This window comes from Rhizophagus irregularis, chromosome 13 (assembly GCF_026210795.1).
Source record: "Rhizophagus irregularis chromosome 13, complete sequence".
NCBI classification, from domain to species: domain Eukaryota; kingdom Fungi; phylum Glomeromycota; class Glomeromycetes; order Glomerales; family Glomeraceae; genus Rhizophagus; species Rhizophagus irregularis.
Genome location: NC_089441.1, coordinates 112,892 through 172,512, shown reverse-complemented (window position 1 = coordinate 172,512; position 59,621 = coordinate 112,892). Strand labels below are relative to the sequence as shown.

The following is a 59,621-nucleotide window of genomic DNA, read 5'->3' as shown; positions in this document are numbered from 1 at the left end:
TTGAAATGACCAAATGATTCAAATAATAAATGACAAATGACATGTCATTTCAATACTCAAATGACAAATAATTTTAATCATTTGAATGTAATTTTGGCCAGCATTATGATTTTTGCCTACATTACATTCATTATTTTTTAATTATAGTCACATGATTATTTATGTGATAAATATTAGCCAATTAAAATCAAATGATTGAAATGACCAAATAACAAATGATTATGAATAATAACAAATGATTTCATAAATCATTTAAATGGTCAAATGACCAGGTCATTTCCGAACACTGGATAATATTATCTATAATAGAATTTATTTTTGCCCACCTAGTATTAAAAGTAGTGTAAAGTATACTGTTTTCTTTAAATTTATTCATTAAAGTTGAACAATTATATAAACTACTTATTAATAAGAAGAATTGTATTAATTGTATATATACTCAAATCACAATTAGTATATTTTATTGGTTCTAACTTTTATGGAAATTATAACTTTCTATGCATTACCTGTTAGGTAATAGTACCTTTAAGCAAATTAACTCTAGAATAACTTGAAAAAGATATATGATGATGAATTTAAAGTTGTATGTGAAATGATAGAAACAACCAATTACATAAGTAATAGTAATAGTGGTAGTATTTCAGGAGAATCCAGTAGACTTAGTGGAAATAAGTCAAATAATAAGAAAAGGTAAAGATTTGGAAAAATAAAAAGTAATAAAAATGAAGATGATAATAGAAATTATGGTGATAATGATAGTAATAATAATGGCAGTGATAGTAATAATAATAGTAGTGGTAATAATATTAAAGGAAGAAAAGTTATTAAAGTTTTTTCTGGAGTATTTGCCAAAAGTAAAGGCCATAATATTTAAAAATTTACTATCTGTATTTATATCTATACAAATATTTATAATAATGATAATGCTAACCAAATACTTTTAATCAATACTAATATAATTAAATATAGAGCAGATATATTAGTTAATCAAAATCAGAAGCAACTTTTCAATTTGAGTAGTAGTTATTTTTTTAAATCTATTACAATTAGCTTTTCTCTAATTACAAATACAACTAATAGTAAAAGTGCACTACAGTTGGCCCTCGGTATAACAAAGTAAGCGTCCAGGCTGATCAGACCTTTATTATAAGTAAATTCATTAATGCTATAATGGATTATTTGATATAGCAGAAAATTTGGTATAATATAGTATAATAAAATATAGGGAAATCAATACATTTGTAAAACGTCATGATCATGAAAAAGAAAAGGAAACTTTTGAAACATAAACCACCCATCTTTTGATAAATGAATTAAAAGTGGTAAAATTGCTTATTTAAAAAAATTTCATCAAATCAACATTAAATTGCCTTTAAAATTTATCTTGCAAAATCTTCATTATACTAAAAAAAAAATTCATTTTAAAAGAAATTCAGTATAAAAGAGTCATTTACATATGTGAATTTATAAAATTTTCTTCGTTTAACGTTATACTGCATTTTATTAGTAAAATTTGGTGTAATAAATTTTTTTTCATATGATTAAATACGTATCACACTAAGAATTCATTATATCGTGAAATTTGTTATATCAAAATTCGCTATAGAAAGGGCTAACTGTATATAAGCAAGAATATTATTTTCTGAAAAATGAAAAATTATTCTATTGAAAGTAAGGATAGTGCCGCAAATAGGCAATTGCGAAATAATTGTGATTTGCAGTATTGCAAAATATTGCAGCTTTTGAAAGCTAAATATTCACAATTCTGCAATCCATAATTATTTGCAAATCTGCAAATATTCCGCAAATCTGCAAATGGCCACTAATACCATAATTTATTTGCGGAAAAATTGCAGTACTAGCAACCATTTGCAGATTTACAGAATATTTGCGAACAAACTGAAAATTAGATTATCGAGATGATACAATAATCTTTTTTTTTTTATTGAAATTCTGTACAAAAGTGGACTTTTTGAAATACTTTTTGAAATGGAGGTAAGGAGGAAACAAAAAGGAAGTTATTTTAAATTTTTTTTAATTAATTTATTTTTTATTCATTTTTGTAAAATTGCCAGATATAAAGCATAACCGAACTTCATTGAGGTAAGATGAAATTTTTATTATTTTTTTAATAAGTTTATTTTTTTTTAATAGATTTTTTTTTTGTTTTTGTAGAGTTACTGGACATAAAATATAACTGGACTTTTGAAATTGAAGTAAGAGAAGGCCAGGATAGAGTTTTCATTAATTTTTTTTAAAGTTTATTTTTTAATAAAGTAAGTTTTTGTTATTTTTTTTTTAATAAATCTAATTAACTTTATTTTTTTTCTTTATAGAATTGCTAGACAAAAAATATGACCAGACTTTTAAAATTTGAAAGACTCTGAAATGAGTCAAATTGACTCACGAGTTGGTCGAGTCAAGTCGAATTGAAAATTACAATCAAATCGAATCGAGTCGAATCGAGTTAATAATTTAATAAAATTGAGTCAAGTCGAGTTAAGCCAAATTAAACATAATTCCGGCCAAATTCATAGAATTTCCTTTTTTGGAAATTATATTACACAAAATTCGAGACGAAAAATTTTGAAAATTACAAAAATGGAATTTGTAAATGGTTATCGCCAAAAAAGGAAATGATCAGCATAGCCGAAGAAAATCACGTGATTTAATTCAACTCAACTCAATTTGGTTTGATGGGCCAACTCAACTCAACTCAACTCGTTTGGAGTACTAGCCAAAAGGTTTTCACTATTTTTTTTATTTATTTTTGTTCTTTTTTGTAATTTTATAGAGTTTCTGTAAAATTAAGGTAAAGAATCAAAGGACTGGAGAGATTTTATTATTTTTTTTTAATAAATTTAATAATTTATTTTTTTTCTTTTTTTAAAGCTTCCAGAAAAAAACAACCAGAATTTAGATGCAGTAAGATTTATTTTAAAAAAATGGATAAAATTATCCACTTTCTAAGAAATAGTGCAATTATATTATTTCATTAGTTTGTATTTAAGACGAACTTTATACTAGTATTATTTATAATAAATAAATAAAATTTTATTAAAATAATTTTAAAAAACCTCAAAAAAAGTTTTACTTTTTATTATTATTTAAAAATGTTAATTGCAGAATTGCGAGTTACTAACCGCAATTTAACTCCAAAATTTGCAATATTGTGGATTTAAAAAATCATTTGTAAACCCATCTTTAGTTGAAAGTTTAGTAAATACTAATAAGAAACAAGATAATCTAATCACCAAAGATTAGATTCTTAATAAAAAAATCTGAAAGTACCAAAACTATATTATATAAATAGTATTATACTTATTGCTTATATAAATGAGATTGAAAGAATTCCATATTCCATTCCACTTATATTCCATTCTATATCCCATTTATTTCATTCTATTTATTATAATCCTATTTATCCTATATCCCATATATGTATATTGTGTAACCTTACTCTCATTGGTCAAGATGTCATGTGGTATTATACAAAATTATAAAAAAGGGAATTATCAGCTCTAGTATTACAGAAGTTTAAATTTCCTCTACATACCCTAAATTTAAGAATCTCGCATTTTTATATAAAGTTTTACTTTTTCTTCTTATATTCTGAAAAAAAAATGGCTATATAATAAATAGGTAATATAGAGAAATAATTACAATACAATGTACTTGAAAAAAATCTTTATTATTGCTATTTTCAATTTAATGTGATCATAACTAGCACTTCTATAAAAATATGATTATTAAAATTTTGTGAATACCTATAATTTTTCTAAAAAATCATTTAAAAAATAGTTGATAACTTGTGAATATCAATAGAAATTATAAAAAAATCTCAATTTTTCAAATAGTTTACTTATAAGCAAATTTTTTAATTTTATATAATAATAACAGTTTTTTATAAGTAAACTACTTAAATAATTAGGAATTTTCCATGATTTTTCTCAGTAATTATAAGTAATCAACCTTTTTCTAGCTGATTATTTAAAAAAATTATGGGTATTTACAAATTTTTAAAAATTGATTATTTTTAGGTATTATACTATAATCACACTAAATTGAAAATAACAATAATAAATAAATATATTTTGTTTTTTTATTTGCTTTTTTATTTTATTAGAAATTAGTGAATTTGGCATTACTGTATGAATCTTTCACTTAAAAGTAATTTTATTTTTAATTGGTATATAATATGATTTTTGTAGTGTTATCTTTTATAAAAAACTAAATATAAATAAATAATTAATAGCAAAAAATAATGTAACTTAAAATAGAATTATGTTTAATAATATTTATAAAAAACTTTAAGTATATTATTATTGTATTATATAAAATGAAAAAATCTTGCTATATTGTAGATATATAAAAACTTTCATATTTACGTAAATAATAAAATCTTAGATATATTATATATCAAAACAGAAATACTTTTATACTGAAACTAGCCAAGTTATTGCAATTTTTTATATCATTATTAAGCTAAAGAATAATTTATTAATTCAATACATTATATATGATTTGTACTAATTTATAATCATAAACATAAAATTAGTAATATCATTAACACCTAATCCTTCTGATCCATTTGTTTATATAGTACAATACCTTTATAACCAACCTAATTATATAATTATAATATGATATTTTTAAAAAGATATTATTAAAAAATAATATTTTAAAATTCTAACCAATAATTTTAATGAAATATATCAATAGCTTTTAAACTTGTTGGGTTAAATTAAAAAATAGTAAATTTTAACAATCAGGTAATTTACTATGATAGGAAAAATTTGAAAATAAGTAATTTTTATGTAATATAAAAAAATATCATTAATAGTACTTGTACAAATAAATTATTCTAGCTTATAAATTTATCCACATTTTGTTAGAAAAATTTGAAAAAAAAAATTTTGTAGTTTTTATTTATTACAAATTATATTCTTCCTATTTCTTGTAAAAAATTAGCTATTAAAAAAATTAACTTCATAATATAAATTCTAGTCAGTTTGTAATGCAATATTCAGATAAGTACAAATATGAATCTGATAATAATTATTTAACAAATAGTTCAAATGAAAATTATTGTACTCAAGAATATTAAAATTAGAAGAACTATCTTTTGTTTAGATAAATAAAGGTTTTATAATTCTTTTTTTAATATAATGAATTTATTTTTTTATTACAAATTTTTAACAATTTTTAATAAATTCCAAAAACTGATAAAAAAAGAACACTTTATACTGGAAATTCTACTGCATCATATTATAGAAAGTATGATCCATCAAAAATATATACTAAAGTAGCTAAAGATTCTTTACCAATTACAGTCAGATCTCTATATAATTACACTCCATATAGTCACATTATATAAAATTCCTCTATATAATCACACCTTTGAAAAGTATTAATATATATATTATTATATAAAAAAATTTTTCAGTTGTATAATCACATCATAATAAAAGCCCTATATATAATCATTAATCGATTAAATAACTATATAGGGATCTGACTATACTCAGTATTTTACAACCCAACTTTTATAAGCAGAATTTGAAATTATAAAAGAAAAAGAATTAGATAAAGAATTACCAGATAAAGAATCACTAGATAAAGAATTAGATAAAGAATTAGATGAAAAATCAGATAAAAAATTAGTTGAAAAACCAAATGAAGAATCAGACAAAGATTCTGAAGAATTTGAAAATGAAATGGATATTAATAATAATTTTTCTAATAAAATAGAAGCTTTTGAAATAATCTTCCATTAAAATAAAAAAAAATTTTAGTATATAATTATTTAAAATATCGTTTGACGTTCAATTTATAAGTTTTTATTAATTAAAAAAAAAAGGGTATGACTCATAAAAATGCAATTTTTAATGCAGCAAAAAAGTTGATTATATTGTGTAAAAATAATTAATAAATTAGCAAAAAGCTGGATTGAAAATGGTGTATTACCAGTATTATTGCAAGGTTGTCATTAAAAAATAAAATCATTTATTGATAATAAAGATGTTATTAAAAAAGTTTGAAATTTATTTATAAAAATAAAGGAAAAATTACACTAAAATTATATAGAATTTTTGTTAATAATACTTTTTTTTCACAAATGAGAATAACCATCAATTTTTAAAAAAATATCTAAAATATGTATAGTTATAAAGACTTGGATTTATTCTATAATTTCAAAAAAAGGAATTTATTTTGATAGATATAAATGTCCAAATGTATGAATATAGAACCAATTTTTTTAAAAAAATAAAAGAATTTGAACAGTATTATCAGTTGTGACTGGTATTTACTACATATTAATAGACAATAACCTATTTTCTTCAAATATTCTTTATTCTTATTAATAAAACATTGATTTATTTCTGTTTGGTTTAAACTTTTTATTTATTGTTATTTAACTTTTAAATCTAATAATTACTCTTATAAAACTTTATCATTATTTCTATTTTTAAACTTAAATAGTTTCTCTATAGTTTATCATTTAAAAATAAATGTTAATTAATCTTCAAGTAAACAATAAACATATTTAAAAAACTTTAAAATAATTAATATTTCTTTTATTAAACCAAAACTAACTATAGAATTCTTATCAAATTTTACCTATATTTATACATTTTGATAAGATTCCGAACAATACTAATACAACTCATATTTGAGTTTGTGTAGAATTTATATTAAAATTTTTCAAAAATTGCGTATTACAGAAGTGTTTTCAAAATTTTATTATCCTATATATCCTGCCTTTAATATAACCAGTAATTCGATTTTAATAAAATTTATATCATTAGATTCGTCTCAATAAGAAAATTCTAAATTCTAATGATAGTAAAATCGAATTTCTAGCTTCAATATTGATAGAGTTATATCATAAAATGTATTTTTACTTCAGTACTTAAAGTTTACTTATGAGTTATATTAGTATATTCAGGGTCCTATTAAGATTCAGTTAAAATTTGCTAATGTATTCAAGGATTGATTTTTTTAATTCAAATAAGTCTGATTTAACAAATTAATTAATTGGTAAATTTGTACTTTTAATTCTATTTGCATATTAAGTAAGCTGTTTATATAAAGAAATATTATCTTTATTTTTTTTTTTACAATTTATAAAAGAATTTTATAATTAATTTATCATACTTGCTATGTATCACATCCTTTTTATTATCTATATTATATTTTTTTTCCTTCATTTTTTATATGTATTTTAAAGACTTAAAATTCTTCAGTTATAAAAAATCTATTTTTTATACTTTAATTAAATATTACATATTTTAATTTTACTTAATATTATATAATTTTAACAAAATGCTTAGAGTGCAATATATTGCAAATAAATAAAAAATAAAATTCTTATAAAAATACATTTTTTTATTATTATAAAAAAAAAATTGAATTAAAGTATTAGTAAAAATAGTAAAAAGATTAAATAAGAGTTGAAATAAAAAATTATTACAATAATTAAGTAACAGCTTATATAGTGTCTTTTTTATTCAAATATAATATTATTTCTTAAAATATGTATTATTTATAGTATATTTAGTTTAATATAAGCAAAATAATTTATTATTAAAATTGTTTATTAAAATATATATTTTTGGTAAGAGATATAATTAATTTTTTAATATTAAAATTTTTTTTTTTATTTAAAAAAATTATCACCTTTGCAGTTAATTTATTTTGCAAAATAATTTTGCAAATACTAAAATAACCTTATTAAATAAAAGCATTTTCTTAACTTTTTTTCAATAATTTCATTTTGGATAAAGTAAAAAATCTAATGAGCAATTAGTAATTGAAATTGCAGATCTGTTGCTAAATGGATTAATATTAAATTTAAATATATAAAATTTCAGTTTTTTATTTATTTTCTTATCTTACAATTGATTTTTTTTTCAAAAAAAAAAACCAGTAAAAATTTAAGTAAAGATAGAATTTAATAAAAATTTAATATTACTTTTAGTTATTAATAATCAATATATATAATTAAAAATTTCTAATTTTAACTGAAAGGAAAGTTCTTTTTATAATGAATAAAAGGTAACAAATAGGATTTTTAATAACAAAAAATTTTTGAGGTTTCAAATTAATTACTAACAAAAATGAAGATTATAGAGTGTATGTAAATATTGTGATAAATAAATCTAACTTAATTCTAACCTAATTCTAATTCTAATTCTAATTCTAATTCTAATTCTAATTCTAATTCTAATTCTAATTCTAACTTTAATAAATATTAGAAGGAGGAAATTTTCTCTCTGATTAAATGTAGTTATTTTCTATATATTTATAAAAAAAAATTTGGTTATTATTTAATTAGTTAGTTTTTCTATAAATTGATCATTAAAATAAAATAAATTTTAGATATATTAAATTTATTTTAATTGAAATATTTTGAATATTATTAAACTAACATTAAAAAAACTTTATTATAATTCTTATAATTTAAATTTAATTTTGAATTTTAGTTCTTTTTACTAAAATTAAGAGTTAAAGTTAGATTGTAATCAATATAATAAAGAAATTTTAATCTCAAATTTTTCAATAATCAAATTTTTTTTAATAAAATTAACTTGATATATACTTTAATTTATAATCATTCACCTTTTAATGAACTACAATTTAAAATGCTATATCAGAAGTTTCAGATTTTTTATAGGTTAAATATTTTATAATTTTTTTTGAATTAAAAAATCAATTGTGAAACAAAGAAATAAGATAAAAGACTGATAATTTATATACATAACACATTTGGCAACAAATCTACAAAATTTGAAGCAATTTTAATCATTGGTTTCTTATTTATTGCAATTCTGATTACTAGATTTACAAAATCTTACAAAATCTTTCTCTTTTCATATTAAGGAAGATAGTTAATTTTTTGATCTCAATTTTCTAATTATTGAATTCATGATACATCATTCTTGGTTTGATCACTAGTTTTGATCTATTATAAGTGTAAATTCCCATGGCATTCAATGATTATTCAATTTCATGGTTTTATTATCCTCAGTATCTTGAAATAGTTTGACAATAAGCAGAAAGAAAAGCATGAGAAAAATGAGTATTTTGTACTATTAGCAAGCATTAAATTATTATTTAATAGACTTACTTTGGTTTTCTATCACATAAGTCTTCCGCCTCTGATTCCCATCCTCCTTCCTTCCTGCAATATTTTCCTCGAATTCTAAAACTGTTAGAAAGAAGATACATAACTGATTCCTTAGCAGACCTTCAATCATAAAAGTTATAAATGACGCAGCACGAATAACAAGAAACAAATGGTACAATATAAATAACACATATGACACAAAAATTAGATGTAAAATTTTTACATTCTTGTGAGAATCACTTACTTGTTTCTTGACCTTAAAAAATTACGAGAAAAAGTGATTTTATCGTAATTTATAATGATTTTTGCGAAACACAATCTCGTCATCATATATTCATTTTCACTATAAATTGTAAATAAAACTACTGGCAAGTTCTTTTTTTAAGTCTAGCAATATATTCCTGTCACTTTTTCACTTACACACATTCTGTTTCTAAATTTTCAGCATACATGTATTTAAAAATTATTTTAACTGAACCATAAAATAAAGTGATATAAATAATTCATTACTTAAAACAAAAAAAAAGAAAAATAACAATATTACCTTTCCGAGTGGAATTTACGGCTAACGGAGTGAAAATTGAAAAAGATCGCGCAGTGATGATCTGATCCGTACGGATCATATCTGAACAATTTCTTAAAATCTGCTGATATAACCGGATGAACGGATATTAAAATATTAACTAATACTAATGTAAATAATTTAAAATTTAATAATTCTTTTCGATAACGAAGTTAATTTTTTATTTATATTTTATATATACTGAAGCAATTGAGTACACAAATTTTATGTATTAAAAAAAACGTACAAATATAACACTTTTCGTTTTGTTCTCAATGAAGAAATTTTTAATTTTTAAATTAAATCATTTGGTTTATACGTACAAGATAAAATCTTACTTCTTAGACACAATAAGCATCTGAACTTATTTTTCAGCAAATATAGACCCAAATAAATTCAAATCAAAAAGAGGTGGTGTTCAAATGTTGACGTTGAGAAACTGATACGTCAAACCGTTATGATATTTCAGCATATTCATCTATTTGGACGTAGTTAGATAATTATGGTAAAAGACTTCTTTCAAACACGGGAGATTGATAAAAATTAGTACGAAAATGCTAAAAAAGTAGATTTAATATATCTTATCAGATGATCATTTTTAGAACTATCCGTCAACAAATTTTCACGGATTGCGGTTCATCCGGAACACCAAAAAACACGAAAAGTTAGAAAAATATACAATCATTTCATTATACCTTCCGGTTTAGGATAAGGCCACCTTAGATTAAGATGCTCGGTAAAAAAATTCGGATTGAGACAATTTAATGTCTAAAAAACATCCAATTACTTACTTATTCGTGAATTTATTATTCTTAAACATTAAATGTTCATAATACCCTTACATCCAAATCACGAAAATTATCGCGGGTGTTAATGAAGTTTAACGTATCTTTTTCGATTGAAAGCTTTTCTGATTATCGTTTTTTAATTTTTACACACTCAACTTTAATTCAAACTCCAATATGACGATATCTGTCATATGAAATATTTGAAACTAAAATTATACCGATATTTATATGTTCTCTCATATAGTGGGAAGGTAAAAGATTGTCGTTATTCGAATTTTTAATATAGATCGGTATATCGATCTAGATCTGAGTGTAAATATTAGAAACACTTCAATATATATAATAGTGTTGCAGCACTTATACGCGTAATTTTTTGGTCGCACACAGTAGTACATTATCAAAAATCTATATTTAATCGTGAAGATCACACGCGACTTTTTTTATATAATGCATCAGAATCTCTGTTCTTACTAAACTACTACTTTTTTTTGTGTTCTTTTTTTTACAAAGTGAAAATAATATCAAACATGATTTTAAACGGTTTCTCATTTGAAGTTTTAGTGGATGAAATGCCTCTTGTCGAGTATGCTATATCTGATAGTGAAACTAACGTAAGTCAGTAAAATATTAATTGAAATAAAGTAGTGGTTATAAAATAATTTTGGTCTATTTTTTTAAAGTTGACTACCGGCAAGTCTTACACACTTCAAGGAAATACCCAACAACCAATTTACAGGTAAATAGAATAATTTTGTGTTATTTTGCGTATATTGTTGTAATTTATTTTGAACAATTTTTTTCGTATTATTTTTCCTTACATATAGTGATTCGAATCATTATATTATCGCCGAACCTGGAAAAAAATTCAAATTAAGATTTTTTTCAACGAAAGCGTCTTCAAAGAACCCAATGATGGCTGAAACACTTATTGATGGGCAATTCGATAAGACATATCGCGGCCTAAAATCTCGTACAGTTCAATTTCAAGATTGTTTTCTTAATGCAACAAGAGATAAGAAACTCGAGTTTATTTTTTCTAATTCAATTTATGACGAATCATCAAGTACTCCTAATAATACTCTTAATTTACGAGGTGGAATTGGTGCTATTTCCATTTATTTTTACAAAGGTCGTTCAGTCCTGAGACAAAACGTTAATATACCTTCATTTGATATTCAACAAGCTAGAGTGAAGGAGAGTAAGAAAACATTTGGAATTCAATGTACTACAGATTTTATACCTCGAAATGTTCGTAATCATATTTGTTATTATGACATGGTTAAAGAAAGTAATGATCCAATTGCAGTTTTACACCTTCATTATCGACCAGCTTCTTGGCTTGCCATGCGAGGTATTCAAGTTCAAAATCCACCTAGTTTTCCTAGTTTTCCAAATTTGTCGTTCAATAGAGGAGCTGTTGCTAATCAAATAAACAACTTACCGCAAAGTAATAATAATGATGGTATAAAACCGAATAATACTATCAAATGTGAAATTAAAAATGAAAATGATCACAACAACAAAGTCAAGAAAGAAAATAATAGAAATAACAAACGTCCATTGGATGAAAATAACGGAATCAAGAAGGAAATTGAAGTTATTGATTTGACAAATGATGATGCTGAAAGTGCTGGGACTGTTGAAAAGAGGGCAAGAGTTATAGATTGGTTGAGTAAAATATAAGTTCATTAATGAGTTAAAATCGAGAAATTAAATTTCTAGCAGTAATAATCTTGGCTATTATGTTTACGGGAGTTTGTGAAGTGTCACTGGGAGGTATGTCGTAATGTTCTCTATATGTAATAGGAATTGATGATGACGATTCTTGAGCTATGATTTTTCCAATTTGTGAACAGGGTAATCTTTTAATCTTCTGAAATTACTTAAAGTGTAATTTTGTTCGAGTATTAAAGAATTTATATCTACAAAGGAGATGTGTAAATTGCAAAGATACGATATTAATAAATATTAGTAGCTTTTTGTAGTAGTTTTTTTTTAATTATTAACTTGTATAACATGCGGGTGTAATACCAAATTGGTGTAATGTGCAACAATATTCGGCATGGCTTACGAACCTGGCTTAGTGATGTTTCAAATACAAATCATGTGATCTTAAATCTACAAGCTGATAAAGCTGATTAAGTTTATACATCGCATAATTGCCCATTTTCTACCGATTTTCGACGTTAAACTTAGTAAGTTAGATTCAATAAAAAAGAAAAATTACAAATAAAATACAAATGTCGGGACTTTACCTTACCTATATATTATTTTTTTATATATTATATAGTAGTGAAGTATTAGCAATGTGGCCAATTCCACAAAGTTGGTTAAAAGGGAACGAATCATTGAAAATATTTCCAAGCCTTGATATAAAATGTACAAACATTGAGACAGCCGAGGAGTTAACACAACAAATTTTTGAAGGAGCAAAAAATCGATTTCGAGAATTTTTAGTTAACGAAAAATATATTTCACCAAACGTTCATTTCGAAGTTTCCGAGAATTCATTGACATTACATTCCTTAAACATTGAAATCACAGGAGATAAATCATCAAAATTGAACTTAAATACTGATGAATCTTATGAATTATCAATTCCTTATACCAGTGATGAAAATAATAAACCTTTGATTGCTCACCTTAAAGCTTCGACAATTTTTGGAATTTTACATGGATTAAATACATTTACTCAATTACTTTATTTTAGTAAAGAGAAAAAAGAATTATTTATACCTTTCGCCCCCCATTATATTAGAGATTACCCTATATTTGCTCATCGTGGTCTACTATTAGATACTTCACGAAATTATTATCCAGTTAATGATTTATTAAAAATGATAGACGTTATGAGTTGGAATAAATTTAATGTATTCCATTGGCACGTAGTTGATGCCAATAGTTGGCCTGTTAAAAGCGAAGTTTATCCAGAATTAAGTGAAAAAGGAGCTTATGATCCGGATACTATGATTTATACTAAAGAGGACATCAAAACGATTGTAGAATTTGCTCATCAGGTAAAGAAGATATATCAAAAAGAATTTAATTCAGAATTATTTAGAATTGTGTAACTGAATTTCCTTTTGTTATTTAGAGAGGAATTCGTGTTATTCCTGAATTTGATATGCCAGGACATACTTTTGCCATCTCTTATAGTATGCCTGAGATCATTACTTGTCCAGACGTTCAACCAGACTGGAATAATTATTCTGCAGCTCCTCCAAGTGGTCAAATGAATCCAATATTACCGGCCACTTATGAATTCTTAAATAATCTTATTCCAGAGATGACATCATGGTTTCCCGATGAATTTTATCACGCTGGCGGCGATGAAGTTGTAATGAATTGTTGGAAAGTAACTGATTCTGTTACTGCTTATCTCAAAGAACATCCGAATGATACTTATGAAACTTTATTGGGAATGTTCATTAATAAGCTTCATTCACTCGTTAGGAAAAGTGGTAAAACTCCAATTACTTGGCAGGAAATGGTTGTTGAACATAAATTACCTTTACCTAAGGATGTTGTTGTTCAAGTTTGGACAACCGAAGATAATATCAAAAAAGTTACTGGACTTGGTTATAGAGTGATTGCCGGTAGTGCTGATTATTGGTATTTGGATTGTGGTCATGGAGGTTGGGTTGGCGATAATCCGGATGGAAATAGTTGGTAAATATCTTAACACGAAAGATTTTCTAAATTGTACAATCTTGAAATGATTTCTTAAATTTTTTGTCCTTAGGTGTGATCCGTTCAAACATTGGCAAAGGATTTATTCTTATAATCCAATTAAAGACCTTACAAAAGAAGAAGCTAAACTTGTTATAGGAGGTATATACAAATAGGTTTTATTAATTATTTCGCGTAATTTACTTTTTTTCAAACGATTATTATTATATTTTAACAGGTGAGACGTTATTGTGGTCTGAACAAGCAGATCCAACAAATTTTGAAACTAAATTATGGCCAAGGGCATCATCAGCAGCTGAAATTTTATGGTCAGGAAATTATGATGAAAATGTTAACCCTCGAACAACTAAAGAAGCATTACCTCGTTTAAATGATTGGAGATTCAGAATGGTGGCAAGAGGAATCAGAGCGGAACCGTTGCAACCTTTGTGGTGTGTTAAAAATCCTGGTAAATGTGATCTTCCACCAGCATTCCAGCATTAAAAAGCCAATTTTAATAATTGGGTCCACAATTATAGAGTTTATTTATTTTATTAATAAAATTTATAATAATACTAGTTTTTCAAATAAACTAAACTTTTTTTTCATCTAATATATTATTCTATTTCCAAGTAAATTTGACGTAAAACATGAATACAAAAAAAAAAAAACCTTTCATTTTCATTTTTCGTAGGAAAATTTATTCCTCCGTAGGCTCACCGTAAAATCTTAAAGTACGATCTAAACCACTAACATATACAGATTTTCCCAATTCACCAAATTTCATATCTGTAGCTTCAGCAGTATTATCTGTAAAAACTGCCAACTGATTCCATGATTTTGCTTGATAAATTCTAAAAGGGAAAATAAAGAATGTAAATAATAACGAAATAACTAGTAGAAAAATTTACTTTTTAATAATAATGAATAAAATTTACCTAACATCTGTTCCACAAACACCTAAATATTGACCACTGTAATCCCAGCATACTTTATTAACTTTTGCTCCCTCATCAAGTTGTATAGTATGAAAGTTTAACAACTTTCTTAAATCCCATAATTTGACTGCATTATATTCACATGCCGTTGCTAAATAATAGCCATTTTCTGAGAATGCGATCGAAGTGATACGCCCAGTATGATCAGTAAATGATGTGACATTCTTTTGCGTTTTGATATCCCAAATTCGAACTATAGAATCATTTGTTCCAGTTCCCAGGATAAGTCCATCAGGATGAATTTCTACAGTCGAATAACCATTTGTCACATCATTTGATTCAGTCTTTACTAACGTTTGGGCAGTGTGAATATCATGAAAAGCCCATGTTGAATCGTTTGACACAGATACCAAATAATCTTTAGTAGCATGCACTGAGATACCTGTGACTTCAGCGGTATGCGCTGAAATAGTAGACTTAGTCTTGTAATCTTTATCAGTCTTTTGCCATATTCTGATAGTTTTATCAACACTCGCGGTAAATGCAGTATCATAACCTTCTTCATTAGGATTTCCAAGCCATAATACATCTGTAATCTTTTTTGTATGCCCCTTTAATTGACTGGTGACTTTACCTTCCTCTTTATTCAATATAAGCGCCTTTTTATCATTACCGCCTGTAAGAATTAGTTGTTCTGTTTGATCAACATCCATAGACGTTATTCCAGGTGTAGTTGAAGTATGCAAAGAACCGATTGAAAAATTTTGTGTAAAGGTTCTAATTGTATCAGGTGAAGTAAGTTCTGGGGGTGGTTTTCTTTTCTTACGATTTTTCGATAGTCTATGATTTTGACATGTAAAATTAATTAAGTGTATCGAAAATGTAATGTGCACATGCACATCATATTAATCAATAACAAAAATAATATACGTACACAGCACTAGTTTCATTTAGTTTATTAATAACAACTTCATTGATGCCTCTTTCTTGTTCCTCGATTTCCATATTTTGACTTTCTGAAGCAACCGCTTCCGGAGGAGGTTTTATAGCAATATGTGCTTGTACGCTTGCTAAGGCTCTAGTTTAATTTTTTTTTTGAAATATTAGAAAAAATAAATATCACATATGATTGAATAGTGATTAAATACTCAAAAAAAAAAAAAATCACACACTCTCTAGCAGCATCTCTTTCTTTCATTAGTCTAGCGATAACTCGACAAGCAGCATCGTGCTGATATAAAGCCTGACTTAATTCTTGTCGAACTTGTTGATATTGTTGTTTAAGAGTAAAAGTTTCTAACATCAAACTATCCCATTCATTTTGAAAGACTGACAAAAGAGATGGAATTGATGTCAAAGTAGCAGGTCTTGGCTTTACGGTCTTTGGACCTAATTATATAAATTATTATTTTTATTACTAAAAATTATTGTCAATTGATCTTAAAATGGAAATGTTCCTTAAATGGACTCAGTAATTTAATTCTAATCAAGGTTTTTTCAGCAACAGCTTCTAGTTGATTTGTTTATTCATTTTGATCATCATTATATTAATTCTCGTCTAAAACATTGTTTGGAACTTACTTGCTTTTATTTCTAATAAATCATCTTCCTTTGTATCTTCCCCGGTAATTGGATCTTTACCATAGTCAGCAATGTATTTTAAGATCAATCTTTTTTCATAAACTTGTCCCGATTTTTTCGAAACTACGGGTTCCTGTGGAGGTTCTCCGGAAACTAAAATATATACGTGCATGTATATACAATCAGTATTTGCATTTTAAAAATGTATATGAAAAACAAAATGTGATTTAATAACTCACTTGCACAAAACATAATCAAGTTTTTGTAAGAGACGAGGAATTTTTTATGGTTGATCGTGATTCGTAAGTCTTAACCTAAGCATTGACGTAACATTGCATCATATGATCAACACTGATAAACAAATAAGAACTATATATAATCTGATCATTATTTTTTAATATTTATTATTAAAGAAATGTCTTTACAGGTAATCTCATGTTTTAAAGGTCGAAACGTTCAAAAGTATATTGAACTTACAGAGAATCAGAAATCTATAATAATTGGTAGTGATGACGCATGTGGAAAAGGATATATTGATAACGAGGTGTTTATTGCCCCATTTCACTGTTTCGTCTATTTACGTAAAAAAGAAAATCAACAAGTCTGGGACACTTTTATTCAAGAAAAGACTATGAATACACAAAAATATGTAACCTATGTCAACGATAGTAAATTAAAAATGCGCGGAAAACAATTGTTGTTTAATGATGACGTAATTAAACTCGGAAACAATAACAACCAACTCATGGTTTTTGTGTTCCATGATGAATATATGAAAAGAGTAAAAGAAAAGGAGATAGAAGCGCCAGAAATATATAGCGACCGATTCAAGAACAAATATGATATAATTGGCGAGGGAGCACATTCAGTGATATATCGTGCAAGTGATATGAAAAATAAAAAACATATCAAGGATTGTATTTGTAAAATTGTAAAAGAATCAAAGAATGTTAACCAATATACTTTTAACAAGTTATGCCAAGAGCCAAAATTACTCCAATCTTTGAGTCACATCAATATCATAAAAGTTCTTGGATTCTATATTGAACCGGACCGACTTCTGATTTGGCAAGAAATGATGTACGAAGATTTAGAAAAATATAGAAGTAAAGTAAAGAGTGTTAGCCAAAAAGAATACTATGATATATCATTCCAAATATTAGACGCGTTAAAATATTTACACGAAAAGAACATTGTACATCGGGATTTAAAGCCAGAAAATATAATGTGGGTAGATAAAGAACATTCCAGACTGAAGTTAATTGATTTTGGATTAGCTAAATATTATAATATTGAAACGTCTGATAGAGATATGACATTGTGTGGGACACCTCATTATACACCTCCAGAAATACATCACGCATTAAATTCTGATGTTTATAAAGTTCATGATCTTTACAAACCGTCAGTTGACATATGGGCTTTTGGAGTTATATCATTTTTATTGTTATCTGGACTCTATTCACCATTTTTTAATGAGGATGAGGATTATAGGGGTGATTTATTACCAATCAATATTATCAAAAGAACTATTCCGAAAGAACCACTGATGAAAAAAAATATTGATAAATTATTAATACATCTTATCACTGATAAGATGCTATTACATGATCATAAAAAGAGAATTACAGCTAACGAGTTAACTGAAGTTTTCATCTATATAGGGCGATCATTAGGTTATGGTGAGAACTGATCGCTGCTTTCTTATAGTTTTTACGATATATATATATGTATATATTATATTAAAAAAAATCCAAAAAAAAAAAATAAAATTATAAAGTATTATGTGAATTGAGAGTTAAAAAAAATTATTCCAAAATTATTTTATCGTTAAATAGCATCCGAGTTAGTCTCACCACCCTTACGTTCCACATTTTCTGAGTTTGATATTTCACGTCCCGTCTTTTCACTATCAACTTCATCACTAGTTTCTTTGATCTTCATTGCGACAATAAAAGTACAAGGAAAAGAAATTGCCAATAAAGCCCAACAAATCAACAATTCGACCAAATAGGGTGTACCTACTGCATCTATTCGCCATGAGATTGCACCTCCAGCTGATTGTATTGCTTTATAAAATCTAAAAAAAAAAGAAAAAAATCAATTTATTATATATAAGATTTTCACTATAAATAATAAAACGATATATACCCTGAATAACGTGCTAGTATGCTCGCATTGTTTGTAAGTGATCCCATAATCCAATACGCATAACACTATTAAAAATTGAAATATAAATTAATTGACATCATTTTTTTTTTTTGTTTGTTAACTTTATTTTTACCTGATACATCGCATCATTTATTCCATATAAAAAATAAAGTATAAATTTCCCGGCGTACCCACTATCGAATAAATCAAAATTCTTTTTTTCATCATTTCTGGTAAATGTTAATTGAAAAACTAAACCTCCAGCCCAAGTTGCCATAATCATAATAAATAATATAAACAATCCTATAATTCCTCGACTTTTTCTTCCCAATAAAGGTGTATCAAGGAATTTTCCAAATCCCATAGCACCTACAATTTGAGCAGCCCAATACCATAAATTATTAAATGATCTTGTCCTAATATTAAAATAACCCGCGTTCACCACGTCAAAATGATACGCATAAAACCAGTTACTAGCGATAAACATTGGAATTAAAATCAACATTCTCCAATCAAGAAATAATTTAAAAACTTGAGTAAATTCATCCTTCCATTTAGGAAATTTTTGTACTTCAACAGGTTTTCCATCATCACGAGTTACTTTATGCGGTGGTAATAAAGTTAAAGATAATAAAGCACCAAGTCCCATTAACACTAAAAATGCAATGTATGTTCCATCATTTACGTTACCACCGTTTGTACCGTTCCAATTTAACGCGATTGGAATCAAACTTCCTAGTACACCACCCAAATTAAAAATAATCCAAAATAATCCAATATATTTCCCTTTGTTACGTTCGGTAGGGTAAGATAACATGATAGCACCCTGACCCGTCCACAAAAGTGCTGCGCCAAAACCAAGAATAGCACCTGACGTAACTGGAAATGCTTGATGATGTTTATGATTATAATATAATAATGAACCTGAATATAAAGCATAAGTTGATCCACCAAGAGCCAATGAAATTGATGGACCCAACTTATTAACAATTGCGCCCGCAAATAATCCTCCTATGGAAAAACACGTATATAATGCTACATTTGCATTCGCCGCAACCGTGGTATCAAGTTGACCTGCTCCTCCAATTCCATTTAACGCATTAAACATGCCAGGATTGAGCAAGCATATAACTCCTAATTGATTAAAAAGTAAAATTTGGTACGCGTAAATTACATTAAATTAAATAATGCGTTAACATTTGGTTAACTTACCGACGATTATTACTTGAACTAATGGACTTGAATACCGTAACATTTTTATGAAAATAGCAATATTATTTTTTTTAAAAAAAAGGGGGGATTTTTTTTTTTTTAAAAAAAAAGTGTTTCAGAGTGATCATTTATAGAAAAATACCAGGTTAGATGATCGCAACTTTACATGGTCTTTTTTTATTTCATGATAACCCTTTCGAATGGAATTATTATTTAAAGAAATTCTTATCATATAATATAAACTTCATATAACTTAAAAAGGCTCAATCTTCATTGATAGATCTGCTATCTCAATTCACACGAAATTCTAAAAATAATCATTCGAATTAATTGCTGAATCGTAAAAAAATTGGAAGATTTTGTATGAATAGTATCGGGACTATCGAGTAGAAAGAGGTTAGACCGTTAAAAGATGATTCGTGCTTGACTGAAATGATCACCCTCCGTTCTTAGGAATAATATCGTGATGAAGAAAATCAAGTAGATCCATTAACAAAAAAGGCGTTATAATATTAGTGAATAGTGTTTAATTGGATACCCTTTTTCTGGTCATTCTGGATCAACGTTATAATGCATGATCGTGAGAGTAGTGACACTAACATGTAATACAAAGGACAATACTTAATTTTACTACAGTGAACAATTAATTTTCGATATTAATCTCATCGACCAGGAACGAATTTTAGTTATTTCACGAAAAAACTGCTTCATAATTAAATCATAATACTTTAAATTAATTAAGGGAGGATTAGGATTATTCACCAATTCTATTCGGGGCGAGAAAAGAATATTGAGTGAAAAAAAATCAATAATTTTTGTTCTTTTCTCCTTTTCGTACTATTATACACTTCATTTTATCAATTAATATAAAATATAATTTATAAACGATATTCTGAATAAAATTTAAATTTGGTAATTTGGGGACATCTTAGTCATTTAATTTGATTGGTTGATATTTTTGTCATAAGATTTTGAGAATTATAATGTAGGCCAGAATCATAACTGATAGTAATTACAGTAATTGTTACTATATTTGTTTATGTATAATATTCAAATCGGGAGATTTTCAATTAAACGAGAATATTTTAAGTATTTTAACTGGTTTTCAAAAACGACTATTATGTAATACGATTCAGTTATATCACAGTTCAATCTAGACTTATTTTAAATTTTAATAAAAATTTAAAAACAACCATATATGTGAATTATTTATAATTAGTACAACACAAAGAAGAATTTTAGGGGAATATTTATATGAATAATAGCTAGGTATTACAATTAATATTCGGAAATTAAAAAATTCACCATGAGCCGTTTATCGCGTCAAATAATGCATATATATTATATATCATATATATTACGCGTATAATATTTGCATCATGTTACATAATGCGTCTAGACCCTTTTTTTTTTGTTTTATTTTTATTTGTGAAGAAATTAAAGAAATTTGAAATCCGTGAATCTTAAAACAATAAAACAATGGGAAAATGGGCGTTTTTGAAATATCGCATGGTATCACAACAACCTTTAATCTCTCTTTTATTTTATCCTATCCGAATTTACCATTATATTAACTTTGATGTTAAAAATCTATAAATAAATAACTTATTTATTTTTGTAACAAAAATAAACAAGTCTCTTTCATGCAAGGATAGCCTAAGAATTAAGGGATTTTTTTCGTTTTTATATAGAAAAATTAATTTTTTGAAAATAATAATTCGTACGTTTGAAAACGCCACCTTTTTTTTTAATACAGATGCATATTTATTATTATTATTATTATTATTATTATTATTATTATTATTATTATTATTACTTAATTACTTATTTTATTATGAAATTGTTCTTCGCATTAATTAGTCTAATTGTAGGAGCAGAAGGATTGAATGAGGACTTAAATGTTGATTTTATTAGAATCTTTGCTGATTAAATCATTCATTTGTTTATTTTTAGCGCCGAGAGTACAATACAAATAAATGTGCCCAACAAATTTCAACTCGGGTACATTACTCCAAGTATGCATCTATTGCATCTTATGCATCTTATGCATACATTGCATACATATTGGTTTTTTTTTTGCGTAACAATGCAATGTTACTTTTTCAAAAAAAAAAAAAAAAAAAAAATAGAGAGAAAGAAAAAACAAATAATACTTGCATAAATTAAACAATTCTTTTTTCTTTTTTTAAAATAAATAAATAAATAAATAAGTAAACAAAAAAAAAATATCGTATCATATTTATTTACGAGTCTAGAACTTAATGTAACATTAATACTACAATTTTAGGCGTATTTTTAATAAATGAATGATGATCACCATATCCTATAATCTCAATAAGATCGTAATCTGAATTTAGATTTGCTTCCGTGTATTACCTACCGTAAAATAAATACTTTATCATATTTTAATTATTTGATGTTACAAAAATTTATAATTTTGTTGATCCCATAAAAAAATTTATTCATATTTTGTTTATTGATTGTGCAATAAAAAATTATGTTAACTAGCTTAAAATTAATAATTAATTTCGTAAAATGATGCTTAAAGGTTTATAATTTTTAGCATAAATAAATTGAATTAAATATTATAATTATAATTATGTTATTTGTTGTTATTATGTGGAAATATTTAAAAAAGTGTTTATTGAAAGATGATTCGATCGAGAGTGTTCAAACTTCAAATGTGTAATTTCTATACAACATAGATCCTCATTTCATTCGACCTTCTTAGCAAAAAATCTAAAATGTACGAAATTAGTATTATTCGAGTTGCACTCTCTTCCAAATTCCTCCATCAATTCATCATATTCTTCACCAGCACATTCCATTAATTTACAGAGTACAGGTTTTAAAGCTCGTAAGGTTTGTGAAAAATTTTGATATGATAATTCCCCTATTCTTCCAGCCCAAGTACCTATTGGACCAGATTTTTCTTTAGTTGTTAAACAAGATAAAGTTTCTGTAGAAGAGAGAATAGATTGAAGATGGTTGATTATCTTTGGATTAATTTGTTTGGATTCAAGTGTTGATCGGTATGCATCCATCAGTCTTTTTCCAGCTGGACCTTCAGGATTGAAAACCAAATCACCTTCCATAATTTCTATCCATCCACCTGGTTTACATACTCTGATTAATTCTTTAATAACTTTATTCTGCCAATCATCTTCTGTGAAAGCGGTCATCAAGAATCTCATGTAGACAAAATCAAAAGTATTATCAGAGAATGGTAAACCCTCTAATACGTTTGCTGTATGAAATGTTAAATTACGTGGTTTTATATCACCAGGGTAAATTGGTGACATATCAACTCCCGTAAATGAACTTCGTGGAAAATCTGTTGACATATCTAACAACCAAGTTCCAGGTCCACATCTAAATATATAAAGGTTAAAATTATTCGGGCCGATAGAATTTAACCGATTAGCCATATTTTACTACTTACCCAACGTCTAATACTTTTGCATCACCTTTGTCGATCAAATCTCTAATCGGCGATGAAAAATTATCTTCCCAAATATATCTAAACAAGAAATGTTCTAATTGTAGTCTATCAACTGAAAATATATACAGTATATATATATATATTTTTTTTTATTGGTTACTTTAAAAATTTATTCCCATATATGGTGATCATTATACAAAAAAGTAATTTAACTAACCTTCTTCTTCATCATTTGGTAAGAAATACATTGAATTTTCATCATTATGAAATCTTCTACCGTTAGCATATCTAAATGAATGTTTTTTTGAAATTGATGATGAGCTTTTACGTGAACTTCGATTGTTATTATTAGGATTTAAATTACTTTTCGAACCAACATGTCCCATAATTTTATAAAAAGAAGATAAGAAAAAAGATTTATAAAAAAAAAAATGTAAAAGAGGGAAAATATTTTTTAGGAAATTCAAATTTTTTTTTTTGAGGAGATAATTTTTTTTTTACTTATAATGTAAACGAAGGAAAACTATTTAATAACAATGATCAAATAAAATAAAAAAAAAATAAAGAAAAGAAGAAAAGAAAAGAAAAGAAACAACAAGATAATGAAAATAAATTATTTGTTGTTTAAATAGAAATATCACCAAAAAAAAGTGATTATTTAAGAGTGTGCTGTGCGACGTTTCGAAAATTTCTGTTCATCCATAATATAAATAATCGTAGATCTTATTAAAACAAACAACTGATATTCTTTATATTATGTGTAACTGACCGGAAAAATAATTGTGCCGGTAATGTGGTGGTTATACGTGATAAATTATTGTAAATGAATTACACGTTATTTTTTATACTTGAATAGTTAAATTTTATTAAAAATAAATAAATAGATAAATAAATCAATTTTTGGAACTGATATTTTCTACTTGATAGGTAATATCAAAGAAAACCCATTAATTTCCAAACACGATCAACGTTTTTTGCATATTTTTTAAAACCAAATTTATTAATAATGCCTGCTTTTGAAACTCTTAAAAAGATTTGGTTATTACAATTGAGAGAAAAATAATTACCATAAAACAATGAAATAATATAACTACAATGAAATAATATCGGATAATACATTATTCGAATTTAATTTATCAATTTTTAATTGAATTTCTTGGCACATTTTCAAACGTTTATTGGAATTTAAGTATATTCCATGGAACAGAAATCGTCACACATAATGTTATGGTATTACTAACTTCATTGAAAGCAAAAATGGAAAGTTAAACCATTGTTCAAGGATACAAATTAATTTTTTTTTTTCCACATTGAAATATTTATCTCGATTCTTTATTTATATAAATTGATAGAAATAACGCTCTTCGACTAATTTTCCAGAAGCCCATTATTGTAATATGAGCTAACGCTTCTTGAAAAGATCATTTCGTATGACGTGGTTATATAAAAAATATTTGACACATATATATCTTTAAATTTTGTTGAAGATGTACGATTTGACCTCTCATTTGGAACAAAATCTTTCACACATTGTTTGAAAGAAGTTGGAACAGTCTTTTCACTCTTGGTTTTTGTCCATTTTTTTACTTGCAAATATTTATTTTTCATAAAAAAATTTTAGCCTTTTCAAATTGGATGGATTTTTCACAGTCATACTGGGAATTGACTTCATGGGTCATGGAGTAATGCATGTATTTGGCCACATGAGCAAATTAACCAATAAAATTGCATTTCTTAAAGTGTAACTGTGAAGTTACTCATAATATTATGGTGTAATTATTAATTATCATGCAGCCAAATAGGATCATTATTTTTTAACAATACTGATATTTTTTAGATAAATTATTAAATATCTTTGATGTTTTTGATACATTACATATTATTGGTAATAAAATTGCTTTTAGTATGATACTATAATTCCGGCCAAATTAAAAATCACGTGATACCGGCGATGATCGCCGCCGGCAAACTCCTATTGGCAGTGTATAAAATTCATGTGCACAATGTGCACATGTGCACATTTTTAGGGAATTGAGTCGACCAATTCAAAATCGATCATGGTCGATCAAGTCAAGTGACTCGACTAATGATTTTGTGTATCGAGTACTCGAAAAATTAAAATTGATCAACATATAATCGAATAAATTTGAAACATGTAAAATCGATTATATAATACTCGAATAAAATAAATTGATTAAAATAATTAATCATGCTTTAACGATAAATTGGTTAAATAAACATGATAAAATCTTAAAATAGCAACTTTGCTAATTTTTCTTTGTAACAAGTAAGAAAGTTTCTTTCTTTTACACTCTCTGCTTATAGTATTAATAAACTCTTTTAACGTAAATAATGCCTCCAAAACGTGCAAATAGTTCCACTGAATCTTTACACACATCAAAACATTTGGCAAGTGATATTACAGATGAACAAGAACCACAAATTATACCAAAAACTGCAAATAAAACGGGATTACTTTGTAGAGAAAACAGACGGGCGTGTGTATTATTAATATATATTATAAATAAATAATGTGAAAGTATAAAACTGCATAAAATTTATATAATTTATTATTTTTATTTTTATTAATTTTTAATTTACTAATAAAATACTAATTATTTATGACATTTAATCGATTAATTGTTCGATTAATTGTTCGATTTTATTAGATCGAGTGTACTTAATCGAACTTTAATCGATTACAGCTTGTTAGTCGATTTTGGTTGATCTTGCCTAAAAAATTTTAACCAATTAATCGAACAATGATTTTAGGTGTCGACTCAATTCCCTACACATTTTAATTTTTATGTGCACAATTTTTAAAATTTAATGTGCATTATTGTGCACAAAATTTCTTAAAGAAAATATTAATAAAATTAATAAAAATGTGCACTATTTTACATAAAAATTTTTTGATTGTGCACAAAAAAAAAATGCTTTATGTGCACATGTGCACATATAATTTTTTCAAATTTTATACACTGCCTATTGGTAAAATACCTATTGTTTACTATACTAATATACAGTATATAAATAATATATAAATAGATAAGCAATTTTATTACGCACTTCGCAATCTCTAATAATATGCAAATCGAGTTTATCTAAAAGCTCATCTACTGCTAAAAAAATAGTATAGATTAATAATTTATACAATTTATATTTACTATAAATGTTAAATATTATCCCTGTAAAAAATCTGATCTGTGTTTTATCTTTCCATATTTTTTCTGTGAATGTATCATTTTCATGGAATTTATAGCCTTAAATTATGGAAATTTTCATCTCGCTAACATGGATATCCATGAATGTATCATTTTCACAGAATTTTTATGGAAGACATGGAGAAATAATGGAAATATTTGGATAAAAATTTTTTATAGGGTATGAATAAACAAAATTACACTGTAACTCTGCAGTATTAACAATTTGTTCATCGTCTTTGTTGATTATCACATTGCTGGTTGTGATTCTTTCATTTATTAAATTTGAGTTAATACTTATAAATGGTTTTATATAAGATAAAATATTATTATCATTAAATGTGTTAGTTGAAGAAATAGTAGGTGGGACTAGTAGTTAAATATAATTGGAGGAGCAGCATCTTGATTAATTAAATAGATAAAAGGCTTGTGATTTGTAAAGGTATCATATATGGTATAGAATACCATAGTTATGGACAATAAGAATAATAATTCATTGCTAATAATATGCATGGATTATATGATAGTGATTATTGTTGAAGTGCAGTGATATTATTTGCAATTAGCTTAAAAATAAACAATTAAAATTTAGAGAAGCTAAAGAAGAAGGATTTTTTTTTAACCAAAAAAAAATTATATCATTTGAAATTTTAAAAGGAAAAAATAATAATATTGACTATATCAACTGATTATTCCCAGTTTTTATAATCTAAAATTTAGGCTGGCTGCCAGATGGAAACTTTGTCACAAAAAATTTAGTAATTTTATAATAAAAATATATTTTTTTTTAATATTTTTAATTATATATATATATATTTTAAATTTAAAGTTTATTAATTTTAACACTTGGCTCCATACAAAATAGGTGTACCTAAGGTTGCTTGCCAAAACCTAGGGGTTTAGGCAAGATGGCGTTTCACTGAAAAGCGAAATTCTGCCAAAACTATATTAAAGTTATATTAAAAAACTGGCAAAACTTTGGAGAAAGGCGAAACTGCTGAAACTTATTATAAATGCTGAAACTGCCAAAACTCTGCCAAAACTATAATAAATCTATAGTAAAATTTTGACAAAACTTATCGTAGGAATTTAGTGCTCCGAAACGAGTCGAGTTGACTCGCGAGTTGGTCGAGTCGAGTCGAGTTGAAAATTACAATCAAATCGAATCAATTCGAGTCGAGTTAATAATTTAATAAAATCGAGTCGAGTCGAGTTAAGCCGAATTAAACATAATTCCGGCCAAATTTATGGAATTTCCTTTTTTGGAAATTATGTTACACAAAATCCGAGACGAAAATTTTTTGAAAATTACAAAAATGGAATTTTGTGGAACGGCTATCGCCAAAAAAAGGAAATGATCGGCATAGCCGAATTAAAATCACGTGATTTAATTCGACTCGACTCGATTCGGTTTGACGGGCCAACTCGACTTGAATCGAGTCGAGTTTATATTTTTATAATTTTAACTCGACTCGACTCGACTCGATTTAACTCGAGTCGAATCGAGTTTACATATAACTCGACTTGACTCGACTCGTTCGGAGCTCTACGTAGGATTTTGAAGAGGTTTAGACAAGCAACCTTAGGTATACCATACCACATAAATACAGAAAATAGGTTAACCATCCCACAGTGCAATAAGTTATATATATATTAATTTCATAGTTTTATATATATTAATATAGTAATTATTAAATACACCCACCTGCTAAAAGTATCCGAGCACTTCTAAAAAATGACCATTAAATCACATTATCTAGACATCCAATAATTAGAATTTAATGATTTGTGATTCATTGGATTCGTTTTATTGAAACGCATCTAACCGCAGTATTTTCAAGTCTGTAGGTTCAATAGATCAGAAATTATCGATAAATGTCTAACAACAGTAAAATGCAAATAACTTTTGATCCATCAATCCTAGAGACATGAAAATAATAGGTACAATGTACCTTAACAAAACAAATCTAATGAGTCATATTTCATCTTACTAGGTTTAATAGGGAAGAAAACGTTATGAAATTTGTATTTGCTAAATTTTTAAAGATAAAAAATGAATTATTTGCATTTTACTGTTGAGAATAACATCTGATCCATCAAATTTAGAGACATAATAATACTGCAATTAGATGCATCTTGATAATATGAATTCATTGAATCATAAATAATTAAATTCTGATTACTGGTTATTGAAATAATGTGATTTAACTTTATGAAGAAATTCATTTTTCATCATCTTTAAAAATTTAGCAAATACAAATTTCATAACGTTTTCTTCCCTATTAAACCTAGTAAGATGAAATATAACTCATTAGATTTGTCTTGTTAAGGTACATTGTATCTATTATTTTCATATCTCTAGAATTGATGGATCAAAAGTTATTTGCATTTTACTGTTTTTAGACATTTATTGATAACTTCTGATCTATTAAAACCTACAGACTTGAAAATACTGCGGTTAGATGCGTCTCAATTAGACGAATCCAATGAATCATAAATCATTAAATTCTGATCACTGGATGTCGAGATAATGTGATTTAATGGTCATTTTTTAGAAGTGCCTAGATACTTTTGGCAGGTGGGTGTATATTACCTAAATAAAATTAATTATAAACTATTAAAATAATTGATTTTTTTTAATAATTTAGACCATTTAATATTTATTTATCACTTAATTTATAATAAAATATATTACTAATTTTTATAAAATGCTTAATTTATTAAAAAATGTAAAAATCACAAAAGTAATATATCATTTTTTTTGATAAATTGTATTGTATTTGAAAAATTAACAAATTAATCTACATTAAATTTAGTACATTTTTGTAGTTTACATGATAAATAATTTATTTATTTATTTATTTTTTTTTTGCAGCACATTTGCAGTTTTATTAAAGTAAAAAAAATAAAGAAAATATATACAAAGTAAAATTCCCTAATAACTACTCTAATATAATTAAACTACAAACCACTCGTCATACCGGTAGTACCTCACATGTGCACTGTCGAGTGATCATTTGACTCTGTAAGTAGACTTCATTTAGTAACGGGTCACTTAGCCATAAAGGTCCTATCTTCAATGTCTGGTGATCATGGGACCCAATGATAAATAATTTATATTTAAAATTTCATTTTAATTAGCTTTAATTTAAAGTCAATATTTATATATTTAAAAACTCTGCGTTATGTTTAGACTACCCACATAAATAACTATTTACAAATTGTGTAACTGCGATGCATAACATACATGACACAATAGCATTGATCTGATAACAATAAAAATATGTTACGCATTACTTTTTTATTTTTTTTATTTCACTTTTTTTGTTTCTTCTTTTTCTTTTCTTACTTTTGTTTTTTTTCCTTTCTCTTTCTTCAACAACGAAAAAAGAGAAGCAAAATACAGAACCCACTGCATGTAAGAACTGGGACCTAAATGGAAAGAGAGTAGAGATTAAAACGAACAAAAATGAAACAAAACAAACAAAACAAACAAAAAATGAAACAAGACGCACCTTAGATCCAAAGAGCTGGGACCTAAATGGAGAGAGCAAAGGTAAGAAAGAACAAAAAATCACTAGTCAAAATTGATGCTATCGGATACATATCGGGTACCTATATATCAGTGACTAATCAGATATATATCGGACATTTATTACATATCGGGTACCCAATATATAACATATCAAATATGCCTAAAAATCGGATTTCTGACATCTAAACAATTAGTCACTGATATGTAACACTGAATCAATCTTACACATATCGGGTACCGATATGCAAAATATTTATTTATTGTATTTGTATTATATAATTCAAAGAGGTATATTAAAATTATTACTAAAAAAAGTATTTTAATATTAAAGATAATCATTTATTCATATAAAACCCCTTATTTTCAATTTTTTTTATTTTTTCTGATATCACGAATAACTGACGAAAATATTAAAAATATACATATTTTATTTTAAAATTAATTGGATTGAATGTTCAAATTAATCTTACATACAACTTTATTTCAATCAATTCGTATAAATGCCAATTGATAAGTAATTCATTTGAAACACACGTTAACCACTGACGAAATATAGCCAAAACTTCAAGGGGAAGATTGCGAAAATTAGCGCCAATACTACTACTATTTTGATACGCGCTACCTATATTCGGCCACAATTCACTCCTCTTAAATTCCTAGCAGAATGGTCAAGATGCTGTACGAAGAAATAATGCTCTTAATTCAACGTATATGATGTTTGATCCCCATTTGGGAGGGAACTATAACGTTGCTTTCTAATAATTCGCTCATCTATTTCTGACTTTATTCACTAGATCTTTGCTCTTGGGAAGGACTTCTGGGTAGTGACGGTCTTTAACAAAGTAACTCCAATTATTAATTAATAGTAGTTGTTCAAATTCGTCTCTATAATAAAAATTAAAATAGGTTCGAAATATATGAATTATAAATATTACAGATTTATTATAATGATACGTAAATATATTTACCTTGGGAGTACGTGTTTGTGCATTTTCCAAACGCGGAGAACAATATGGAGAACTAGCCGGAGAAGATTCCATCGGAGTTGTTGATAATATAGGACTTTGGCTTTTCTTATATTGCCTTCCGGCAACCATATTGACGTATTCAGGAAAACAAGCCCAAACCGACTACTTAATTGCAAGATGATCTGACGCTTTACTCGTTATGTTCTCAATTCTTTCTTTTTTAACATTTCGTCTACAATTATTAGATAGATATCAAGGTAAGTGAATTATTCATATCATAAAAAGAAAGAATACTGAATATCAACTATAAGTCACCTATTTCTTCTTGACCAATTTGAGGCGATGATAGACGATAGAGCGATGATTGAGGTAGCGGCGACGATTGATACTCTTATAGCTATTGAGGTGTTGCGACCATTAAGGTTGAGATTGTTGAAGTTGTTGCGACCATTGAAGGTTGTTGAGGTTGTTGAGGTTGTTGAGGCCATTGAGATTGAGGTGGTTGCGGCCATTGAAATTGTTGAGGTTGAGATTGTTGAAATTGTTGAGGTTGTCGCGGCCACTGAAATAGAGTTTGGGGTTGAGATTGTTGCGGTTGTTGAGACTGAGGTTGTTGATATTGCGGTTGCGATGGCTGCCAATGTTTAATAAGCGAGCCTTTTTTACGAATTCCTTGTTCTTTATCAAAATCTTGAGAAGACATTTTAATGATAGTTAAAAAATGCAAGTCAAAAAAAAAACAAATATCTAAATATAAAAAAAAAAAGAAATAATTAATTGAATAAAAAAAAAAATTTTTTTTATCCCTTTTTTTTGCGTTGATCTTACCACATCATGATCGAAAAAAATTAATTATTAGTTTTTAAATTATAAATTAAATTACAATTTTACTAATTTAATATATAAACTTGCCTTTTGGGTAATTCCAGATTTAGAATAACTTCCTTGTCCGGAAAAACTGCTTCTCTTAATAGGCAATTGGATCCCTCAGGATCTTTTGGCAAATCGTACTCAAATTTGACAAATATGAGTTTCGTATTATTAATATTTACATCAACAGAGAGATTTTTCACATTAAAAATAAAAATATCTACAATTAAACAGCTTTACCAAAAAAAAAGTAAATAAAATATTAATAAAAACAATTAATATTAATATAAATAAACTAATATTAATACCTATTAATTTCGACTTCAAAAATATTGTAAGCTGGTAATTGTGATATTAATTTCGACTTCAAAAATATTGTAAGCTGGTAATTGTGATTGTGATGGTTGTGGTGATTGTGGTGGTGGGAGTTGTACCGGTGATGATTGTGGTGATTGTGGTGGTGGGAGTTGTAACGGTGATGATTGTGGTGATGGTTGTGATAGGGGCGGCTGTACCGGGGATTGTAGTGATTGGTTTTGTGTATTCTAATTTTTTATAAAAAATTTTAATAAGTAATAATTCCTTCATTAATTTATATTTCATTAATGTAATAATAGTGCTTACAGATCATCCATCATCATCGTCGTCATCATCATCATCATCATCATCATAATCATCATCATCTCCTCCTTTTGGACGCGCTTCTGCGAACATGATTGTTTTACTTAGAGGTCCGATAAATTTTTTGTTTCTCACATAATTGTAAAATCTAGTTTTATCATCATCATTTTCGAAGTGCACAAATCCATGCCTAAATATAACAAATGTTCATTTAATTAAATTATTAATTAAAAATTGTATATATTAATTATTTTATTTCATTACCCCCAATCAGGATCCTTTCTGATATGTACAAAATTGTAAGAAAATCTATTCTTTAACCATCCCTTAACGTCTTTCGATTTTATCTCTTTTAACTCTTTCGTGTTCTTACCACCGAAGAAAACTGATAATTTATGATCACGACAACCTTCATGTCTTTTCTTACCTATATTATTATTAAATAAAATTAAAAATAATAAATTAATACTTTATATTAAAAAAAAGAAAAATGATTCATTCTTGATATATACTTTTTCATATAATATATTTGATTTCAATAAAGGAATATTAAATATCATATTTTAACAAAGGAATGGGAATGTTAAAGATGAAAGGAAACATATTTTAGCCTTTCGGGACGAAAGGAATCTTATTTTAGCCTTTCGTGACGAAAGGAATCTTATTTTAGCCTTTCGTGACAAAAGGAATATCGATTATTTTAACCAAGGATTTAGCCTTTCATGACGAAAGGAATATTTTAATTCAGCCTTTGTGACAAAGGAATAGCAAGCAAATTTACTTACCCATTTTTCTTTGTTTACTAAATCTTACGAAACCCACATTCTTATTGTAATTCGAATGCAAAATTCGATAAATTTTATTGGTCAGTTAATGTTAATCATCATGTGAAATCAAATATTTTTTTTTAGTCATACTCAAGTTTCACAAACCCAATTATATTGCACTATACGTCATAATTACACATCTTAATTACAAAAAAACTTTTCGTGTCACTTATCAGTCCAATCAAAAATAAATAAACCGGATTTTGAACAGGCGTAACACGAGATTATATTTAAACGGTACGGTAACACTATTGGCTTTAGCCTTTAAGCAATGTGACGAAAATTATACCCTACCTTCCGCTGTCAACACCTTCTTCACCAAGAATATTATATTCTTCGAGAGATGTGTTAATATCTATGACGAACAACAACTGGCTAATTCCTTACAACCATCCAGTATAAAGAGGCCTGTAAAATTTGTAAGTATTTTGGCCATTCTGTAAAAAGTTGCCCCAATTTAAAATCGCAGTTTTGATGGGGTAATTATTGTATACGCTGCTGGAAAGCTGGGCACAACAGTAGTGAATGTAAAAATGAACTGGAGGTCGTGCCGTTCAACGAAGAGTTTCGTTCTCCAAAAGAAATTGTAAATTTTTTGATTTATAAATAGTTTATTTTTTTTAAAAAAAAATTTTGAAATTTTTTTTTTTCTTACGAAATTTACCATGAGTTGCTGGTAGCAGTGGCAAATTTCGAAAGTTTATCTGGGCCGTGGTGGCAGGGTGAACTTTTTTTTTTATACTTTTATTGTATGAAATATTTTTCAATTTTTACAACCTAATAAAGAGTTAACGGACATTTTTTGAATATCATCTTGAATGCCAAATTGATATGGTGATAATGTTAAATTCATATTGCAGAAAATATAAAAAAAAATTGTTCAATATGGAAGTCAGTAATTTGATGGATCAGTGATGTCAGAATCAACATCGGAAGTACATATTGAAAGATCACGTCGTATTTTGATAAATTTATTGATGTCGCGACGTTATAACCAGAAGTACTTGGAAAATCACAGTTAACTGTGTAGAGGCTTCCATTAAACGAGAAAAATTTTTCATGTGCTGCGTCATTGCTCCTCTTCCAAATTAATGATTTCTGCTTGTCTGGTTGATTGAGATTGTTGTCTCCTCTTCAAAATGTGGACACCTGGGCAATATTGTAAACGAGGTAGTTGTTCATCCTCATAAGGATATTGCAATCGAAATGGTCTGTAATTACGTCCAAATTCAGGATAATATTGTGATTGAGGTTTATAAATGGATTGTTGTTGCCGTTGATATTGCTGATGATGTTGTTGTAGATGTTGTTGGTGAAGTTGATGTTGATGTTGCTGTTGCTGTTTTTAAAAATAACCTTCACGATTAACTCAATTTAATATTTTATTATTGTATTATAAAATCCAATATACTAATAAAAATGATTTGATTTATTTTAAAAAAACACTGCATGATATCTTCGTGATATCGGTTTGTAATTGTAAAAAAATTATCTAAATGATATCGCCGTGATGTTTCATAATTGTACCAAAAAAAATCTAAATGATATCGCCGTGTTCGATTCAGTTAAAGAATGTGAATGAATGTTCGTTAATTTTGGTTGCAAATTTGAAGTTTTATTTTGGCAATAATGTTATACAATAGAAATAAAAATGATAAAGAATATACTATCTACCCGTCTTCTTTTAGATTGTGAAAGTAAAAAAAAATATATATATATATATATATAGATACAAAGAAAAAAATTATTGTTGTAGTAACAATGATAATTATAATCATTTGACCTGGTTTTTAAAATGATGGTTTTTTACATAGAATTTTTTTTTTTTTTAAAAAAAAAGAAAAATTTGTTTTATAAATTTACATACGAACCTCTCATCAAACTTCAACACACGACCAGATACTTTACTTTTCTACGCTAAAAATTTAAATTGAAAAAAATCTACATAATATATATTATTTTTTTCGCTTTTTAGTAGATTTCTTTGATTTCGGCTTTGGTTCATCCTCAGAGCTGGAATTTGAATCATCATCATCATTATTTTCAATTTCATACTTTGATAAATCAATCGAAGAACCAATATTATATCCAGATAAATTGTTAAAAATATTATTAACCGTATAAAGGTTTCCGGTGTGAGTAAAAAAACGGTCACGTGCATCACTGTTATAAATTTCTAAACAGTGGAATTCAAAAAGAATTAAATTTTTAAGCGAATTTTCGTTTTCTTGAGATATCGGCTTGTCCGAAAATTTCAACCAAAGGTTGAATATTTCTTCAATATGACGACCTTTTAAGTACGGCTTGAAATCAAGACTTTCGTCTTTTTCTTTACGTTTTTGATAAGTTTCGTATCTAAGCTTGATGTTATCCCATAATGTATTTCTCCAGTACGACCAGGTTTTACGAAAACTTTTTGCTACATTATGTAATATGTCAGGATGATCGTTCATAAAAGTTGGTAACAATGACGCTAAGAAATCTTCTATAATTTGATTATTGTTGCTTTTATCTAAGTTTCTTGTTCTTAGGAATAATGATTTTAATTCGTTAATCACTATTATTCTTAACCACTTTGGGATAGAGTTTTGCAACGATATAATATTAGAAATTCTCTTCTGGTTATATGATATATTTGTATCACGATCTGTGAACTTTTCAGGAGAATTTGCATAAGGGCGAATCGATGTTGGATATCTTCGATTCTTGAGATAGAATTTTGGCAGCTGTAAGCCTGAGCTTAAGAGTTCTTCTTCCATATCATCCCTAATTTTTAAAGAAAACATTGTTATATGAAGATTACAAGATGATAAATATGAAAAAAATATATTTGTTACATTGGATTCATCCGAAGGAGAGTTGAAGATGTAACAGAAGGTATAGCAATACCAAGAGAAGAAGTACTAGTACTACTTTGAGTTATAAGAGGAATTTCTTCCAAGGTATCCCTAATTTTAAAAAACATTATGTTAATATGAAGATTATAAGATTATAAATATGAAAAAATCATATTCGTTACATTGAATCCGTCCGTGTGAGAGTTGGGGTTGTCATAATAGGTGTAGACGATGAGGAAGTGCGGCTTCATTCTTCACTAGAACGCTTGCCTCTGTGGATCATCTGCTCGATTTGATCATGTAAATGTTCAGGGAGCGTCATGGCAAAGCGTTCTGCAATAGATTGTCGGACATAAACAGGATTAACGGCTCTGGACATGATGTCCTCGATTTGTAGAAATAGTGTAGCAAGTAAATTATCTATATGATAGAAATAACGTTACAAGTTATTGTTCTGTTATTGAAGATTTCTTCAAATACCGAATATTATAATAATACAGACCAATTTCTTCATCAGAAAGTAATTGTGTTGAAGGATGCTGCAAGTGTTGTGAGGAATACGAGGGGTATGGAAGCTGTTGTTGTGACGAGGGGTATGGAGACTGTTGTTGTGACGAGGGGTATAGAGACTGTTGTTGTGACGAGGGGTATGGGTACAAGGGGTATGGAGAATGTTGCCGTGACGAAAAACGTTGAGAGGGATATGGATACTGTTGCTGTGACGAACGTAAGGAAGGTAAAAGTTGAGATGATTGAGATAAATATTGTTGTGACCATTGAGGTTGAGATTGCGATTGCGAAGGTGATTGCGAAGGCGATTGCGAAGGCGGTTGCGAAGGTTCCCAATGCTTAATAAGAGAGCTCCGTCTATGACTTTCTTTTTCTTGTACAGGCTTATTACGATCTTGAGAAGACATTTTTTGATAATGGTTTCTATGAGTTAAAAAATGTGGGTCAAAAAATTTTTTCAATTGAATTTTTTTTTATTTAAATAATTTTAATCTTACCACATCATGATCGAGTAAAAATACGGTTAATTTCGAAAATAAAAATTATTTTTTGCCATTGATCTATTACATCGTATAATACAGATTTTTTTAAGGGAAAAAAAATCTGATTAATTATTTAATATAATGATGGACATTGTGATTAAATCATGAACAAGTAATTTTTTCATATCGTGATTATATTACTTTTTTTCCTTAAAAAAATCATACGGTACAATAAAAACAATGGAAAAAAGAATTTTTTTTTTTCTTTTTCGAAATTAAATAGATTAGATTGAGTCAATAATTAGACTTTTCTTTTTTTCGAAATTAATCTCATCATATGATTACGGATATTGTAATTAAATCATGATCGAGTAGAATCTTTTTTCAATTTTTCTTTTTTTTCTTTGTGATCGAATAAAATTCCATATCGTGTTTATACACCTATTAGCAAAAAAACTTTTTTTTGCAAAAAAAAATTGTATTGATATTGGTTTCCTAATAACACTACGGGTTCCTTGAACCCTCTCAAGCATCTAAAGTTAAACTCTCTCATAAACACAGAGAGCGCAACTTACCTTAATATGACATGAATACTAAATATGCTTAGTAGTGAGAACGAAAAATTAAATTTTGGGGATCAACAAACTGAAATGGATTTTAACACATGAATCCTTCAGATGAAATTACTATGTTAGTAGAAAATTCAGGAGGTGGAAATAAACAGTATAATTATAATTTTGCTTCGCCACAATAACTTTTTATGATGGTAACAATCGTTATATAATTTTGATTATTTTCTACATGACCAAAATAAGTATATTGTCTTTTTAACAAAATTTTTTAAGATCATCAAAATATTATTTTGATATTAGCAACTGAATGTTGGAACACATGATCGGAAATCTGATTCTTCAATAATTTAAGTATAATACTTATACGAAAATTTATAGCATATTTTTTTTATTTTATATTATAGTGTATTATAAGTTTATTATATTATTATTATCATAAAAAAAAATTGTGACCCGTCTTGCATAATTGCGCTTCTTCACTCCAATGTAAATAAAATGTGATAAAAGATAATTTTTTTATTATAGTACCTAATATCATAAAAACGCTAACATTTTATTTATTAGGGATGATATTGAAAAAAGCTTGTTGAAGCTGGATTATCGTTACCATTAAAATATCTGGAAATTTGATCATTTTTCAAAATTAGATTTGACGAATCGTTCAAGTACATCGTTCCTAAATAATGGCTTCAATTCGCCGAAAATTATCTTTCTAATCCACTTCGGTAGTGATTTGTACGACTCAAAAAGCAAACGTGCCATTTGAGCTTGAGTAATGCTGCCTGAATTGTGTGGATCGATGAATTCTTTTTAAGGATACGCTGACGTGTTACAAATTTATAATAATTTGCGTAACGTCCTTTGGAAGAAATTAGTAGAAAGGTACATTAAATATAAAAATAGTAAAGAGAAGATTAAGCCGAATGTAAATCTAAAGAATCGACAAATTAAGGAAAATACTAACGGAGGAGAATGAGAGCGCACTTAAAATCTCATCATCTTTGGGTTTTATTGTATTGAGAATTTATAAGATGCGCACGACAAATTTTTCTCATTTTACGGAAGCCTTTTCACAGTTACTTGTGATTTTCCAAGCTCTTCGAGATATAATATTGCGGCTTCTATGGATTTATCAAATTTTTATGTAGTCTTTAAATAATAATAATCATACACGTGATAATACAGTGGCCATAAGTCACACGCTCCTGGGTATAATTTCATGGGATGGTTTTTTCCCGAAGGGAAAAAACCCTGAACTACTGTAGTTACTGAAACAGGAATTATACACGAGATCTTTACGTTGTACTAAACTAATTTTGACGACAGTACAATTGGACAATTTCCAAAATTGTTGAATCCCAATAATAAATAACATCTTTTTTCGATAAAAAAAAAAGGTAATTTTCTTTTCATTTAATAATAGGAAAACCATCATTACATTCTAGGAAAACGGCCTGGCGTAGACAAAAAAAACGACAATATAAAAAATTTAAACAAAAAGAAATTGAAATATCTGATCTCCAGATACAGCTCCAGGATTTCCAAAAAGCTGTTGAGACAGCCGGTGAACAAGTGATTTCCAAGCTAGACAAAACTGAGCGTGAAAACACAAATCTATTGAAGTGGATCGATATTTTTTCAAATCAAATCTCAAGTCAGGAAGAAGAGATATATAAGCTTGAATTAAAGAGTTATTTAGCACAATCATCATCGTCTCTGTCATCTCCACCACAGCCACCATCATCATCATCATCATCACAATTGTCACCGACATCTTTTAAAAGCATGGATGAGTACTTTAAACATAATCAAGTTAGTAATTTTTTAGGTATTGTGCAATTTTTAATGATTTTTATTTTTATAATTAATGAATTGTTCTCATTTTTTAGTAAAAGAAATCTAGTAGTTCATTATTTTTTTTACTATTCTCATTTTTTTTAAATAAAAGAAATTTTTGTAATATTGAAATAAATACATAAAATAATCAAATTCGTATTAATAATATATCGTGTAAAATATGTTTTATTTGCCAGTAAATAATAAAAAAAAATATTTGTAAAGGTTTAACTGGGAAATTTTCGCCTATCAGGGAGGATATGGGGAAATTTTCGCCCGCTAGAACTCTACGATAATAATCGCCATAAGGTATACATAGTAATCGAACCAGAGACCCGCTGCGATGCGGATTTCCTATCTCAAACTACTCTACCACATGCGATTATCTGTTTAAGGGATATTTATTGATTACTCTTTATTACTAAATTACTGGATTATTGATTGTGCTATTCCCTAATAAGGTTTGTACGATCACTGTAAGACCTGTTATGTATGTATATATACATGTTAATTGTTACTGCGTTAAGAGATTGTTAATTTTTTTTTTTTATCAAAAATTAAATGAGAAAATGATTACAGTTATGATAATTGATGATTATAAGGTCAAGGTTACGATAAAAAAATAATTTTTAGAGAATGACATAAATAACAGATTAATAGTTATATTTTAGCGTCAAATTGTGTTAGTGAAGTTATTACGACATTAACTTATTAACTTGTGAAGTCACATTCTATAAACTTTTAAAACAATATGATATATTGTAATCTTTATTATAATAAAGGAATAAAAAACATATCAATGTTATCACGGTCTTTTATGTGATATGTACTGTATTTATGAAAAAAGATGGAGTTTTAAAGAGCTAGCAATGTTTCTTCCGCTACGGGAAGGAATTTCTAGATCTTCTGTAATAACATCTAACTCCTTAACCTTTTCTTTGATATTTGCGCTTTCAGTTTCAACCCAGACTATTTTGAAGCATTTTCTGGAGAATTCTATTAATTTATCTAGTGAAGTTTCCGATAATTTTGTAAAATCGATGGCTGAAACGTATCGGCTTAAGATTCTCTTTAAAACCACCTCACGTGATATGAAGTTGTTTACTTCCTCGTCGGTAGGATCTGAACTTTCCGTATATTCACTTTAATAGAAAAAAATTTTAAATCATTAAATCATTGTAGTAAAAACAACATAACGATATGAACGTATCGATCACCTTTCTACAATTTGTCGAAATTCTTTTACTAATGTTGAAAGTACATTTTTCAATTGATATCGATAGTCGGAAAATGATTTACGATATCGTTCGTTAATTGACTTCGCCACGCTTTGATAAGCATCATGCCCAAAAATTTTTTGTGTTATTTTATCAAACGCATGATCGGGCGGATTTCTAGTTCGCAAAAAAAGACATTTCATTTCTTCGTCAATAAGACGATAATTATCCTAAATAGTAATAATATCAATAATACATAATACATCAGTAATTCTGCTGTGTAATAACGATTGTTCTTAATTGGTAAGAATGTAACAACCAAAATAAGAAATGGACTTTACGTTGTCAGATGATGACGAAGTCGAGGTGGTTAGTGGCAAATTTGTTGATGGCTGCTTCGTCGAGGCATCAAGCATTTTGTTTGCCAAATGTAGCACACTTGGATGTAAGACCAACCAATTGCAAATTTGCAATTGATTGGTCATTGCGCCAAACTGAACCGGAATTTCTTCTTCACTCTCTAGAAGTAATATTAAATGAGAATAAAATTATATTCATTAATTATGTTCAGATTTTATGTTTTACCGCTTTCATCATTTTCATTTTCTTCTTGTTCTTTATCTTGCTCTCTCCTATCCCTCTCTCTTCTCTTTCTCTCTCTTCTTTCTTTTTCTCTTCTTTCTTTTTCTTTCTTTCTTTCTTTTTCTTTTTCTTTCTTTCTTTTCTTTCTTTCTTTCTTTCTTTCTTTTTTTTTTTTTTTTTTTTTTTTTTTTTTTTTTTTTTTTTTTTTTTTTCTTTCTTTCTCTTTCTCTCTCTCCTCTCCATCTCTTTCTTCTCATTTTCTCTTCTTTCTTTTTCAATATTTCTTTCTTCTTGCTCTGGAAGCATATCTTCATTATAACGAAGTAAATTTATTTTTAAATAAATTCGTAGAAATATCATTTCAATTGAATAATAAAACAATTATTATAAGGTATTTACCCAAAATAATTCTTTCAATATCATCATCTTGTCTATTATTACCTTCTCCAATATCTACATCTTGTCCATGTAAATTATCTTGTTCATGTTCACTTCCTTCCTCTCTTCTTTCATCTCTTTCCTTATTATAATCACGTGAAGAGTTGGCAACATATGTACGAATAGTTTTTGTAGTCTTTGCAGCTTTTGTTGCCTTGTCTTTTAGGTATCATTATAATAGTATTAGGCGCAATTACTATATAAAATTTCAAATCAAAAATATAATTTTATTACCTTTTCCTGTTACTCCTCTGCGTTTAGTCATGATAAACAAACAAGATGGTACTTATTGGTATTGTGCTAGTAGCAACGTAAAGAAATAGGTGATTCCTGACGAAACGAATACAGCATTATCTTTATTTATTTATAGAGATTTCTCCTAATATTAAGAAAAAATTACATCGTGACCGCAGCACATAAAAGGAAATTGGGTTAGCATTCTCGAAAAAAACGTTCATGGTTACATTAAATCTTGGATAGTTGATCGGAAGAATTTGTTAATGGTTACATCGATTCTTTATGAAGAAAATTTTGGGAAAATTTGATGTCTTAACGGTTACATGTAAAGAAATTATATATGAGTATCGTAACCGTAGGACATAAACGGAAATTTGGCCAACAAAATTTTCAAATTATTGGAATAATTGATCGGGAAAATCCTTAATGGGTATATTAGCTCTTTGTCCGCAGAACATTAATGGTAATTTCGAGCAATATTAACGGTTACAAGTAAAGAAGCTATATATGAATATCGTGATCGCAGGACATAAACGGATTTTCGGGATAATTGATCAGGAGAAAAAATTTGTTAATGGTTACATAATCAGGGTTGAAGAATTATACTGTACGTACTATATTATGCTGTCCTAATACTTAAATAGAGTACATTTTTTATATGTTTAATATATTATATATTTATTTTAATAATTAGGATTGATAATAAATTATTAACTATTCTTTTAATCTTAATAGAAAAAATATTATATTAAATATTTAACAGTGCAATATTAATGGGCAATGGAAAAATTGCGGTTACATGTAAGGTGATCGCAGGACATGAACAGAAATTTAGATCAAAAAACTGATCGGAAAAAAATTTTGTCAACAGTTCTGTTGATTCTTTATCTGCAAAAGATCTTTATCTGCAGCACATTGGTGGAATCTAGGTAATGATCTGAAAAATTTGGCATGAATATCGTGGTCGCAATAAATAAATAGAAATTTAGATCAATAATTGATCAGAAAAAATTGTTAATGATTACATTGATTTTTATCTGCAGCGCATTGACAGAATTTGTTACATTAATTCTCTATCTCGGAATTATTTTAAAAAAAAACTTTTACAAGTTGTTGACCCAAATTTCCTTTTATGTAGTGCAGTCATGATATCACAGTCGTAATATTATAAAAAAAATTACTTTGTACTTTTTTCCCAAAGAATTCAATTGATATTTTTTTAAAGTTTGACTGTCCATATCTTATCAGTTACATATAAAAATACCACATCTCAGATCAGAGTTTTTAGATTTCTAATAAAAAAAAGTTAGAAAGAAAATGTCCTCTCCCAAACCTAGTAGAGAAGAAACAGGTATAAAAAAAAAATACCTCATATTAATTCATTAAATAACGTATGATAATATTCATATAATTTCTTTCATATATAGATAATACGATATTGATCTCGCTAGACGATCTAATAAAAGAACAAACCCGATTGAACGATCTTCGCCAAACCAACATTAAAAAGAAACGGCAACGTCCGTCTCGTAACAACCGAACGAAGACCATGGGAGACTGGGCTCAGATGGTGAAAAAAGTATGATCATTTGATTCTTTAATATTTTGTGATAATTTGAAATATTTAACACTTTAAAATTATTTGTTAGAATTGATATTGCCATTATATGAAGTTATATCTCATTACAATACCGCACAATATTACTATATTCACCTTCTTTTCAATTTATTTCAATAAAAAAATAAATCTTATGTAATTTTATAATTGTATATATCCGTAAAGCTCACCACTAGTGATTTTATCATAATAATTGATCGTAATAATTTAAAATCATAAAAATCAAAATTTCATATAAACCGGAACACGAATTGCTAACAATTTTTTTCTGATCATTTGTCTTGTCTAAATGTGCTGCGATCACGATATTCTTAAAATGTAATGTCAATTTTTCAGAAAAGCTTTGTTAACCCAATTTCCGTTATGTCCAGCAGCCTATATAAATTTCTTTACATGTAATCGTCAAAACATCAATCAAGAGCTTTGTTAACCCAAATTTCTATAGTTACGATGTTGTTCATTATATAATTCATTAACAGTTAATGTAACTAACTATTAACGAATTTTTTTTCCGATCAATTATCCCAAAATTTGATGATCTAAATTTCCGCTTATATCTTGCGGTCACAATATTCATATAAATTCCTTTATATATAACCGTTAAAGAAGTCAACTCATCAGATCATTGCCTCAAAATTTCGTCAATGCATTGTAAGTAAAGAACCAATGTAGCCATTAAGAAAATTTCCCGATCAATTCAAATTTCCGTTTATGTCCCACGGTCACAATATTCATACAAAATTTCTTTGCACGTCAATTTTAGATCATTTTACCAAAATGTACTGTGGACAAAGAACTAACGAATGTAACCATTGACATTTTTTTCTGATCGATTTTCCCAAAATTTAAGAAATTAGTAATCTAAATTTCCGTTTATGTTCTGCAGTCACGCACGATATTCATACAAAATTTCTTTGCATGTAACTGTTGTTAACACGTCAATTTTAGATCATTTTCCCCAAGATTTCCATTAATGTACTGTGATCCAAGAACTAATGTAACCATTGACATTTTTTTTTCTCAAAATTTCGTGAAATTCGTAATATAAATTTCCGTTTATGTCCTGCGGTCACGATTTCATACAAAATTTCTTTACATGTAACCAGATCATTGCCCAAAATTTCCGTTAATGCACCACGGACAAGGAACTAATGTAACCGTTAAGAAATTTGTTAACCCAAAATTTCCGTTTATGTGCTGCGGTCACGATACTATGATATCCAATTGAAAATATTATAAAAGCAGTTAATGAATTAAATACACAAACGCGCATGGACATTTTTTAAATTTATGATTTTATTTCATTTTATTATTCCTTATTATAATTATTGTCATAGCCATGTTACGAAATAAACCTCGAAAAGCGAATATTGCTGCAATACCTTTTCGTATCCGTAATAATTTTAGAAGGTTGCCCAACAGATTTTTATTATCGGATAATGATGACAATGAAAAAATGGTACAAAAAGATTTTGAAGATGATAATATTAGTGGCGAAGAGTATAATGAATATGGCGACGGAGATGATGATTTAGAACAACGAAGTGATGATGATCATATAGAACAGCGAAGCGATAATGGTGATGATTTAGAACAACGAAGCAATGATGATCATTTAAAACAACGAAGCGATAATGATCATTTAGAACAACGAAACGATAATGATGATGATTTAGAACAACGAAGCAATAATGAAGAAGGTGATACCAACATGATTTCAACATCATCAGAGAATGAAACAGAAAGCGATTATATAATGTCCTTAGAAAGTGATGAAGATTATGAAACAATGTCGTCAGATAATGAAGAAAGACATGATTCTGATATCTCAGAAGAAAAGCTATTCGTTGATGAAGCATTGGCTAAAGATAAGTTACCATCTTTTGATGGTGATTTTGCTCCATATTTTCAAAATTTAACTACTGCTGCCTTATTTTGTTGGATTTATAAACATAATATTTCAACAAATGCATATGAAGATCTTGTTGACATTATCGTGAGACCAGAATTTAATAGAGATCATATTGTAAAGAATATTCGGAGATTTCAATCATGGAGGGAGCGTCTTCCTCTTCCCCTCAATATCAGCAAAATCTATCTCAATTTCATCAAAAAAAACACCATCAACTTTAAAGGATTCAAAGATGGCATATCAACTTTCAATAAGTGATATCATTTGGAATGTTCTTAACAACCCATCACTATTAAAGGAAATGTATTTTGGTGCTGGTGTCGATTCAAAAACAAAATCCGAGTACTGGCATGGTACCTTATGGGCAGAGTCACCTCTTTTCGGTCAAGAACAATTAATGATATCAGGGGGTAATTATTTATTAAATGCAAGCTGATGGTAGAGAGGCGAAGCAATAAAGTACAAGAGACTAACACTTTTTTCATATGTATATAATAGAGATATACCAATGTGGCGATTTTGTTTACTATTACGATAATGAGCGAAAACTTGGCAGATTGAGAGCGATATTATTAAATGAAGAGAACCAACAGTATCGGCTGAGAATCCAAAAAGTTCTAGATTATAGTGACTTGCCTGGAAATTTTAAGGGAGAATTAAGACAAAATCGCTCTCTTTCCGGAGAAGTTTGGTTACAAGATGAACCATTCTTGACAATAACAACATCACAAATTTCCGAAAAGGTTGCTGCAGATACACTACGAATTACCGAAATACTTTATAAACATCATACACACTGGCGCATTCGTGATGCAACGTTCTCTTATCAACATCCTTCAGAATATATTTCCATAAGGCAGCCACCATCTCCAACAATTCCGGTTTATAAGCTGTTTTTGGACATATACTACGATGATTTTGGAACATTTAGGAATGTTTATCATTCGTTAGGAGGTGTTTATGTGCAGTTTGGAAATATGCCTGCCCGTCAAAGAAAGTTGCTCAAAAATCACTTTGTTCTCGGGTTTGTTCCTTTCGGTGGTAATTTCAATGAATTCATGTTGCCATTCATTTCTGAAATGAAAGAATTCGAACAAGGAAAATTAATGGAAGTGAATGGCCAAGATGCTTGGGTGATAGCCGGTTTAGGTGTCGTAACTGCTGATTTACCACAAGGGAATGACATGTGTGGTGTATTACGACATAATGCCAATAAAGGTTGCCGCACTTGTACAGCCTCTCGAGAATCACTTACCAACTTCTCTCAGGATGTACCAGCAACATCAAGATATCATCACATCACTGACGATCAATTTAAAGAGATATTTGATGAACCTGCTACCACAAGGCAAAGACGACTTTGTACTGAGTTCGGACTAAGAACAAGGCCTAGCATTTTGGATAGGCTGCTAAGAGAAAGGCATCTACAGACACCTCAAGATGTATATCATGCAACTGCTGGGAAGATTGGACGACTTCTTAAATTAACGTATGATCTTAGAATTTAATTAACTTTAGCTAGATATGTAACGAACAAAATCTTTTAATAAAGCTTTTTGATTTCCACAGGTGCGAATTATTTTCACAAAAAGAAGAGGACGAGTTTATCAAAGCCTGGAAGAACTTATAGAAACCAAAAAAATGGTCTCGTTTGCCAAATCCAATTAGCCACAATGCTAGTTTCATGATGTCTGACTATCTTAGGCTCGCTATGATAATGCCTTTTATACTTAATAGTTTTTTAGAATCATCAAGCTTAAAGGAAAATGAATCCAGAAGCATTCTGCGACGAATTCAAGAATCACGCATTAACATGGCGAAAAATGTAATAATTGCTTGTTGGGTATATGTAGCAAAAGCAATGAGGATAGTTTTTGAAAGCAAGTTTACATTAGATTCGTATGACGAATTACAAAAATGCCTTGAAGAAGAAATGAAAATTCTTCCAAAGGTACAATTATTCATAATTCTTATATAATTTTTTATTTTTTATTTATCAATATATAAAATATTATTTAATAATGTGGCTTTAGGTTTTCCCTGAATTTGCTAACTTACCAAACCTGCATATCAATATCCACTTGCTGGTGCATGCAAGGACTTATGGTACTCTTATAAACACTCAAGTTGGTATCAAAGAGATGGTGCATCGGATCTTTAAAGCAATGGTACCACGAACAAATTGCAAGAATGTCGAGCTAGACTTGTTAAAGCGGTATACTACGCTCTTTGCAATTCGTCATTTAGTAGATGGAGGCGCAGATCAAAGATTATCACAACCTTGTAGAGGTTTCGCTACTATGTCCTCAAATTTTAGAAATTTATTGACTAATTGGTATATTACTGAAGACAAGGTATCAAATGAACAAGAACCGAAAGGAAATGAAGAAGGTTTGTATTACAATTTTATAATAATAATATTTCCGCAATTATTAACGTATTTTTATTTTATATAGCGATTTCATCTCCAGTGGATTTTATTACAAATATTATCTTAAAGAGGAGCTTATCCCGTCAGGATCGCGAAAATATCATGAAAAATTTGCCAAATTTCAAATCTGAGCTGCTTCTTTCATTTATGGACATTGGACAAAAGTCAGCTCTTATATATTCTCAAATGAGCTGGTATGAATTGGCGACATACACTATGGAAGAAAGCGATGGCGTATTTTCCAAAGTACATCTTCATATTGGTGACGTCGTAACAATACACGAGGAAGACAGTGGTGAATGTTATGCGATTATAAAAGGGATCTTCAAATACAAAGGCAATGATGATAAATATTATGCCTTTATTACTATTGATTGGTTTGACAATATTAACAGAATTCACAACGTATTGAAATGTCCTCTTTTTCGCATTCAGACAAGCCAAGACATTCGCTGGAGAAGAATCTTCCCGATATCAATAATTGACCACGTACAGAAAGTTCACTTTGTCTATGATACGAAAATTGATTTGTGGATAAAAAATAATTATTATTTTACGGCTATATAGCTTTATTATGCAGTACAATGATTCTTTTCGGTATATTTATTTATGATAACGTGATTTATTAAATAAATAAAGATAACGATATCGTTACGATATCGTTTGATATCGTATTCATGAATTTATTAGGCACGTGACTTTGCAATTTTTATCCAATCAAATCATTGTTTGTTAGACATGTTAAACATTCGCACGATTATGTTTACGTCTACATCTCTCTATTCAATTTTTTTTAATACCGAAAAACATTTTGACAGTTTTTGTTATCAACAGTATAATTTATTCAAAAAAATATATTCATATTAACAATTACAGTCAGACCACTGTATATGCGCGTCTATTTTTATTTCGGCGTACGACAGGTACATATTCTGCTCTCGCTGGGTTATGTTAAACTATCTTTGACATTTATATAACGCGTCAAAAATAATTACGCGTTCAGTTTTAATAGTTTTTACCTTTTTATAATAATTTTTTTTCATATCAATACCCAAAGAAAAAGAATAAAGGGAAAGAAGAAGAAAAAAGAAAAAAACCATTGTGAAAAAATGAAAAAGAGAAAACAAAGGAACGAAAAGAAAGAGAGATTATCCTGAAATTTTTTCACAAAAGGTACTACTGTACTTGGGGGATCATTTGAGGGTTTTTTTTTGGCCGCTGATGAAATGCACCATTTTTAAGACCTCTATATGGTAGGCCGTATCATGGAGGCAGGGTATGCACATAGCGAAAGCGCCGTGCTCCTATGTAATACTTGGGATCTTGTGGTATCAGAAGGTAGTGGTGATGTATCATTGGTCATAGGCAGTTGGGTGTTAATGGCTGACGACCTAAGGGACACTCTAATGAGGTAGGCCCCGCCGGATGAGCTCAACCCACTTATTGCATTTTTTGATTCTTAAGGTTGAAAATCTTGGTCAAGTGTTCTGAGACCAATTTTTATTTTAAAAAAAAATTTCGTTTGATTTCTATAAATGCAGTACTTTAATTTATGCATCTTTTTTAGGATTAACAACCAGCATTTGCAATGACTTTAATAAATCTTAAGAACTATCATTTAATTAGGTTGGTTTGTATCTTCAACTCCTGTATTTTCTCATGGACAACTATATGTTGCATGTTCAAGAATAACATCAAGAAAAAATTTAAATAATTAAATTTTTACTTTATTTCAAGTTTAGGTTTTAACCATTAACTGCTAATGTAGTTAACAGGTGAATCCTAGTAGTATTTAATATTTGTGACGAAATCCGATAATGTTGTGCGTAACTACTCCATTATGTTATAACGATATCGTCACGTTGGTTTATGTTAACCATCCGGGGAGAGAGAGATGTGTCTAATTTACCAGGTACGATCGTATCTTTAATTTCGCAGAAACTTGCACCATAATCCGTGTACTTATTAATTTAACAATTGTCACAAAGTTTCGATACAATATTAGTGTCATAACAGTTAACCATCTGGAGAGAGAGAGATGTCTAATTTACCAGGTACTTATCTTTAATTTCGCAGAAACTTGCGTTGTATGTAATACAGACTCTTGTCAATTCAGTATTTGGTATAATATTAGTGTCTTATGTTAACTGTCGGAGAGAGAAGTAATTTACCAGGTGCGTCGTAATCAGGAAACTTACATCAATTCAACATTTATAATATTATTGTCATACCGATATTGTCGCATTGTTTTATGTTACTAGAGAGGGATGCGCCTACATAATTTACCAAGTACGATTAAACTTCGCAATACTTATCAATTCAACAATTGTGAATCAATAATGATGGAACGTGACTACTTCAAGCTGTAATAACAATGATATCGATACGTTGTTTTTATTTTTCATTTTGACCATCATAATTGCATATTAATAATATATACGGCATTATCAATTAATAAAAATTATTGAATGTACTAGTACCTACGGTTCACAATTTTTTCATGACCCAAAATTCTTGTCAAATATCATCTTGATACTGTGTAAATGTCGTCCTGATATCTTAATAATATTTTTAAATGAAATAATATTTTTAAATGATATCGTAACAGTACGGTTTGATAATTATATCGATACATTTTCAACATCATCGCAACATCTTCACGATAACATCACGATTTTTAAATGATATCGTAACAGTACGGTTTGATAATTATATCGATACATTTTCAACATCATCGCAACATCTTCACGATAACATCACGATTTTTAAATGATATCGTAACAATACGGTTTGATAATTATATCGATACATTTTCAACATCGCAACATCTTCACGATAACATCACGATTTTTAAATGATATCGTAACAATACGGTTTGATAATTATATCGATACATTTTCAACATCATCGCAACATCTTCACGATAACATCACGATTTTTAAATGATATCGTAACAATACGGTTTGATAATCATAACGATACATTTTCAACATCATCGTAACATCTTCACGACGACATCACGATTTTTTTGAAGATATCACGATGATATAGTTATGATAGTCTTAACGATACCTTTCCAACATCTTCGCGATATTAAATTACGAAATCAATATGATATCGTTCTGATATCAAAATGTTACCGATTTTAATATCGCGAAGATGTTGGAAAGGTATCGTTAAGACTATCATAACTATATCGTCGCGATATCTTCAAAAAAATCGTGATGTCGTCGTGAAGATGTTGAAAATGTATCATTAAAATATTGTGGCAAATTTGAAGATTTCAGCAAAGAATTAACTAAATTCCCACTTCATATTAATAAAATGGTTACTAACGTCCATAGTTCTTGAATTCTTCTTTAATCTCCTCCTATCCATTTTCACTTTGTCGTCTTCTTGCTTCTTTATATTGCTTACACGATAGCGTAAACGCCAACGTCCATGTAACATCTTTAAGATATCACTATTCAAAATATTATACTTTTTGTTGACTAACTTATAAAGCGGTGGAAGTAATTTTGTAATTATATTTTCTTTTTGCTCAAGCCACGTACGTTCACTATCGATCTCATACTGTATATATCCTTTAATTCAGAATCTACCCAGATAAAGACTTCTTTCTATAAATAATAAATAAATGTAAATATTTGGGAAAATTCAATGACAGATAATAAAAAAATACTTACTTTAATTGTTCAATACATATTTTGATTCAAATGAATAGCATTGTCTGACAAGGACGAAGATGAATAGATAGAAGATGATAAGAAAGATGAGGAGGTAGATTCTTGATCACTATCCATCATTGCCTACTTTGATTGCTTTGATTGAGAAGAGGAATTTGTGAAAAAAGATTTGTGAGCAAATTTATAGATTTCGAAGTTGTTGAGATTTGACTATGCGAATGAATAATGCGAGATACGTGAACTTGATTTTGAAGAACTGCATGCAAATCTGATCTAAAAGAATAATTAAACGTTTATTTTATCTTACCAAAAATGTGAAACTGATTTTGAAATAGGAATTAAACATGAAACTAATCTTAATCTTAAGAAAGAATTGAACGTGTATCTGATCCTAAAAGAAAGGTTGAACACGAAATTGAAGAATTGAACGCGAACTTGTTCCTGATCCTAAAAAAGTGATTGAAGAACCTGATTTTGGAAAAATTGAATTGATAATTTTTTTGAAAATTTTTTAATAAGCGTACTTCATTTAAGTAATTGTAACCTTAACTTTCTTAGCTATTTCATAAAATACAAAATGAATAATAAAAAAAGTAAAATTGAAACCTTTAACTCCGTGTCTGATTTAGTAAAACACAAAAAAAGTAAAATTGAAACCTCTACCTCTGTTTTTGATTTAGTAAAACCCAGGAAAAGTAAAATTGAAACTTCTGCCTCTGTGTCTGATTTAATAAAATCCAAAAAAACTAAAATTGAAATCTCTACCTCTGTATCCGATTTAATAAAATCTAAAACGGCCAATTCAATAAAATCAAAAAAACCAAAAATGGCCGATTTAATAAAACCCAGAAAAAGGTATTTGTATCCATGCCATTGTATTCGTTGTGATGGCGCAGAGGTTGATTTTCGCACTCAAGAAAATCATACAAATGATGAAAGTTTGTGGAACTCAGAGGATATTAGAAAAAATCAGGAAGATACTATTACAGCGAGAAAACAAAAAAGATTAATCATTATTCAAGATGTAAACCTTACAAAAAAGCGAAAAAAGGCATCAAGTTCTAATCTTGATTCTTCCCAACATAATAGTGGCTTTAATCCTTTCAATAAAGATACTGATTCATTCCAACCAAATAATAATGAAAACATACATACATTATTTTCATCATCACCATTATTGCCAAATCCTTCTTATTTTCATGTTCCAGCATCTGATGAAAATAAGGATAACGATGAATATATATATTACAATGAAGAAGAAGAAAATGATGATGATGAGGATGACGGTAATGAGAATGACGGTGATGAGAATGACGGTGATAAGAATGATGGCGATGAGAATAATGGTGCTGAAAATAATGGTGGTAAAGATGAAGGCGATTATAATGAAGAAGAAGATGATGATGATGATGGAGATGATGAGGAGGAGGAGGAGGATATAGAAGAATTTTTTTCATCTCCTGAAATTGGTAATGATGAAGTATTTGTGATGGAAAGTTTAAATGATTCTATAGAAACCAAAATTATTCTATGGGTATTCAAATTTCAACAAAGATTTAGACTTTCAGATTTAGCACTTGAAGTATTAATAAAATTCTTACATATTGTACCTACTCGTTTAAATAAATCACAATTTAAAAATTTTCCAGCATCCTTATATCTTGCAAAAAAAATGTTAAATATCTTTCAACCAAAAATGCAGTTAGCTGTATGCAACAATTGTCATAAATTGTATAATGTTAGAAATATTGTTGAATACAAAGAAGAAGGAAAAGCTGCTATTGCAAATTGCCTACATGAAGAATTCCCAGATAATCCAGTACCTAGTCGTCATAATAAATGCAACAATCCACTTTCTATTCTTAAAAAAAGAAAGGGTGAAATAATTGCTGTACCTCGTATGATTTACCCTAAACCAAGTATTCGTCAGCAATTAAGTATGTTATACCAACGACCTGGATTTGAAGATATGCTGGAATTATCAGGAATTCAAAGAGGAGGGGTTAATACCTATTCAGATATTTATGATGGTAAGGTATGGAAAACTTTCCCATTTAATGGTGATACCTTCTTTATACCAGAAACTGCGACAACACATCTGGGCCTTCTCTTTAATCTTGATTAGTTTCAACCTTTCACCTATACTCAACACAGTGCTGGTGCTATTTACGCGTCTATCTGTAATCTTCCAAGAACAGAAAGGAATAAACCCGAAAATATTATTTACTTAGGTTTTTTGCCAGGACCAAAAGAAGTAGGGTTGGAATGTATTAACCATTATTTAGCCCCTATTGTGAATGAGCTTTTAGAACTCTGGAAGGGCTGGAGAGTTCCAAAGACCTACCAATATACTGAAGGTTTAGACATAAAAGTTGCAGTAATGAAATGTCATAGGTGTGAAAAGCGTAGTACTTATAGTGAAGTTTATAAAAAAACTCATTATGGAGGAATGCAAGAATATGATAAATGGGTAACAAATCCCATAAATCCTTCATTACATAGGCAATATGCTCATGAATGGTTGCAATGTAATTCGAAGTCCTCTAGAGATACACATTTTAAAGAACATGGTGTAAGGTGAAGCGAGTTGCTTCGCTTACCATATATGGATCCCATAAGATTTGCCGTAGTGGATCCAATGCATTGTCTTTTTTTAGGTATAGCAAAATGGATAATCAAATCCATTTTCATTAATCAAAATAAGTTAAGCATGGAACAACTTCGAATTGCACAAAAGAGAATGGATTATATTGAATTACCTTCTGATATCAGTAGAATCCCCCAAAGATTGCAATTGGAAATGAAGGTTTTTCAAATTTAACTACTGATCAATGAAAAACCTTTATTATGATTTATTCCACGCCTATACTATGGGACATGCTAGATAATAATGATAGAAAGATCTTAGGACATTTTGTTCGAGCATGTAATCTTTTAGTAGCAAGATTTATTACAGAAGATGATCTGAGAGAAGCGCAAGAGAGGTTGAAGGACATGGCTCACCTTATAGAAAGAACATATGAGCCAGAATTTATAACAAGCAACATATACCTTGCACTGCATATTTCTGACTGTTACCGTGACTATGGTTTCATATATAGTTTTTGGCTTTTTCCATATGAGAGACTTAATGGATATATTGGTAAGATGTTTGTTGTTATGTTAATATTTTTTAAAAATAAAGAATACAAATAAATCTATTATTATTATCCAGGATCATACCCTAATAGTAATCGACAAATAGAGCCTGAACTTATGCGAATCGTTCTTAAGAATACTTTAATAGATTATCATTTATCTTATAAATGGTCATCTGGTCTTCTAAAAGAATCTCTTGGTCTTATTATGCCAAAGAAAGCTGTAGGTAGTTTGGCATTTACGGCAGAAAAGGATGAGTTACAACACTTTTTGTCCATAAGATATAATACATCTACGTTTTCCAAAATATATGGTACTGAAAAATTACCAGGTCAAATGCTTAATCCTTCGTGTTTCAAAGTTATTATACCTTTAGAATTGCGTAGATTTCTATGTGAATGGTATTCTATATTATATGAAAAAGAACAAAATGAAATATTAGGATTTATGGACCTGGTAATTGATCAACACGCAAGATTACAAATTGGTGCTGAAATATTTGGATCTATGATTTCGGGTCATCAAGAAAAAAATGTAACTATTCTTGCAAAATGAAAAGCGTCTAATGATGAGTCAGTTGATATATACCCAGGAGATGTTTAATATTATTTTGAACATACACTTAGATTACCTGAAGGACCAAGAAAACATCTTCTAGCATATGTTAAGTGGTATAAAAGTGCACCTTCCTCTGATATCCGGTTTAAACATAAATTCATAGAACCAGAGATATTAAATACTGAACTATGGCAAGCTGAATACTTTCAGGAAGGTTGTGATTCAATAATAGCTGTTCATAGAATACTATGTAGAGCTACAAAATTCAAAAGTGTATGCGTAGGAAAAAGGAAATATTTGTCAATAATACCATTAAATAGAAAATTTAATTTATAGACTTCTTTAAAAATTAACATTTCATTGTATTACATTTGATAATAAAGGTAATACGGTCATACAGAATACAACAATAAAATTTCCTTTTATAATAATTAAAATTGATCATCACACCAAAATCATAAATTGCTAAATTTGTTAAGTGACAATATTAAATTTTGCTCGTAGACAAAGTCAAAATTAACCTTATATAGAATAAAGATCTACTGATGATTAATTCACGATTAATATTTAATTATGCAGACGCAAATTTTTACAATTACTTTACAATTAAAATTGATTGTATGCAAATCATGTACGAAATACATTAACATTATTAAATAACAATCATTGGTATCATACCGCACTGATAATCGGTCAGTGTCAGTCATAATTGTATTTGTAAAAAAATAAAATTTAAACAAAGACTGATTTAATAAATTTATAAATTTTTTTCTCGTGACGTTCACTTAACTTGCAAGGAGAATATTTAATTTATTTACGCTAGATATATTATAGTTCTTAAAATTGTTTTCTGTATAATGAATTTAATGATATAATACTTGTATCATTTAATTGTGTAATACCTGTATCAATCAAACATATCAATTTAATTGATTACTTTAAAACTGATTTTTTTAAGAGTACAGTCAACTCTCTTTATAGTCACACATTTGTGACAGTCCATATTTGGTGATTATAAAGAGATGTGACTATATAAAAAATTTCTTATATTAGTATATCATAATTCCGGCCAAAAATTAACATAATTTTAGCCAAAATTATACTCAAAACTTTATTGTATCGTAACTCCGCCAATATTAATCGTAGAGAGATGATCTTACCACCATTCGATTCGTCATGATGAGACGGTTCTAATGGTATAAAATACATCGAAATCCAATCACTAGATTAATTTCCGAAATTAAAAAATATTAATGGTTTTTGTGTAATAACTCTGCCAATATTGATCCTAGAGAGACAATCTTACTACCATTCGATTCGTCTTAATGCGACGAATCTAATGGTATAAAATACATCGAAATCCAATCACTATATCATTTTCCGAAATTAAAAAATATTAAATGGTTTTTAAGTAGTAACTCCGTCAATATTGATCACAGAGAGATGAGCTTACCACCATTCGATTCGTCTCGATGAGGCGATTCCAACGAGCTATTAATCGTCTTTTTACAATCACTAGGTACTGAGAAATTTAGCAAAATGTTAAATGGCGCAGTAAACGTAAATCAAGAAATATAATAATGCCGATGCTTAACATTTTGTTGAATAACTCATCAGCCAGTGATCGCAAAAGGATAAAACTACCACCATTCGATTCATCTCAGTGAGACGATTCTAACAAGCTATGATACATCTTTATACGATTATTAGATGCCAAGTTATTTAATATATTCTTTATATAACTGTGATTATAACCGGTTTTTTTTAATATAAGATTTTTGAGGATAGGTGTGATAGTGACTATAGATAGATTGTGACTATATAGGATAGTTTTTAATAATAAAGTGTTTTGAACATTCAACTGGTGTGACTATATAGTAGAATGTGACTATAACGGGAGTGACTATAGAGGGAGTTGACTGTATACAAAATTATTTCTCTGATTCGTAATACAGAAATAATAGAAATAATCACAATTAAGATCAAATTATATTATGATTATGCGCAGAAAAGTGGTATATTTTTTTACATAAATAAGGCAATTATCGAATTTTTTTTATTTATCTTTTTAACCCAATTTTTCATCATAATAAATCAATCTTTTTAACCCAATTTTTTATTTATAATAAATGGCCAACCTTAATATTTTAAACGTCAACATAAATAACGTACTTTCCAACTGGCCGTTCGATGCCACCAGGGCATTAATTAGGTAAATTTGTATAACTGATAAATTTTACAATAAAAAAAAAATGGAAAGTTAAAATGGTAACTTTATTTATACTAATTAGATACCGGCGCTTGTACCTAGTGCTCCGAAACGAGTTGAGTTGACTCACGAGTTGGTCGAGTCAAGTCGAGTCAAGTTGAAAATTACAATCAAATCGAATCGATTCGAGTCAAGTTAATAATTTAATAAAATCGAGTCGAGTTGAGTTAAGCCGAATTAAACATAATTCCGGCCAAATTTATGGAATTTCCTTTTTTGGAAATTATGTTACACAAAATCCGAGACGAAAATTTTTGAAAATTACAAAAATGGAATTTTGTGGAACGGCTATCACCAAAAAAGGAAATGATCGGCATAGCCGAATAAAATCATGTGATTTAATTCGACTCGACTCGATTCGGTTTGACGGGCCAACTCGACTTGAATTGAGTCGAGTTTATATTTTTATAATTTTAACTCGACTCGACTCGACTCGATTTAACTCGAGTCGAATCGAGTTTACATATAACTCGACTTGACTTGACTCGTTCGGAGCTCTACTTGTACTATGATGTTTTTGAGAATCATTCGATCTAAGGTTGCTGGGCGAAACCTAAAGGTTTAGACAACTGACGTATGAGAAATTAGTTGAAACGTTTAGATAAATTTTTAAAAAAATGTAAAACTGCAAAATCTGCGAAACATGCGAAACCTGCTAAACGTTTTGCAGTATTTTTATATATTATTTATTATAGTTTCGCCATCTGTAATAATAAAATGCCTGATGCATATCTTTTCTTATATAGGTAGCAGATGTATACAATCAATTACATATTTACACATGATCAATTTTGTAAATTATTTTTTTAACATAACAACGATACAAAACTATTTTATTTAAATTTCAAAAAACATGCTTTACAATTCTTAATTTTTCATAAATTCTATCATTCATTTACATATTCATCAAATAAATCATTTACATTATAATCTAAAATACCTTTTCCAATTGTATCATTATTATTATCATCAGTTAAAGTATTTTCATCTTCATCTTTACCTTTAGTATTATTAAATAAATCATCTTTCAAGTCTTCAGGTATTTTCCCAATATCACAGGTCGAAATGCTAAAAATCGGCAAAAAAAATGGCGCGAAAAGCAGTGGCTATTCTTGGCTATTCTTGGCTATTCTTAGCTATTCTTGGCTGTTTTTAGCTATTTGCGAATTAACCTATACTATTTGTAAATAGTTTATATAAATTTGCGAATAGTTTATGCAATTCTAGCCATTTTTTTTGCCTGTTTTTGGTCATTTGACGTGTGTATCTTGTAAAATTAACTCATTGGATAAATCAATTTCATTTTCAATCCAAGTATTTTCAATTAAGACAATCACTCTATCATCTGGAATAATTTTACCATTAATTGTTCGTCGCAAAGAGTTTTCTACATGAGAATTATCTTCAAACTCACTGTCATCTTCATCTGCATCATCAGATTCGGCTAAAGCTTCAGAAATTCTTTGATTTAATTCAATATCACCCAATTTTGAATTATTTTTTATATCTTGGCTGAAAAAACTAAACTCTTTTCTTGGATTTGATTTCTAATAAGTAATCATTTTACACATAGTTTCTAATGTATCAACCCCAAGTTGTAAGCGATGTTTATTTGTAAGCCATCCTAAAGTTGAAAATCCTCTCTCACAAGAGGCCGAATTTGGACAAATAGAGAAAAGATGCAAAGCTATTAAAGGTAAAGAGTTTGGTTGAGGTTTGGTTTCAATTACATTCCACCAACTAATTGGTTCTTCAAACCCATATTCAAATTCCAAATCAAATGGGGATTCCCTTTTTTTAT

At 28.1% G+C, this 59,621-nt stretch overlaps 15 protein-coding genes across 15 annotated transcripts; 6 read left to right on the top strand and 9 right to left on the bottom strand.

The window, feature by feature from the left end:
- Window positions 1–11,007: 11,007 nt before the first annotated feature.
- OCT59_004682 (uncharacterized protein) lies at window positions 11,008–14,653 on the top strand (the record flags this gene model as incomplete). Its single annotated transcript, XM_066137854.1, has 9 exons — window positions 11,008–11,091; window positions 11,161–11,216; window positions 11,305–12,136; window positions 12,606–12,675; window positions 12,771–12,777; window positions 12,846–13,497; window positions 13,575–14,149; window positions 14,223–14,311; window positions 14,388–14,653. The coding sequence occupies 9 exons, from the start codon at window positions 11,008–11,010 to the stop codon at window positions 14,651–14,653; spliced, it is 2,631 nt and encodes an 876-aa protein (XP_065997054.1).
- Window positions 14,654–14,672: 19 nt separating this feature from the next.
- OCT59_004681 (uncharacterized protein) lies at window positions 14,673–16,941 on the bottom strand. Its single transcript, XM_025322565.2, has 6 exons — window positions 16,908–16,941; window positions 16,669–16,821; window positions 16,260–16,476; window positions 16,022–16,165; window positions 15,088–15,927; window positions 14,673–15,003 (listed from the first exon to the last, which is right to left on the bottom strand). Exons 1-6 carry the CDS (start codon window positions 16,918–16,920, stop codon window positions 14,850–14,852), a joined length of 1,521 nt encoding a protein of 506 aa, XP_025165957.1. The 5' UTR covers window positions 16,921–16,941; the 3' UTR covers window positions 14,673–14,849.
- Window positions 16,942–17,069: 128 nt separating this feature from the next.
- OCT59_004680 (uncharacterized protein) lies at window positions 17,070–18,467 on the top strand. The gene has a single exon (XM_025322564.2). The coding sequence runs from the start codon at window positions 17,084–17,086 to the stop codon at window positions 18,359–18,361; it is 1,278 nt and encodes a 425-aa protein (XP_025165956.2). The 5' UTR covers window positions 17,070–17,083; the 3' UTR covers window positions 18,362–18,467.
- Window positions 18,468–18,498: 31 nt separating this feature from the next.
- OCT59_004679 (uncharacterized protein) lies at window positions 18,499–20,074 on the bottom strand (the record flags this gene model as incomplete). Its single annotated transcript, XM_025334199.2, has 4 exons — window positions 18,499–18,748; window positions 18,820–18,884; window positions 18,953–19,953; window positions 20,032–20,074. 4 exons carry the CDS (start codon window positions 20,072–20,074, stop codon window positions 18,499–18,501), a joined length of 1,359 nt encoding a protein of 452 aa, XP_025165955.1.
- A 2,671-nt stretch (window positions 20,075–22,745) lies between these two features.
- Window positions 22,746–23,859, bottom strand: OCT59_004678 (uncharacterized protein; the record flags this gene model as incomplete). Its single annotated transcript, XM_025330925.2, has 3 exons — window positions 22,746–23,403; window positions 23,474–23,585; window positions 23,691–23,859. 3 exons carry the CDS (start codon window positions 23,857–23,859, stop codon window positions 22,746–22,748), a joined length of 939 nt encoding a protein of 312 aa, XP_025165954.1.
- A 1,966-nt stretch (window positions 23,860–25,825) lies between these two features.
- Window positions 25,826–26,200, top strand: OCT59_004677 (uncharacterized protein; the record flags this gene model as incomplete). The annotated part of the gene is made up of 2 exons (XM_066137852.1): window positions 25,826–25,971; window positions 26,143–26,200. The coding sequence occupies 2 exons, from the start codon at window positions 25,826–25,828 to the stop codon at window positions 26,198–26,200; spliced, it is 204 nt and encodes a 67-aa protein (XP_065997053.1).
- A 5,376-nt stretch (window positions 26,201–31,576) lies between these two features.
- Window positions 31,577–31,882, bottom strand: OCT59_004676 (uncharacterized protein; the record flags this gene model as incomplete). Its single annotated transcript, XM_066137851.1, has 1 exon — window positions 31,577–31,882. One exon carries the CDS (start codon window positions 31,880–31,882, stop codon window positions 31,577–31,579), a length of 306 nt encoding a protein of 101 aa, XP_065997052.1.
- Window positions 31,883–32,676: 794 nt separating this feature from the next.
- On the bottom strand, window positions 32,677–33,459 carry OCT59_004675 (uncharacterized protein; the record flags this gene model as incomplete). The annotated part of the gene is made up of 3 exons (XM_066137850.1): window positions 32,677–32,860; window positions 32,935–33,097; window positions 33,456–33,459. The coding sequence occupies 3 exons, from the start codon at window positions 33,457–33,459 to the stop codon at window positions 32,677–32,679; spliced, it is 351 nt and encodes a 116-aa protein (XP_065997051.1).
- Window positions 33,460–34,566: 1,107 nt separating this feature from the next.
- Window positions 34,567–35,375, bottom strand: OCT59_004674 (uncharacterized protein; the record flags this gene model as incomplete). The annotated part of the gene is made up of 2 exons (XM_066137849.1): window positions 34,567–34,836; window positions 35,361–35,375. The coding sequence occupies 2 exons, from the start codon at window positions 35,373–35,375 to the stop codon at window positions 34,567–34,569; spliced, it is 285 nt and encodes a 94-aa protein (XP_065997050.1).
- A 77-nt stretch (window positions 35,376–35,452) lies between these two features.
- Window positions 35,453–36,551, bottom strand: OCT59_004673 (uncharacterized protein; the record flags this gene model as incomplete). The annotated part of the gene is made up of 3 exons (XM_066137848.1): window positions 35,453–36,263; window positions 36,335–36,445; window positions 36,517–36,551. 3 exons carry the CDS (start codon window positions 36,549–36,551, stop codon window positions 35,453–35,455), a joined length of 957 nt encoding a protein of 318 aa, XP_065997049.1.
- A 30-nt stretch (window positions 36,552–36,581) lies between these two features.
- On the bottom strand, window positions 36,582–37,251 carry OCT59_004672 (uncharacterized protein; the record flags this gene model as incomplete). The annotated part of the gene is made up of 2 exons (XM_066137847.1): window positions 36,582–36,754; window positions 36,837–37,251. The coding sequence occupies 2 exons, from the start codon at window positions 37,249–37,251 to the stop codon at window positions 36,582–36,584; spliced, it is 588 nt and encodes a 195-aa protein (XP_065997048.1).
- A 1,866-nt stretch (window positions 37,252–39,117) lies between these two features.
- OCT59_004671 (uncharacterized protein) lies at window positions 39,118–39,790 on the top strand (the record flags this gene model as incomplete). Its single annotated transcript, XM_066137843.1, has 3 exons — window positions 39,118–39,125; window positions 39,344–39,710; window positions 39,788–39,790. 3 exons carry the CDS (start codon window positions 39,118–39,120, stop codon window positions 39,788–39,790), a joined length of 378 nt encoding a protein of 125 aa, XP_065997047.1.
- Window positions 39,791–40,569: 779 nt separating this feature from the next.
- Window positions 40,570–42,236, bottom strand: OCT59_004670 (uncharacterized protein; the record flags this gene model as incomplete). Its single annotated transcript, XM_066137842.1, has 6 exons — window positions 40,570–40,876; window positions 40,952–41,181; window positions 41,293–41,471; window positions 41,537–41,695; window positions 41,933–42,130; window positions 42,206–42,236. The coding sequence occupies 6 exons, from the start codon at window positions 42,234–42,236 to the stop codon at window positions 40,570–40,572; spliced, it is 1,104 nt and encodes a 367-aa protein (XP_065997046.1).
- A 2,929-nt stretch (window positions 42,237–45,165) lies between these two features.
- On the top strand, window positions 45,166–47,246 carry OCT59_004669 (uncharacterized protein; the record flags this gene model as incomplete). Its single annotated transcript, XM_066137841.1, has 3 exons — window positions 45,166–45,852; window positions 46,037–46,148; window positions 46,237–47,246. 3 exons carry the CDS (start codon window positions 45,166–45,168, stop codon window positions 47,244–47,246), a joined length of 1,809 nt encoding a protein of 602 aa, XP_065997045.1.
- A 209-nt stretch (window positions 47,247–47,455) lies between these two features.
- On the top strand, window positions 47,456–47,716 carry OCT59_004668 (uncharacterized protein; the record flags this gene model as incomplete). Its single annotated transcript, XM_066137840.1, has 1 exon — window positions 47,456–47,716. The coding sequence occupies one exon, from the start codon at window positions 47,456–47,458 to the stop codon at window positions 47,714–47,716; it is 261 nt and encodes an 86-aa protein (XP_065997044.1).
- Between the last annotated feature and the right edge of the window lie 11,905 nt (window positions 47,717–59,621).

What these genes read in the sequence shown, in the direction of transcription:
- OCT59_004681 (XM_025322565.2), bottom strand. An exon ending in GAAAGAGATGCTGCTAGAGA is followed by an intron (nt 16,166 to 16,259) that starts GTGTGTGATTTT and finishes AAATTAAACTAG; the next exon opens with AGCCTTAGCAAGCGTACAAG. An exon ending in GTTTGTGGAACAGATGTTAG is followed by an intron (nt 15,004 to 15,087) that starts GTAAATTTTATT and finishes TTTCCCTTTTAG; the next exon opens with AATTTATCAAGCAAAATCAT.
- OCT59_004680 (XM_025322564.2), top strand. Translation starts at nt 17,084, where the DNA reads ATGTCTTTACAGGTAATCTCATGTTTTAAAGGTCGAAACGTTCAAAAG.